Raw genomic sequence first — 62,047 nt, forward strand, 5'->3', positions numbered from 1 at the left:
CAGGTCCCGACACACCTAATTGTCCTTAAAACAGAACAGGGGGAAAAAATGCTACCGGCGCCAAACTTTTCAACGATCAAATTGATCTGCTCAGTTGGAGTATGGTCCAGAAAAACAGTGGTTATCACTGGACAATCAAACTCTTGTACTATTTAAACCAAACTATTATAATCCAGCCCGTGGTGTCGCACTAATTCGCTGACGGCCCCATGTAAAGCTGCCCTCCGCTGATCTTCAGGTGTTAGGCCACTACTTGCTATGGAACGGGGTCTGGATCGTGCCCTACTACGGGACCTACTAGCACTGGCTTAACCACTTGCCCCAAAGTCTGCAGGGGCCGTAGGCACTTTGGAGACAAAGTGATTCATTGCTAAAATCTACATCAACAACCAAAAACAAAAATTGTAAATAATAATAAAACTTATAATAATCCGCATAAAATAGAAAGAAAAAAAAAATACCCACAATTGAATCGGCAGAGTCGGCAGAGCTGCAGCTTCCTTTGTGGTTTTTTCTCTTGAGACCCATGTCTCCAATTTATATATATCATGTACAAGTAAGTCTGTAACACCCCCGATTTACTAGCTAATAATGAACAATAAATAAAGGAAAAAATAAAGAACCTTTAAATAAAATTGCGGAAGCATATTCCTAAATCGAAGGTATTACCGCCACACTCGACAACCTGTCAGGTGTTAAGGCTTACAAAATCCCAATAATTACAACCCAATAAACTAGGTGAGCTATTTATACAACTTTATAAACTTGTTATAAACAAACTAATCGATCACTTGAGCTCCTTTAGCTACGAACACTTGTTCAACCTGTTCAGAAAAACTTGACTGCTCACCATTAAGGACAAATTCCAAAATAGATCATTGCAGGGCCACCATAAGAAAAAGACATGACCGCAAACACAAGTAACAGAACAAAAACAAACACACACGTCAGCAAAAGCTGAGTAATCACCACATATCAGAATATAGTGTATAATATAATAATTAACATTAATATATCAATTAAATAATGTAGTTCGAAACTACATTACACATTGTACTGTGAAAATAACCTCTGTCAACTCAACCTCGAATAATAACACAATCTTTCACTCAATTAACTCATAACCAATTAATGTGTCATGCTCTTTGTTTTATACCTAGCCTTGGGCATGGGTAATTCGAATAAAACCAACAAGTATAAAAACTTGAATACTCCCAATAACCAGAAAACACCTTGAACCAGACCACATACGGGCCAATTCCCACTGTAGGGGACCATAAAAAAATAATTAATAAAGATTGTACCTCATTCTTAACTTATGATCATTATCTCATTACCAACATGTCAAGGACTAAGGTTTATAACGCCGAGCCTCAAACCAATAACAAAATAATTTTCAATATTTTGATCTCATACATCGATCAAGTAACCATTTACAAATTAATTAATAATATCTCAATAATGGCACAGGTTCCCAAAAAAAACATAAGAATTCGATTCAAAAACTTCTCAACTCTTAGGAAAATAATACTAGTTCCCAAATATAATCAAATCTCAACCCAAAAATAACACTCTGCATTAACAACCCTAAAACCTTGATAAAACAATACTCCCTATAACAACAACATTAAAAATCCTAGCAATAACACAATCAATCAATGCGACAATTAAATCATATAATACCACACACTAATCAAATACAAATAAATCATGATCATATATAATTCACAAATTATAAAATTTACACATAACAATACGGAGTACAATTGATACTAACAATTTATAATCAAACAAATCAAAAAATTAATTAAGGTAGTGTGATTACCTTTAAACGAATCACAATATATAAAAGGGACGAAATAGCTCGGCAACAACACTATTCAAGGCCGTCAATCACATTTAGACCAATGTGATGTTGGGGATTATAGAATAAACCAAGAAACATTATATAAAAAAAAAATCAAATTTGGGTTTACTGGTTTATGAAACTAGCGCATAAGATAAATACTCCAGGGTTAATAAAACTAGCGTTTGCCGTTTGTTTTAATAAAATAATAATGTAGGGTTAAAGGATATAAATAGTTTATCATAAAAATATTCTAACCAACATAAGATATATATTTTAGATTTCATCAAATAAGATAAGAAAATTAAATTTTAAAGTATACAATTCTAATTTTATAATTTGTAAAATCATAAAATGTACGGGTATTACAATCTACCCTCCTTAAAACAAGTTTCGTCCTCAATCTTGAAATATAAAAATTTAGGGTATTACAAAGTCTCAACCAAATGAAGTCTTTTCCAATCAATTCAGAAATCCCACAAAGAATCTACCTTTTCAGCAGAACTCCTGGGGGGAGAAAACTTGAGTTAATGCATGCAGTTGAACACCTTTTTCGATAGAGGAGGGAAAATGAGAAAGAAGAGTCAAAGAGATTGGGAAAATATGAATTAGGTCAGCTAGGTAATAATGGCACAAGGTGAATAAGAATTTTGGATTACTATGAGCCCGTACTTATTTACTGAATTGAGCTAAACTGAACTGAAGTTAATTGAACTGAACTGAACTTATTAGAGCTGAACTAAACTTATTAGAGCTGGACTAAACTTAACTGAATTGAACTGAACTTAACTTATTTTAAACTAAAAGCCTAAAAGGAATTGTTTATAAGAGAGATATTAAGAGCTGAACTGAACTTATTAGAGCTGAACTGAACTGAACTTATTGGAGCTGAACTGAACTGAAGTGAACTGAACTTATTTTAAGTTGAAAAGAACAAGCCCTATGTTTTCTTCTTATTAAAATTCTAGCTAGAAGAAGATCATAAAAAACATTGTTTTGTATGTATGTATGTATGAATGTGTGTGTGTGTGTATGTATGGATCTATATTGTATGTATGTGTGTGTGTGTATGTATTTATTTATGTATGTAGTAAGGTTGGAAGAATTTGGATTTCTTCTTTCTCATTTTTGTTATTGATGTAAGTGATGCAAATTATAGAAAAAGGAAAATAAAAAGAAAAGTATGGAGGGTTGTTCGTATTGCCAACCCAGAAGTTCTTTAATCTTCGATATAGGGATTGCTTCCAATAGTTGGTTGGTACACATGGATCAATTGTTCTTAGGGTTCTTCTGTCAGTACACTTTCTCTCTCTTCATCTAGAGCGTGAGAGATCTAATGGCAGATCTTTCAAGAATCCATTCTGGAGGGACTTTGTTGTGCTCTTTTGATCGAAAATTTATAGAACTTGTATCACTGCGGAAGACTGCAAAGAAAGAGCTAGATTTTCCGAGGATAAATTATGTGACTATAAGGTTAAGATCTATGTGAAAATGCTTATGTCCATTTCAATTGTGAATGAGTGTACATTTATGCTTATTTATATGAATCACTTAAAATTTTCCATTTTATCTCCTTCTATACTGTTCATGTATATGTGAAATGGTATGTTATGGTATTAAGGGCACGATAAACACGAATTAAATAGTAGAAATTAAGGGGATGGTAAACACGAAGTAAACTTTTAATGAGCTATAACTCATATCATGATTCATAAGGGGGATGGAAGTTGGCACGAGTGGGTGGGGTGGACCTTGGCAAAGAAGAAAAGGGAACAGTATACTCTGGTTAATTAATAGCCAGCTTATTCCAATTTAGATGTCACATTGTTGGTCTAAATTCAATAAATGTCACTACACAACTACAAAAGAGGTTGTGGTTTAAAGACAGATTACCATTGATTTAAAATCAAATGTTGCGTACAATGCCAATTATAAATCCAAGCAATCCAAATATCGATACAAAATTTAAAGTTCTAGTAATCTATAGGCACAAAGGTCATTGATGTTGATGATACTCCGTATGAAATATTTGTGGCGCATTTTGAAATCTAAACTCTAGGGTACGGCAAGTAGAAGAGTTGCAAAATATCAATCCCTACATTAGTCCACGGTTGTAGAAAATAGTAAAATTTGGTCTGAAGGTAAACACATCTTCTACAAGAGCTTGTATTATTGCATTATGAAATTTATGTACAAATAATGCTACAACATCATATATATATACATGGTGAGAATGTGAGATCTATACAACCTCTGATGCAATGATACAAAAATGGGGAAAGAAAAGGAGAAGAATAAACATATGTACACCATAAACAACATACAATCGATTGCTGCTCACCAAAATGGGCACCACCTGGAAAGATGGAATGCGTATGTTAGCCAAAGAATGAGATCAAATGAAGACAGACTTAAAATTATTATTCCATTTATTTCGAGTGAAATTTCAGTGAAGGAAAAAAGAAAAAGATAGGTGGGTAAAATGAGTCAATATTTCAAAACAGAATAAGAATTCATAAGAGTTCAAAATGAGTTACATGTGGAAAAATATTAAGCGCAAGAGATCCTATTTGATTTTAGTGGGTTCATTTCAAGTAATTATCCCTTCCTAATTGATCTCAAGGGTCTAATTGTGTAACCCACACACACTGAAGATAAAAAAGAACTGGCATCTTCAGCAGAATATAGCCAACCCCTGATGCACTCCCACATTCAACAGGAAAAGAAAATTTTCAAAGCAAGCACCTATCGAATCTTTGTGAAAAAGTGATCAAGTTCCAAAAAGATGGAAACAATCCAAAATTTAGTTCTGGCACATCCCATATTCTCATCGATTTCTCACCTGTTAGTATTTTTTTTATTTTTATTTTTTTTTTTTTTGGGGGGGGGGGGAGGGGAGCCATAAATTTACAGTAAAAAGATTAGGATTCATACCCGACGTAATTTTGGCATAAATTCTCATATGAAGTAGCCTGATCTATCAATTTTTGAACCTGTAGTTTGACAGACAAGCCATGTTCAACTTCACGGGAATCTCCTGATGCAAAGTTACTAGTCTTACTACTATCTGCTGCACCTTGGCCTGCAACTGTAGAAGCAGAGACCGTGGAAAAGTCACGCCCTGTAAGCTTGTTACTCATCCGAGCCATAACCATCACAGCACGCTCATTCAGAACCTCATTAGCATCACCAAGTTGATTAACAGCCTAAGGCAGCAAAATAGAGAAGATTAGATCAATATCAGAGGGTTACACCAATCCAAAAAAATTGTAGGATTCCCCAAACCTGTAGTAGTTCTCTCTCTCGTACTCCTCGCTGAGGATGTGAAAGGTTATTACTCGAAGAAGGTTCTTCACTGTTCACGGCAGAAGGGATATGTGCACTTGCAAGAGTAGAGATTTGTGGGACTTCATTGAAGTTGAAAAGACGCCAATTTATAAGAGGATCGTGAACAAAAGCCTAAACCCAAAAAGGTGAACAGTGGGTTACAGAAGCATCATATTTCACGCAAATGGTGAACCCAAAGGCAGCAGAGAAAATCAAAACAAGCTAACAAAGCTCCTAAACCACATGGTGCAAAAAAAAAAAAAAACAGTATTTGTAATTTGTATACTAACAGGCAGCAAATATTAACAAAAACAATACTGGTCTTTCTACCTCCATCATAGCCATGACACTGTCCTTGTTTGTTCTAAGAACTTGCATCACATTTTCACATGTTGTGCGGAAGGTACCCTCTATTCCACTGACTTCCATGGCTTTTACAAGCATTCTAGTCAAGCGAAAAGGCACCTGCACATTATACAATAGGTCAATTACATGCAATTCACAGATCAGAAACCAGAGATTTTATAGCCAGTCACCCGAAAGAAAAGAAAACACACTGCACCTTCTCAGGAAATTTTTCTCTGTTCATCGATGCTTCAAAGCAGTCCCCAAAATCAATATGCAAGATTTTCCCACTGAGAGATTGTAAAGTTAATTATTGTCATACATAATACTAGCTTTATAAGCTACATTAAATACTATACCTGTAACGATGTAGCATAAGGTTACTTGGGTGTCGATCACCCAAGCCAAGAAGGTAGCCGACCTGGTAGCCATTCAATGCAAGAACATAAGTTTTTTTTTTTTTTTAACCAAATAGATCATGGGGTCAGACAAAAATTTCATGTTGTCATTTTAAAGAAAAAGTAAATCATCAGTACTATTTAGTATGTTACTCACTTACTCAGACTGTGGTACCCATGTCTATTGTCCAACACGGGTACGTGTTCAAGTGTTTGACTTGGCTATTTGTGAAACCCCATGAGTTTGAACTAAAATGAAGTGTCGTAAGTGTCCTACCCATGTCCGAGTGTAAGGATACGACACGGGTACTTATAGTGAAATGAAGAGTGAGTAACATTAAATCAACTGTAGTGATGATAAAAAGGATTACAGGCCCAACACAGAAACCTTGGAGGTTAACACCTGATTTTATTTGCTTTGTTTTAGTATCTGATATTGGTAGTGATAATCAGACAAGGTCAGTCGTTAGGTTAACCAGGTCAAAAGCAGAACCAGAACTGGTAGTTTGTGCATACAATTATTGCATTATTAAGTATACTGAGTTTTCTGCAACAATGTAAACAAGCATGTTTGTTTCTTTCTTATCATAATTGAGCTAATTCATTTGGAATAATAAATAAGTATTTATCAGTGTGTTATTTTTTTTCACCCGGTGATACATGCCAGCTTCAATATAACATTTTCCAAGACCCGCCTTTCCCACCTCGGGTTTATCTTTACCTATTCTGTCAATAATTTTTCATGGGTCAGTCCCAAAGGAACTCCAGCTTGGGTGTAGGAAAAGGTGTTGCCAATAAGACGTCACGATAATAGCTAAGGATGGTGATAAGCAGTCTTTGATGCATTAAGAAGTCACACTTAGGACTTGGATGTAATGACTGACATAGATTGCAGAGTTGTCAATTCGGGTAAACGGGTCGAGTTTGGGTCGGGTAAGAGTGGGTCGGATCAACTCGGGTTGGGGCAATTCAGATTAAATCCATAACTTATGCGGGTTGGGTTTGGGTTGGGACATGCTTGAGTCGGGTTACGTCGAGTCTTACTTCTAATCAGATTTGGATCGAGTTTAGGTCGGGTTAATAACAGGTCGGGTTACATTCGGGTCGGATGAACAATAGGTCGGGTATAATTCGGGTTTTCACGGGTTAAAACAGGTTAGGGTAATTCTCGGGTTTGAGTCGAGTTCGGTTCAAGTCAATAATTTGCGGGTTAGAATCAGGTCGGGTCATTCTCGGGTTTGATTCAGGCTTGGTTCAAGTCAATAGTTTGCATACTATAATAAGGTTGGGTAATTTCCAAGTCGGGTTATTCTCGGAGTCAAGTCAGGTTATGTTCAAGTCAATAATTTGCATGTTACGATCAGGTCGGGTCATTTCAAAGTCAGGTCATATTCAGGTTTAACTAACTATAAATAGATAATTATCATTTTGACTATAATTTATATGTCAAAATACTAGGGAACTATAGTTCATAAATTAAGAAGATAATTATCTCCATTGACCATACAACAAATATATACTATATTTAACTCTTCAATTTGAGGATGATGCTCCTTTCTTTTGCTGGCTGGACCGACTTGGTCTCCCAAGACAAAATGCTTTGATCAACAATAATAAGGTGGTCTAAATAGCATTTAAGGTAATTTAAAATCGGGTCAGGAACAATTTGGGTTGAATTTCGAGTCGGGTTAGTAACAGATCGGTTTAAATTTTTAGGTTAGGTAAGTAATAGGTAAAGTAAAATTCGGGTCGAGTTAATAACAAGTCGGGTTAAATTTGGATCAAGTCAATAACAAGTTAGGTTAATTTCGGGTCTGGTATGTAACAAGTCGGATTAATTTCGGGTCGGGTTAGTAACAGGTCTGGTTAAATTCGGGTTTTGACAGGTTAAAACGGGTTTGGGTCAATTTCGGTTAAAGTCGGGTTCAGTGCAAGTTAATTAAATTGGCCGTTGTAAACTGGTAAATCGGTGGAAGTTGTAACCGGTAAATTAACCGTTTAAAAGCAAATTGAATGGTTCCACACACCCAATTGGACTCCAAGAAGCAATTTTTATTTCCGGGCGAAAAAAGTCAAAAAATTCCAAAATTGAAGGCAAATATCCACACGTTTTGAGAAATTTTGGGGGTTTCAGGGCCCGTTGTCGAAAAGTCTTGAAATTCTATGGGATAAATCTCGGGGTCATATAAAGTCGTTTGTAACCATATATGATCATTATTTGTTTTCATAAATGTTCGTGGTAGGATTAGATTAACTAAATTGGTCCAAGTTGTAAACCGATAAATTAATCAGTTAAAGGCAAATTGGATGGTTTTACCCACCCAATTAGACTCCCGGAGGATATTAGAGACAATGGTAAACATTTCGGCAATTTTTATATCCAGGTTAAAAAATATCAAAAAACTTCAAAATCGAAGGCTAAATCCACGCTTTTTGAGAAATTTTGGAGGTTTATGTAGAAAAGCATTAATATTTTAAGGGATACATCTCGGGGTCATATAATGCCGTTTAGGACTATATATGATCATTATATGTTGTCATAAATGTTCGTAATAGGCTTGAGTTAATGAAATCAGAGCAACTTGTAAACCAGTAATTAAGGGTTCGTTTGGCATCGCTATGGTTTTCTGTTTTTTGGTTTTTTTTTTTTAAAAGTATATTATATATGTCACATAATAAATCAAAAATTATTTTGAAAACTGACAACAAAAAAGTGGAAACACCTTTTTCTTGTTACTTGTTTTTGGTTTTTAGTTTTCAAAAAAACAGAAAACTGAAAACAAAAACTGATGCCAAATAAGCTCTAAGCAAACAGGATGGTTCCACCAACCTAATTGGACTCCCGAAGGATATTAGGGAACATGGTAAACATTTCGGAAATTTTATTTCAAGGCGAAAAAAAGTCTAAAAATTCCAAAATTGAAGAATATCAACACTTTTTTAGAAATTTTGGAGATTTCGGCCTGGTGTCGAAAAGTCTTGAAATTTTAGGGAATACATCTCGGGGTCATATATGTTCGTGGTAGGCTTGAATTAATGAAATCGGTGCAAGTTGTAAACCGGTAGATTGGTTGTTTAAAAGCAAATTGGATTGTTCCAATCACCCAATGGGGCTCCCGGACAATAATAGGGACCATGTTAAAAATTTCGGCAATAATTATTTCCGGGCGAAAAAAAAAAGTCAAAAATTTCAAAATTGAAAGCTAATATCCATGCTTTTTGAGAAATTTAGGAGGATTCGGGGCGCGGTGTAGAAAAGTCATATAATTCTAGGAGATACATCTCGGGGTCATATAATGTCGTTTGGAACCATATATGATCATTATTTGTTGTCATAAATGTTCGTGGTAGGCTTGAGTTAATGAAATCGGTGCAAGTTATAAACCAAAAAATATGTCGTTTAAAGGCAAATTAGATGGTTCCACGCACCTTATTGGACTTCCGAAGGGTATTAGGGACCATGTAAACATTTCGGCAATAATTATTTCCCGGCGAAAAAAATCTAAAAATTCAAGAATAAAGGCTAATATCTACGCTTTTTGAGAAATTTTAGAGGTTTCAGGCCCGGTATCGAAAAGCCTTGAGATTTTAGACAATATATCTCGGGGTCATGTAATGTCGTTTGGAACCATATATGATCACTATTTGTTGTCATAAATGTTCGTGGCAGGCTAGAGTTAATGAAATCGGTGCAAATTGTAAACCGGTAAACTGGCCGTATAAAGGCAAATTGGATGGTTCCACCCATCTAATTGGACTCCCGGAGGATATTAAGGAACATGGTAAACATTTTTGCAACTTTTATTTACGGGCAAAAAAAAGTCAAAAAATTCCAAAATTGAAGGCTAATATCCACGTTTTTAGAGAAATTTTAGAGGTTTTGAGGCCCATTGTCGAAAAACCTTAAGATTTTAGAAGATACATCTAGGGGTCATACAATGCCGTTTTGAACCATACATGATCATTATATGTTGTCATAAATGTTCGTGGTAGGCTTGAATTAATGAAATCGGTGCAAGTATTATATCGGTAAATTAGTCATTTAAAGGCAAATTGGATGGTTCCACCTACTAAATTAGACTCCTAAAAGGAATTAGGGACCATTCTAAAAATTTCAACAATTTTTATTTAAAGGCGAAAAAAAGTAAAAAATTTCCAAAATTTAAGGCTAATATCCACGTTTTTTGAGAAATTTTGGAGGTTTCGAGTCATCCTTCAGATTTTAGAGGATACATCTCGGTAATATAATGCCGTTTGAAACCATATATGATCATTACTTGTTTTATAAAAGTTCGTGGTAAGCATGATTTAATGAAATCGGTGCAAGTTGTAAACCGGTAAATTGGCCATTTAGAGGTAAATTGGATGAGTCCACCCAGATATTATTAGGGACCATGGTAAACATTTTGGCAATTTTTATTTTCGACCGAAAAAAAGTAAACAAATTCCAAAATTTCACACTAATATCCACGCTTTTTGAGAAATTTTGAAGGTTTCGAGATACGTTGTCGAAAAGCCTTAAGATTTTTTAGGACACATCTAGGGGTCATATAATGCATTTTTGAACCATATATGATCATTTTATGTTTTCATAAATGTTTGTGGTAGGCTTGAATTAATGAAATAGGTGTAAGTATTAAATCGGTAAATTGGTCGTTTAAAGGCAAATTGGATAGTTCCATCCGTTCAATTGGACTCCCGAAGAAGATTAGGGACCACGGTAATCATTTCGGCAATTTTTATTTACAGGCGAAAAAAAAGTCTAAAAATTCCAAAATTGATGATCATATATCCAAGTTTTTTGAGAAATTTCAGAGGTTAGGAGGCCCGTTGTCGAAAAGCCTTAAGATTTTAGAGGATACATCTAGGGGTCATATAATGCCGTTTTGAACCATATATGATCATTATATGTTATCATAAATGTTCGTGGTAGGTTTGAATTAATGAAATTGGTGCAAATATTAAATCGGTACATTGGTCGTTTAAATGAAAATAAGATGGATCCACCCATTCAATTGGACACCGAGGAGTACTAGTGACCATAGTAAACATTTCGGCAATTATTACTTCCAGGCGAAAAAATGTCTAAGAATTCCAAAATTAAAAGCTAATATCCACTTTTTTGAGAAATTTTGGAGATTTCGAGCCCCTGTATCGAAAAGCTTTGAGATCCTAAACAATACATCTCGTGGTCATATAATGCTGTTTGGGATCATATATGATCATTATATGTTGTCATAAATGTTCGTGGTAGGCTTGAGTTAATGAAATCAATGCAAGTTGTAAACCGGTAAATTGGTCGTTTAAAGGCAAATTGGATGGTTCCAGCCAACCAATTGGACTCCTAGAGGGTATTAGGGATCATGGTAAACATTTCGGCAATTTTTATTTCCGGACAAAAAAAAAAGTCAAAAAATTCCAAAATTAAAGGCTAATATCCACACTTTTTGAGAAATTTTAAACGTTTCAAGGCCTTGATTCGAAAAGTCTTAAATTCTAGAGCAAGGTCATATAATGCCGTTTGGAACCATATATGATCATTATTTTGTTATTATAATTGTTCGTGGTAGGCTTGAGTTAATGAAATCGGTACAAGTTGTAAACCGGTAAATTGGTTGTTTAAAGACAAATTGGATGAGTCCACCTAGCCAATTGGACTCCCGGAGAGTATTAGGGACCATGGTAAACATTTTGACAATTTTTATTTCCAACTGAAAAAAGTCAAAAAATTCCAAAATTTTAGGCAAATTTTGGAGGTTTCGGGGCCCGTTTGCGAAAAGCCTAAAGAATTTAGGTGATAAATCTAGGATCATATAATGCCGTTTTGAACCATATATGAAAATTATATGTTGTCATAAATGTTCGTGGTAGGCTTGAATAAATGAAATCGGTGCAAGTACTAAAACAGTAAATTGGTCGTTTAAAGGCAAATTGGATGGTTCCACCCATTCAATTGCACTTTAATTGGACTCCCGAAGGATATTAGGGACCATGGTAAACATTTCGGCAATTATTATTCCTAGGCAAAAAAAAGTAAAAATTCATAAATTAAAGGGTAATATCAACGTTTTTTAGAAATTTTGGAGGTTTCGGGGTCTAGTATCGAAAAGCCTTGAGATTCTAGACACTATATCTCGGGGTCATATAATGTCATTTAGAACCATATATGATCATTATTTGTTGTCATAAATGATCGTGGTAGGCTTGGGTTAATAAAATCGGTGCAAGTTATAAACCGGTAAATAGGCCGTTTAAAGGCAAATTGGATGGTTCCACCCACCCAATTGGACTCCCGAAGGATATATTAGGGGCCATGGTAAACATTTCGGCAACAATTATTTCCAGGCGAAAAAAAGTCTAAAACATCCAAAATTAAAGGCCAATATCCACGCTTTTTGAGAAATTTTGGAGGTTCCGGGGTCCGGTATCAAAAAGCCTTGAGATTCTAAACAATACATCACGGGGTCATATAATGTCGTTTGGAACAATATATAATCACTATATGTTTCATAAATGTTCGTGGTAGGTTTGAATTAATGGAATCGGTGCAAGTTGTAAATCGGTAAATTAGCCGTTTAATGGCAAATTAGATGGTTCAACCCAACTAATTGGACTCTTAGAGGGTATTAGGGACCATGGTAAACATTTCGGCAATTTTTATTTCTGGACAAAAAAAAGTAAAAAATTCAAAAATTAGAAAATTTAGAAGTTTCGAGCCCGATGTTGAAAAGTCTTAAAATTCTAGAGGATATATCTCAGGGTCATATAATGCCCTTTGGAACCATATATGATCATAATTTGTTGTTATAAATGTTCGTGGTAGGCTTGAGTTAATGAAATTATTGCAAGTATTATATCGGTAAATTGGTCGTATAAAGGCAAATTGGATGGTTCCACCCACCCAATTGGACTTTTGGTGGGTATTAGGGACCATGGTAAACATTTCGGCAATTTTTATTTACGGGTGAAAGAAAGTCAAAAAAATCCAAAATTGAAGACTAATATCCACGCTTTTTGAGAAATTTAGGAGGTTTCGGGCATAGCTGTCAATTCGGGTAAACGGGTCGGGTTTGGGTGAATAAGAATGGGTCAGGACGATTCGGATTAATTCCATAACCTATGCGGGTCGTTTTTTGGTTGAGTCATGCTTTTGTCGGGTCATGTCGGGTCATCCTTTTTATCGGGTTATGGTCAGGTAACATTCGGTAAAGTGAACAATATGTCGGGTTTAATTCGGGTTTTCACGGGTTAGGGTAATTCTCGGGTTCGATTCAAGTCAATAATTTGCGAGTTAGAGTTAGGTCAGGTCATTTTCGAGTTTGAGTCGAGTTCGGTTCAAGTAAATGATTGGCAGGTTATAATTGGCGCGGTTCATTTTCAAGTCGAGCCATTTTCGGGTTCAAGTCGGGTTCGGTTCAAGCCAATAATTTGCGAGTTATAATCAAGTTAGGTCATTTCCAAGTCGGGTCATTCTCGGAGTCAAGTCAGGTTATGTTTAAGTCAATAATTTGCAGGTACAATCAGGTTAGGTCATTCGGGTTCAACTAACTATAAATAGATAATTATCATTTTTCTCAAGCTAATTATTTCCCTTGACTATAATACATATGACAATATACTAGGGAACTATAGTTTATAATCTAGGAAGACAATTATCTCCTTTGACCATACAACAAATATATACTATATTTAACTCTTAAATTTGAGGATGATGCTCCTTTCGTTTGCTGCCTAGACCTACTTGGTCTAAATTGCATTTAAGGTTATTTGAAATCGGGTAAGGAGGAACAATTTGGGTTGAATGTAGGTCGGGTCAATAACAAGTCGTGTTGATTTCGAGTCAGGTTAGTAATAAATCAGGTTGAATTTTTAGGTCGGGTTAGTAATAGGTCTGGTAAAATTCGGGTCGAGTCAATCACAAGTAGGGTTGAATTCGGGTCAGGTCAATAACAAGTCGGGTTGATTTCAGGTCGGGTTTGTAACAGGTTGGGTTAAATTCGGGTCGGGTTAGGAACGGGTCGGGTTGAATTTAGGTCAGGTTAATATCAAGTCGGTTTAAATTCGGGTGTTAACGTGTTAAAACGGGTTTGAGTCAATTTCGATTCAAGTCGGGTTCGGTTCAAGTCAACAATTTACAGGTGACATTCAGGTCGGGTCATCCCGAGGTCGGTTCATGTTCGGGTCTCACATACTCGAGTCAACTCCGGTCTAGGGTTGGTTTCAAGTCGAGACAGGTCGGGTTTGGGTCACCATTTTTTCAGGTTCAGATGGGTCGGTTAATAATCGGGTTTAAGTCGGTATTTCGGATCGGGTCAACTTTTGACACATCTAGTGAATACTTGTGACAAAGTTTATCCACCTACTGTCCCAAGATTTGCATGGTAAAGTACTAGAATGGGAACAAAATCAAAATATGTAAATGGAGGCAATAATTGTTCTTGGTGAGACTAGATGCTTAATAACCTAATATTTGTAAAGAAGCGAAAAGCAAAGCATACCATGCTCATCACCGCTAAGCTTCTTGTATAATTAGTTCGCCTGTACAGCCAGACTTCTGACGTGCGACTTTTCAACCAAAGTACCTTTCACAATATATTCAAGTCATCAGGATTAAAACAAAAATGAGAGGTAAAAAAAGCAAGATGAATTATTTCAGATTACTAGACAAGTACATACCTTTGCTAAATCATTTCCTTCGGTATTTTGCAGAGCATATTCAAATACTTCTACTTTGGATATGAGTGGTAAATGGTCATAATCTGGCGCAAAACTGAGCATCAACCTGTGTTCTTGATTTAAGGTGATCTGATAACCATTAAAACGAGAACGATCAGAGAATGAGTTAATGATGCATAAGCAGTAAAAGAAAATTTCAGTCGGCTTCAATTAACCTTTCTAGCATCCCTGTACTCTCTTATGAGGTGATGTAAAGTATCACAATTAGGCACCCATCCAATTAGCCCACTATTCGGAGACAAAGGAATGACAGAATATCGTTGGATGGAAAGATCTTTTTCCGAGGTTTTACGAGCATTCTCTAGAAGAGTATTCACCAAACCAAAAAGCTGCAAAAGATTCAACCATGTAATTAATTGCCTGCAGAAGAGGCTTTATCTTAATAGTCTTCTTTATAATTATGTGGATTTACCTGCATGACACGTTCATCTTGACGTAGGTCTTCATGTCCCTTGAGCAAGAAAGCATAGTCATCTCCATCACTACCATGAATGGTCAACTTACGAGGCCGTTGTTTAGAGGTCATTACCGTAAGTTGAGGTGCAAATGACTTTATAGTCACAACTGGTGCATCTAGAATATCGAAGCCAACAAAAGTATTACATTAATAGTTGAGACACCTAAATTTAGCTATGAGTCATACAATAGCACTCACCAGCACGATAGGTTCCAGGAACAGCAAGTTCCAAATTTCGACAACTAAGCAACTCTGGCGAAACTGACTGTTCATGGAAATATGGAGATTCAAAGAACGCCATAATTAACACTTAAAATATACATTGACATTATAGCAAATTTAAATTGTTTGAACATGAACCGTGCCTGCAAGTCTAGGGTAGTAAGTGACTGAAGCTGCCTATCTATCTGTCGAAAGACATGATAATAAAGGTCCCAGGCCTGGCAAAAAGAAAATATGCATTAGATACACAAGGGTTGAACAAATTACATCACCCTCAAGCAATTAGTAAATTTTTTTTGAAATACTTGAAAACTTCCAATAAAAATTTAGGTAAGATGCAGGCGCAAGATAGCAAGTGCATGCGATCAGGCAAGATGATGCATATGCCAGCTTCAATTCCCAAATGGTTCTATTGTAGTACAACAAATGATTCCTGGCAACACATCTTAAAATTTGAAGTGAAGTATGAACAAATGATTTATTAGAGAAAATTAAATCATGGATGCCAGCTAACAATTTCAAACGCAATCAGCAGGGAGGGAGTATGATTGTTTCAACCTAACACCATATGCAGCTACGGAGCGGAGCCATGGATGAGGCAATGAGAATTATAAATCATCTATCATACACAACAAGAGTATAGGTGGTCCTCCTCTCATTCCAGGGGGATTGGATGAGGGAAAAGTGGGCATGACCCAAGTAATTTATTAGTCATCTGGGTCTCATTTGTCAATAAAAGTGTACTATCGTTAACTGCCTGCAATTGGCATTGGATATTAATTGTGTTAAGACACAGGTAGTCTGTGGAAACTTATGTCACCTGCTCTGACAAAAATATAATTAAATCACGAGAGCCCTAAAGCTTTTTTTCATACTCAGATAAGGAAAAGCACCAACAAAATAGTTTTCTAAGTGAAACAAACTAAGAACACATAAACCAAGCTGAGCCTTACCAGCTCAAGGCCTGGCTCAGCTACGTTAGATCTGCTAAAGCGAAATAATGCTCGACACAAGCCTCGATCGAGCAGAGCTCACCAATGGGAATGATATCATTTTAGAATTGTGAATTGTGATAATAAATTTGCTAAACGGAAAAATAGATTTTTATTCATATGCTACCTTTGTTTCATATTTTTTGCAACTTTGTGGTATCATTTGTGAGATATAAAATATTCAAAAGTTGCAAAAAATATGAACGGAAGTAGTAAAAACTATTTATAAGGAAATTAACTATCAAGATTGCCGAATACTCTCATTATCCTGATTTGGTTTGGTGGTGATTCAAAATTCCAATTGAAATAATTCAGATACCCCAACCAATTAGCAAAATCTCGGACACCTAACACAAACTTTAGAGCACTTGAAGCAGGGAAGTACCTCTTCCTGAGTCAAAAGAACATGCTCTAATAGTAGGCGCTAAAGAAATAGACTTTAGCAAGTTCTAGGACAATCCTAGTCATGCAGATTTCTTTGGTTGGCAGTTAAAATGTCTGACATCTTGAATGAAAAAGCAAGGCTTGTTCTCTATAGTATACCAAAGTAAGTTCTGCATCTTTCCCAGTTCTCTTGTATCTCATGCAGCATTCATAAGCTTGAAGCAAGTCCTGGCGATATGTCTGGAGTGCAAAAAATTGAATTATCTTGCTTGTATACAAGGATGTTTGTCATGTACATGGTGCAAAACAGTAGGTTTTTTTTTTTTTATTATTTTAGGAATTTCTCACTTTGCAATCTCAAAGTCAAGTGAAATTATAATAAAGAAGACAAACTGACAATTTGCTTGAACTAAAAAGATTGTATTGATGCAATTTATGAAGAAAAGGCCACCTGAATGAAGGTCATCTCGTTAATGGTAGTGATATCCCTCATGGCACCTTCCTCCAACATCTCATGCAATGGTTCAAGGACCTTTAACATTCCCTCTATATTGTGTTCACCAAAATAGAGACGACTAGCTTCTTCCAATCCTTCATGCCACATTTCATGCCATAATATTGCCACCCTAATTAGCTCCTTTGATACTAGTTGAGCCTGTACACATAGAATCAAATTATATATAGGTAAATTACGAAATACCAACTGAAAATTAAACATAATACCATTTCCATATTTACCTCATCAACAAGTGCACTGCTATGTTGACGTACTTTGTCAACTACTTTTTGAGCAGCAGCTCTACGTAGGTCACTTATTGATTTGCATGCCACAAGAAGAGGATACATAAGAGCCTGTGCAAAAATTATAGAAATGAGCAATGGCGCACACACATAAGAAATTAACAAGCACAAGAAGAGAAATGGGACCATAATTAGAAGATTAATTTAAGAATTCACCAGCATAGCCGTACACCAAGAAAACTACTTTCTCAAACGAAACCTGAGCCAAGACTGGATAGTCTATGAAATCTTGTAGAGCAATTCTATGAGCTACTTTTCTTAGTTGCAGCACTTACTTTAACCTTGCTAACAAACAACTTTAGCTATCAACAACTATCACTATCTATTAGAATAATCCATAGTTTACATTATAAATAAACATATTATGGTCAAAGTTAATACATGGATAGCGTAAAAGTGAATGATGCAGCTAATAAACAGAAGTAGTAAATTTAGAGATAAGATAAAGTAATTTAAGGTAAACCCAAATCACTTGTAAATAAGTTCAGAGCACTATATCACAAGGTATATAAATCTCTAGCAAACAAAGAAAAAGTAAAAACTTAAATCATTCACACACCGACACCAAGAACCCTAAAAAAATGCTTAGCTACTTCTTATAATCAATTATATGCATTTCTCTCTTTAAAATGTTTAGCTAGTCCTCAATAAAAAATAAGCCTTTTTTTTTAGTCGTTATCAGGACAGTAAATGTACTTAACAGCTCCAGTAATACATATCTTTCAACAATTTTGTTATAATCATAGCACTGGCAGTTATTATTATGAATTATAATAAAGGTGAACCTGAGGATGGTTTTGTCCAATCCGCACTAAAAGAGATTGTATGAGTTCTCTAACAGCATGATTGTTAGAATGAATCCGAGCAATAATTTGAGGTAAAACAACAAGCCAAGTGTCTATGCTGACAAGTTGAAATCCCCTTTGAAGAGCCATTTGAACCTCAGCAGTTGACCCATGATTGAACCACAGAGTAAGAAGACGGAGTATGTCCTACACAGGAAAGGAAGTTTGGTCATGTGTCTCATAGAGTCAATTCATACAAAGAAAACTCTGGATACGGAAGGACAAACAAATACTTAGACTGCAGAATGAGAAATGCCACATCATAACATTCACAAAGGTCATTAAGTCATAATGAAAGGAGAGTTAAGGAAGAAAAGGTTCATTCACCCAAAGCAGGACCATGTAGCTTATAAGTAACCAAATTTGAATAACACAAGAGACAATAGATACTTTAGAAAACACGATAAGCAGAAATGAAAAATCTACACTTGCTAAGAATACACACTAAAGTGAAGATTTTCACAGAAAATTTTTTCCTCCATAATATTGCCATTTTTTTTTATTATTATACTACCTCTGTTCTTTTTTGTTAGAACTACTATTCTTGCTAAAAACCTTTGACCATCTATTGCTACTTATAATTGTTTGAACATGTGATATCCAAATATAAATTTTTCATAATATATGCGCAATTCAAGATATGATTTGGTCAAACATGTGCATTGGAGACTGCACAAAATGCAAGTGATTTGAACAAATGGAAGGAGTATTTACCAAAAAGCATTTATGACAACACTATCTCCTATGAAATAATAAAAAAAAAAATTAAAAGTTAAAATATTTTTTCCTCCACTACCACATCTCATTAATTAAATGCACCAACTTGTATTTATTATAACCGTATTGCTCCTTATTGAATTTTTAATTTCCTAAGCTGGTTGTCTAAGCAGGATTAAAAAAATAGCAAGGGTTGACCAACATAAATTGAGTAAATTTCAATTCATTTCTGAGCATTAGGGGATTAAATAGTATAACAAAAAACCAAAATGTGTAATTCACCAAACGTTGACGTGTTAAGGCACTGAACCTCGAAATCTCAACTTCTTTAAGGGCATTATAGACAGATACAAGGCTCAAGCAGTACTTTGGCATTAGAATCTACCTGCAAACTGTCATCAACATCTTTAGAATTTGCGGCACATGCTATAGAGTGGAAGTATCCAGTGACAGCGGCAACAACAAACTGCCCTACTGTACTTGCAAAACCTCCAAGTGTATAATGTGACATAACGGCTGTATTAAATAAAGCCCAAGAGTGCCAAGCTTTCCCCCAATTAGGTGCACACTGCGTAGCTTTTCCTAATGAACCAATTATGTCTGCAAACGATAGTAGATTAAATCATCACAAAAAAAGTTCAACAAATTTATCATCTATCCACAAAATATCCATAAAAAATGGCTACCTTGAATGGATTCGTCATCAAGTATTGGAGTGAGTTCGCGTTGCCAAGTGCCAAGTTTGAGATATACACGGGCAACAAGAGGAGTGGCTGGTGTAGAAGCATTTATCAATGATGTTTGAGAGGTGGGCAGAATACTTGACACACTAGAAAGTTCGTTGGCCAAACCCTGCATACATTTAAAGGTGTGGGTTAATTTAAGACCACAGCTTGTTTTCTAGTCAGCCTGGACTATAATGAGATCTCATGGTACCTGCAACCTTGCAAATGCATCCCGTCGCTTGTGATCCTCCCCAAGTGACCATAAATATTTCAAGTACGCAAGCATCACTTGAGGAGGTCCACGGTAATGTACATTTCTCGGAGATGTTTCAAGATCATACTAGACAAAAGTGAGACAGCAAAAACCATCAATAATAACGGAAGTTGAAAATGACAAATTTTGATTGTATAAGTTACTGCAGATTTATAAATGAGCTGTATGCACATCATTTTTAAATGTTGTACAAATATAATTATACTTGTCATTGATATAACCGAGAATTTTCAAATATTGTAATGGATATTAAATGAATGCACCGCTACCTGAAGAAGTTTAATTAATGTGGATTTGGCTTGATTGATCCGTCCACTTTTTCGGCACAGAGAAGAAAATTTCAACCATGTTTCGGTGTCTTCGGCTGGAGGTAGGACAAGTGCTCTTACTACCAATAGATGTTGCCAAACCTACAGATCCAAGTGTACAGAAGTTAAAAACATACCTTCAAATTCCAAACACAATAATAAATCTTAAATATAGGCAATAGGTACTTTCTCAGTCCGCTAGAACAGAACTATAACAACAATAATCGACGCAACCAAAACTAAAATGGAAGAACAGGAAAGGCAATGTAACTAACACAGTGAGTAACATGTATTTTTGGAAAAATGCTGGCAGATTTTTGATGCTTCAATATTGGTACTATAAAATAAGATCATTGTATAGCTTAAATTGAGCTTATTGGACTCAGCAAGCTCTATAACAAACCCAACAGTTTTTTAGGTAGGTGGAACAGACTGCTATACTTGCGGCAAAAGAGACTGAAAAACAACAGATCAACCTCAATATTACGCTTCACTCCGTGTATGCGTTGAGTCCACATATTCCGTATAAGTGTACGGCGCCCCTCTGCGACTGGATTACCAACAGGTAGAGTACAATAATCAATCACCTGGCCAATAGGAATTTGATAACAGTGATTAGAAAAGGATAAAATACACCTCTAAATTTTTAATAGGATTGCTCAATTACCTCCTCTAGTTCTGACAATTGTTGAACACGGACCATATTGCTGTATGCGCGCTCATAACTCTCAAGAACCTATAAATAAGAGTTTTGGTTATATTAGGAACATACTTAACAAGTAGGAGGTTCATGCTTTCCATAAAGTCACCAGTAAATAGAAGCTATGTGACTCAGACTCTTCATTTTACCTCTCAAGTACCTGTGTCGGACCCTCGACACTCATGGATATGACACTTTATTTTAGTTACAAATGCATAATTAAAGATATTAACAGTTCAAGTTATGCTAGGCAACACAAAAAACAGAGGAAGTAGTATCCTAAACATTGGTAGCCAACGCAGACCTCCTCTTTTCACTTATTGCATGCCAAGCAACCAAGCCTGGGCAGTGAGCAGATTATAATTCAACATCCACAAGGAATGTAAACTAATGCATCCACCCCACAATAGAAATCTTGTACCCAAAGGGACCTATTCATCCAAATACCAGAAAGTCACCCCAAATCACATTAAATGAAAGCTGGCTTTCATGTGATTTGGCTCACATTTATGCAGATGGGAGTAGCTTATATTGGATGTGGACAACTAATTTCTTTCGCATAAAAACTACAAGTTTTCTGCAAATCAGAAATCAACCTTTACTTTAGATTCAGAATCTAGGCTTCGTGGTTCAAATTGACCTTTTCTGGTATCTATTAATTTCCAATAATTATCTTCCCTGTATTTTTTCACTCCATTAGTCACTCCTAGCAATTTCCAGAACTTCAGCCTTTTTTAAGAGCTTGTATATCTTATATCTACATATTGCCTGGTAGTTAACCATTGCAAGAACAAGTAGCATTGATAGACATTCAGCGCAAGATGGACCCTAATTTTTCTAGCATCAAAACAAGATATGGGTAGCTTTGTGAATTTATTTTGCTTGGTAAGGCATTCTTATACGGAAAGCAATTCCTGAATTAGACATTACCAGAGCTGCCAGCTCTGTGGCCAAGCACTTTCTTGCCCTCTCAACATATTCTCGAGCTTCATCATACTGAAAAGGAAGGAAATAGATCGTGTCAAGAAAAAAAAAAAAAAGCAAATATTAAATAAATTCATTTGATACAACAAGATAAAAAAAGATTTAAAACCCACCTTTCCACGCCGAACAAATAGAACAGCCCGAAAGAATGTACCGTTACTGCTTCCATCACCAGTAGCAGATGTATTTACCAAAACACGAAATTTTGTTTCATCACCATCGTCAAGGCTTTTAACATATTCTTCCATTTGATTCCACTCACCCATGTTCCAAGCAGCACTGGCAGCCTGGAAAAGTAACCTCGGTTAAAATAAAAAGGAAATATAGTGCACCAAAGCAGCATTAAAAATTCCTTTCTCTAATATGAGCTCAAAAATAAATTCCAAAAAAAATCTGTAGGAAAATAAGGCAAGACATTGATCCAACGAATTCAACGAACTGAAGAAACTAACCATTGGTGCCATTTCCAATCTAGCTGCTTGCTCAGCTGGAGTCCAATAATCCTTACACAGTGTGTGAAGCTCTTCCCAGCGGGCAAGTGCTGCAAGGCACCTCATTCTCCCTGCAAAAACCAAAAGAATTAGAGATTTAACTTTCTAATCAATGCATTAATAATGCAGGAGGGCTCTGAGTGAAAGTTGGACAAGTGACAGATAGGTATATTATTGAATTACATCACAAGTCTGAGACTCTTAACATGGTACAAATACTAATAGCAAAACAAAAAGTACCATCGTACCAAATTCACATGAATCATATTGACATACATTAATGTTCAGGCCTCTTTGGTTTGCGGGAAGTGGAGGGCAAAAAATACTAGAGATACTAATATCAAAGAGATTGGCTGATGCCTTACTGTCAGAAAATGACGAGAATGCATGGAATGTTACGTATATTATTTTCAGATTATGAAGAGAATCCCTAACATGAAAGTTGTGCCCCCGCACCACATATACTTTTAAAATAACAAGGATAATAGATGTTAGCTGCATACAAGCAGAACTAGAAATTAGTCTGTTAAAGCGTAAGAGACACACAAGCAGAGCAAGAGGTAGTCATTAATAAACCTAGCTGGCTCTCATACATATGTTCAAAAATGTGGGGAGATGCTGAAATAAGAGAAAGCAGTAAACCAATTTGATACAACAAATCAAAAATAAGATGTTGAATAACCTAATTCATCCCCCACCAGCAAAAGAAACAAAGATAATTCTGGAAAGTGGAAACCAACTGAAAAACCTAAACCAAAGACTAACTGCTGATACTGATAGGGATCAATAAGATCTTATACCTAATGTAGCTTCCTGTAAAGCATGAGGATTTGTTGCTTGAGCTGCTTTTGCTGTATAAGCCTTCAAAGCATCATCCCAGCGTTGTAACTTCTCATACCTAAATTAGAAAACAAGAAAAATTGAATCATGCAAAGACAAAGCAACTAGCAAAAAGGATTTTAAAGATCAGTTAATCCTTACCATGACTCCTTCAATTGAACATCTAAATGCTGTTGTGCATAGGTCAAAATTCCTACAGCAGCCTACACATGAGACAACAATTAACAAACAGTAAAACAAACCATACAGTGTGGATTTAATTGAAAAACAAAAAAATATCAGAGAATCTTCACAACCTCATGCTGATGCAACTGATTATTAATATGGATAAGTGCTTCAACGACAGCAACCGGATTGGCGTCCATGTTTCTAGAACGAGGACCTTCAAACTCCATTTCCTTGTAGTGTAATGCCTTGGCGAATGCTCTACACTGATAGTTTATTGAAAGAAGTAACCAAGTTATTTGAATATCCATCTACAATCATCTTCAGTCACAGGCTGCTGAAGAAATGAACAAACAGGACAATATTGAAACAACGATAAAACCGTACCTTCTCAGCAAGAGCTCCAAGGAGACGTATATCAATAGGTAGAGGTTTCTCGTCATGTTCCATGAACTCTGCCTAAAAAGACCAGATGACAAAAATATCGAAGACATTATAATTGGATTTCATCAAAACATACAATTAAGATGAAATTTTTTCCATGAAGGCGGATGCACAATGCTCCGTGCATCCGCTTTCTTTTTAAAAAGGCGGAATGAACATTTAATTGTTCAGTAAAGAACATACTGTTATTTTATAAAGAACATCTAGCTATTTTATACAGAACATCACATATTATTGTATTGTAATGAACATATAGTTGTTTTGTAAAGAACCTATAGCTATTTTGTAAAAAAAAACATCAAACTTTATGTTCTTTATATATATCTAAAGAACATTTGTAATATTAATAAAGAACATGATAATTAGAGGTGGTCAACTTCAGCCCGGCCCGATCCGACCCAAAAATAAGGTGGGTTTGAGCAAGCCTAAAAATGCATTATTAGTTAAAAATCCAAACCCGACCCGAAGAAAGCCCAAAAAGACCGCTATATTTTCCGGGGTTGGGCACGAGATATCATGTTAAGGCCCGGCCCGACCCGAATTTTTGATCACCTATAATGATAGTTTAATGTAATGAACATTATTTTTATTCAACCACCATAATCTAAAGACAAAATTCAAAAAACATTTCAAAATAAACAATTAACACTATGTCACAAATAAAAGTACATTATACTAACAATCTAAGAAAATGAAGATAAAAAACATCATTTAACATTCTATAACATGTTCTTTTCATTTTATAGAAATGTTCTTTACATTTCTATACAATGTTCTTTACAATTCTATAACATGTTCTTTTAACTTTAACTAAATGTTCTTTACATTTCTAAACAATGTTCTTTCAGTTTCTTTTTTTTTTGGGAAGGGTTGCACCATGCAGATCGTGCATCCGCCTGCGGGAACCACGCATTGGTCAATGGAAGAGATAAAAAAAATGGTGACATGCTTGAATTAATTATGATAACAATAAAAGAAAGAAATATCTGTATACAAAATAGAAAGAAAATTATAAACCGGAACATAAGTTTTGTGTCCTCTAGTTTATCTATACTAAAAAGTATATATAAACATCTAACAATTGGGGTGCATCAATTCCTAAGGATGAGGTCTTATTCCACTACTAAGGAAGTTATTGTGTTTATTTCCTCAACTCAAACCACTTTAAAACAATTATACGTACAAAATAAGTAAAAGATAGTCAGGAGCTCAGGATGGTTAAATTTGAATGGTGTAGTGCATGGAAAGATAATTAACAATTTTTTATTTTATTTTTTTGATAAAACAAGTATTTTAAATTAGTTACAAGTAATAAATAGGTGAAAGATATACAAGGAAGATGGAACAGTAAGCCCAGGCACAACTTATTAAAGTGAAATTTCTTTTAAAAGTACTCCCACTATACTCCCCCATCCAGACCCAAGCTTCTAATCTGGAAAATTTCAGTAAGTGCAACAGCTTTGGAATAGGCTCTAACTTACCCCTTTGCATTTCATAGGCGAATGGAAAGGAATATGAGAAAGTCTGAAAAGCGGGGTAAGCGGAAAGGGAGAATAATGAACACAGACGGTGACAATGAATGCAAAAATACCAACATGCATGATGCATTACAAGAAGTCAAAATGACAAATTGAAATGCAAAGTATTGCCATTACAAAACCCCACGATTGAATTAAAAACACACAATAGAACATGATTGAATACCAGATTAAGAAGAGTTGCCAGAATCTCAGGGGGTATATTTGGTGAAGAAAATGCTGTCTCCAATTGTCGAACCAACTGCTTTTGACTTGTCTCATTAAGTTGAGCCCAACAACTGACAAAACCAGCAGCAAATAGTTCTCTCCCAACAAAAGGCTGGAGATCCCTGGGATTAAAAAAGAAAATCATAATAGAAGTGTTGAAGTGAGGCAGCTTTATATGTGAACGTACCTGTAACTGTGCAAGCCTAGCACAAGTTCTTAAAGCTGGAGAAGGAGATTCTCTAAGTAGTTCAATACTAAAATGCCTCATCCATTCAGCCCAATCTTCTTTAGTACTACGCTGAGAAGCCTCCCCAGCAGTACGTAAACGTCCATCATTGACCTGATTAAGTTGATATGTACACAAGACACCGTTAGCTAGAGGGTGTTGGTCTCTTTATTGTGTGTGCATTTCGGTGTAGTGTGCTACTTTTTTAATAAAAATATAAATAAATTTGTGGAGTGCCCCTCTTCCTGAAAAGCAGTATCCAGCTATTGGCAATTTGGCCTGTCTTTTGAGTCAGGACTAGGTGTTGTTTACAAGAGACTAAAACAGCATCTGACATAGTAGTCTCAAAATGATAATATTCTTCAAGTATATATATAGCAAATTGTTTAGTGGACAAGAAACAAGGAATCATTGTTAGCAAATAGGTGACTAAGTTTCAAAAGCTAAAGAAGAAAGCACCTGATGGCTTTTGACATCTCGGAGCATGTCACATCCATCACTATAAGGATCATATTCTGCATCATTCAGAGGATCACTTATAACTTCTACAGGAAGGCGTCGGCTTAATCTTTGAGCAGCCGTACTTCCAGAAATTAGAGGTTCTCGTCGCCGAAAGCGCCCTTCTATCTCTTCAAATTCCTTGTGCTGGAAAAGTCAAATATCATAGACCAGATATGAGAAGAAAAGAAAAGGCTATCATATATCAATCACAAACAAAGAAAGAAAGAACTTTAAACCAGGACAAAGATGAAGTACCCGCAACCTATGCTTCAGCAAAAGCTTGTGAATGGATGGGATGAAAATAGCAAAGTCCTCACCAAGGGCATGCGCAAGACAACAAAGTGCATCAACAGCATCCTTCCGGAGCTCATCATTTTTCCTGAAAGTGTGAAGCGTAACTGGGCAAGGCTTAAAAATTGTAAAATTTCATGAGCTGCATAAATCACTTTAAATTTTAGACCTCCCAATTTAAACATGACAGATGTTATACTACCTCCGTTACATGTTTTGTGCAACATTTTCCAAAAACAGATGCTACACTTTATGTGCAACAAAAATTTCTTTCCTTTTTAGGCAAGTTTTTTAAAATGAAATTACCACAATACCCCCAATTTAAAATTAATAACAATACTTAATTTACTAACCCAAATTCAATTAATCAAATAATCACCCCCTTCTCTCTCCTACCCCCTTTCTTCTCTTATACCTGAAAACAGAACCACCATCATCATCAACGACCACCGCAAACACCACCAACCCAAGATCATCAATTCTACCATCAACACCACCGAAACCATACCACCAACACCACCCGTTCACCACCAACACCAAGACCACCACAAACAATCGACTACGACCACCAAAGGCCGCCGTTTCGACCTCTAACCCCTCCCGTTAGAGTCGCTGCCCCTCCTCGTGAGAGTCCCCGCCCCCCTTGTCGAAATTGAAATTAAAACCCTAGAAATTGAAAACCCAAAAGGGGATCGGAATGAAATATTAAGTTTGAAAACTCAAATCTAAAGCAAAATTGGCAAATATGGGAGGTGAATTTGGGGGAATTATGACCGGTTTTATTAGTGGGTTTGAGGTGGCTTCGGGATGGGTGGTGGTTTTGGTGGTTATGGCGGGGTTTTCAGTAGTTCTAAGGTGGGTTTTAGGATCTTGGAGGTAGTGTGGTGGGTTGGTATGGTACTTTTGGTGGTTCGTACGGGGGTTGGTGGTGTGTCTGTTGATAGTGGCGAAAATGGGTGGTGTTGGTGATGCAGTGGGTGATAATGATGGTTGGGTTGAGATTTTAATTTACTAATCCTGTCATAATCACATGCCTACATTTTTGCTAATCAACTTTTTCATTTTTTTTCTTGGGAAGTGTGCAAGCCTCTTTGTTGCACTTAACATGCAACGGAGGTAGTATTAAGAGATAGCATACCACCCATGTAGTTTAATCAAACCACCAAATAATATCCTTTAGGTTCAACTTTGATTTACAAAGCAAAACCTGCAAGCTAAAGACTGCTTCCCCTTCCTAAGCTTGAGGCGATTAAAGGGATACAAAGTTATTATTGTTTTGTCATCCATGCCAAAACACCACTATATGAACCTTAACTCCTTAATATAAGCAAGCATGGTGAACTGAACTTTAGAAGGGTATTCTATCAAAATTTCACAACAGTGACTCAAGATGCTCTACAACTGTTAAAATAAGATATCACACCCCTAAACAGGAATATTTCTGGAAGCAAATCCAACCTCTCCAACCCAACCTTGCCTTAGTCTTCATGACAACTCCAATCGAGTTACAGACGGACAGGAAAGTTTATTCTATTTACAAATTAATGCTAGCACACAGTATGTGCACTATGTGCGAGTGCGTGTATGTGTATGGGTGTGTGTAAAGAGAGTGAGAGAGAGAGTCCATTTTGGCAGTTTATAAACATGGCATTCTGGGAATTACTATGATAATACATGCTGACAGGCTGACATAGTTTAGTATTTTCTATGCATTCTCCCATTCCATCTGTTTCCTCAAGTTTAGGACAAAGTATCGTCACAAAACTGATAAGAAATCCAGATGAGAAACTAACCCATCCAAAACGAGCTTCAAGTGATGAACAAGAGACGATATATGGCCAGCAACCTAAAGAAAGGGAATATAAATCAAAGCAAAGGTGTTAAATAGGACCAAAAGCAGAAGAATTAATACATGATAGAATTATAATCAGAGATAACAACCTGCACTCTAGGAATTAATCTAGTAAGAGTTTTAATTGATGCACGTCTTATCTCCACTGAAGCATCCACTTTGAAAAGACGGATGAGTGCCGGAAGAAGCAGATGCATATGTTCATCTAATGTTCCTGTATCAAAAAATAAAAAATCATAGCATCAGCACAAATAACAAAGTTTCTGAAGAATGTCTTACACATCCATACTGCCACAAAGCATGAACTCTAATAAATATTTATCACACCTCCAAAAACTTCAAGAGTGTGGAGAATATCTGGAACATAAGTATAATCATTGCACTTTTCTGCATCACTGAGAACTTGTATGCAGCGTGGAAGAATAACAGGAAGATATGTCCTAAATTCATCGTTTAGTGCCACACAGAGTTGTTCTACCAAATGCAAAACCTGGGAATGGTAAGGGTGCATAATGTTACAAGTGAAAAAGTTGTTACACAATTAGGAAAAGAAAAAGAATGCAAAGCTTACAGGCAAACCACGCACAGAACGGTTGACTGCTGGCAAAGAAAAGGAAGACCATAGCTCAGCAATTAGAGCAAGCAGGTCTACAAGATATTTACGGATATGCTGCATAGGAGAACTTATTTTGTTATAGCATGCACTCCAACAGATCATGTGAGTACAAGCTCAAAAATTGCACGTCATGAGCTAAGAAAGAAAAGCCTCATTACCTGACGCACAATAGATACCAATGTTCCAAATTTCCACGTAATAAAGTCCTTCAAGTTATCATCACAAGCTCGAACGATTTGGAAAAGATCCGGCAAAACCTACATTGCAATACAGGTCAAATTACAGATGAATTGGGAAAAGAACCAGACTTACATAATCCTTAACTGTAGCACAGCTAAACACCATTGACAATTGGACTATGCGTAAATAGATAGAGTTAAATAAAGCATAGATGAATCAGAAATTCTAAAGATAAAAAGCCACAGTGAATTAATGTTTTTATGTTTCCCTGTAATTTAATCTTGTTGTTCAGGAGTGTAGCATAAACCAGATATGTATCCCATATTTAGCAAGCTAATAAAGCATATATCCTAAAAATTTTGAAACAATTGGAGTGACATTTGAATCTAAAAGGTTTCCAGAAACCAGGAACTTTGTCTGCACCAACATAAATCAGTTCGATAACTGTTGTAAATAAAAATTACGTTCACTGTTTTAGAATTTTAGAGACAAGTTGAAGCAAGGTTCATATAATGTCCACGAAACACAAAAGGAAGGGGCGTGCAAATCGATTCGGTTAACCATATTTGAAAGCGAAGGCTTGTTTGGAATTGTTTGTTGTTTGTTGTTTTTTGCTTTCCGTTTCCTTTTTTTTAAAAAGAAAAAACCAAAAACAAGAAAAAGGTGTTTCCACTATTGTGTTGTAGTATTCAAAATAAACAAGTTTTTACTAAGTTTGACTAATTTTTTTGATTCATTATATAACATATGCATATATCATATAATTGTAAAAACAAAAAACAGAAAACCACAACAAAACCAATCTAACTAATCAAACGGATGTCAGTTAAACACTAAACAAACAATCTTAAAATGAATAATTTCAAATTTATTCATTAATATGGTTGATTCAGGTAAACGGAATTCAAAAAATATAAACCACCCAGATTTATTATTATTTTTATAAACCAAAATATTTGGTTCAGTTAGACATCATACTAGTTTTGATTTGACAGTTTTCAGTTTTGATATAGGTTTTCCTTTATTTTTCACAGCCCTATTAAACTATAGGATACACATTGGTAGGCACCGTTACTCATATTTTATATAGTATCTGTATTTAAAAGTTGTTCTGCATTGTAAAGGTTTTTCTCACACAAACTTTTATTTTATTTTTTTATTATTATTTATCAAAGGTATGATTGGAGACACATAAACCAACCGAAACATTGTAATATTAATTTGACCATCCATGCAACCACATGTTCTAAGTACTCGCTATTAATTATATCCACCTTCAATAAACCTTTTTTTTTCTTAAGCCATTTCTTACAATCTAATGTATTCCCTTGCCATTGAGCCTACTAATATCTATGGTCGTGTTTGGGAAAAGCTAAAAGCTGAAGCTGATTGTGTCAACTGATTTTAGCTGATTTTAATTGACTGATTAATGTTAACTGATTTGACTAACTTATTTTGTTAGCTGATTGTATACTAGTGTTTGGTAAATAGCAAATTGCTTAAAGCTGATTGATTATGTGAAATGACTAATAAGCTAATTGAGTGGTAGGTAGTTCATATAGGATTTTAAATTAAATGGGGTTTAAGTGTCATTTCACTATAAGAATTGAACAAGCTAATTGAAAAAATAGCTTATTAAGTGGAATAAGCTCTTTAACTGAGCTTCTCACCAAACACCTTGAATTAGCTTATTTAATAATCAATAAGTTAATGTAGACAAATAAGCTAATTTTGCTCAAATAAGCTAGTTACCAAACACAACCTATATTTTTTGAGAATATGAGGTATATTAAGATGACTGGAACTTTCTCCTCTAAATTAAGGGGAAAAAAGGTTGATATAAGCACATTAACTCTGCCAAAAGGAAACAATAAATTTGAGTACTGGATGAGAAAAACAAACTGACCTTTTGCAAGTATGGCACACAGCCCAGTCCCATAGACTGACCTCATCAAACAAGAAACTTCAATTAGGGATTTAATATAATTCAAAATCATCCGTATATACAACACACAAAAAAAAATATCAAACTAAAATAACATATTACCTTAAATATGAACATGAGGGATCCAACCACTTTTTGGTGATAGCTAGAAAGTGAAGGATCCCTAAGAACACGCATGAGGGAATTTATCGCAACCTGCAATCATAGTTACAGCCAAAAATTGTGTTACTTATAGACCAAGAATAGGAAAAAATTATATATATTTTCCTTCTCGTGAAACAGAAAATAAATGACGGTTCAATATGCTTTATGATTCTATGAAGGCTGGTCATGATGAAACTAGTACCGTTGAGTAATAGTCCTCAGAAGATGTTGTAAAAGATGGCCAAAGGTCCATAGGGAGATCATCCATGGATCGAATGTGCTGACCAGTTTCTGTGGTTGTGTTGGTAACTTCTGTTTGGGCCCCAGGCAAGTTCGGTTGGTTCCTTTTATGAACATAGGGATCCAATGCACCCATGATACCAAGAACCTGAAACGGAGGTCAGTAAGTTGGCGGCAATCAATACCAGAGGCCTAGCAGTCTATAAACAATAAACATACCTTCAACACTTCTCGTCTTGTTGACCACGCCAAATCACCATTGAGCAACTTCAGGAGTAATCCAAGCAGCTGAGGGTAATCATTGTAAGGAGCTATGACATACCTGCCAAGAGTACTTGTAAGATCCAAAGCATGTAGTACACCATTCACTAATCTATATTGGGATTATAAGTTTTAACTGCTAAATTTCAAAGTACTAGGATACATCAATTTTTACATTAGCTATATAGATCACAGAGAATAATACAAGATAGCCTCAGCACATAATAAAGATCATAGCCCAACTTATCTAAATGGATGATGTATTTAGTGATGTCTAGTTTGGCAAAATGTTAGAACCATTCTACACATACATCAAGCAGCAATACTGCTATATAATTAATAAATTGATTTTACACGATAGCCTGAGTGCATAAAGGTCATTCAATCTTAATCCAAGCTGCATTCTCACTATAAAGGCAACAAGTGCATTGACTTTCAAATCTCAGCCACTTTAAACACAATAAGATTGAGTCTTCAAAGATATATATATATATATACACACACACACTCATATATTGAGAAAATCAATAATCTTTTGTACAGAAAAGTTAGTAGGAGACGCAAAATGTTCACATCTTCCATATCTTTAAATAAGAACCCATAAGCCTTATTTGCACCTTTCAAATGAGATGATATAGCAGAAAATCCAATAGCGATTTCCTGTATCATTTTTTCAGAAGAGGTCAGACATTTATATATCCTCCTCTCAACTAGGGTGAGAGTGTGAACCCTAATGGCCTAAAACAATGCTATGTTCAACTAAAATATTCCACTGCTCTAGCAAGTCTAACAGAAAATCATAATACATGATAAGACATTGATTAGAAAGTAAATTAGATACTAACCCGGTGCTCTGTACTACTTGTCCAAGGGTCGCAACTGCAACTTCTCGTTTTGTGACAGCTGCCCCATCCACTAAAGCTTCTACTATTAGTGGCATTAGTTCAGAAATATATTGTCTCATGGCAAAGCCGCCCTACAGCCGAAAAATCATTCAACAAAATAAGTAAATAACTATACAGCATTGCTGTCACAACACTAATGCCTGCAAAGCTTTTCTAATAGACCATTGAGACAAAGGTTTGATTTATCATGCTAAGAATAAGAAATGAATTGGAAGCAAATATATACATCTATTGAAATATAGTCCACTGAATTCAGGTTTTCCCTCCCAAACCCACCTTATTTACAGCCAAAACTAATACAATTTATTCCCCATTTAAATCATCTAAACCTTATCTTTGAACATATAAGTTTATAATTAATGCTTCTCGGGTGAGTTAAACCGCCAACATAATAGAAATTAGAAATTGACACTTACAAGTTACAACATAACCAGAGGAAACACTAGGGAAGGTTCTACACAAACGCCTCAAAAAAGGGAAATTAAAAGGAAAAAATGACAAAAAGAAACCAAGAGGCAAAACAAACAGCTCTGCCCTCAATAACTTACTTCTTCACTTAAATTACACTTCCAATTACTGTAAGCTACTTATCCGCAAACATCTATTGATAAACTTGCACTTACGTACCTTAAAAAACCTTATTGAATTTATGAATTATAACGTACTAAAATAAAAACAGCTCACCACTCTAGCCAAATCTCCAACAGTTACCAAAACTCCAGTGATAATGCCACTATTAGCAGTCAATGCCGATCCCTCACGGAGTTTTGCCACTAAAGCCTGAAATTCAACACAAAACAAACTTCAATAACTCGACTTTTACAAACCATACATACCATGAAAGAAACTTCTATGCCACCTTATGTATCGGAGCAATATATGGGAGTATTAAACGTTCACAACTGCGAATTAAGCACCCCAATGATTTAGCACTTTCTTCTCTGCATTTGCTGTCCACACTGCAAAAAAATGTAACATCAGTTGGTTATGCTCAAAAAGGCTTCATTCTTCCAACCAAAAACACATGCAAATTTTAGCATTGATGTATAAGCTGTGTCTGTTAGCTATGGCCTTTATCATTACCTTTGCTCTAGATATGTTAGCAGCTGTATGAGATAACGACGTAAAGCTGGGAGAACATATGCAGGATTCTTTTCAGACAATCGGCCAGCAACTGAGATTGCATATTCACGAACTTGAAAATCCTGCAAGCAAACAATAAGCACTTGAAAACAATAATGAAGTATACCATATGAAAAGTAGAAAAACATCAGAAGCAAACAGGGATAATAAAATGAATATCCAGATAACTAGAAGCCAGACCAGTATTACTTAATTCGCTAACATCCCCCCCCCCTCTGTAAACCATGGCTCGCAACGTGTGAACTGGTACATGGTACGGTGGTAAACCTTTAAAATAGTTTAACAAAACTAGGTAGCAAATTATGCTCCTGTACATGTTCTGCATATGAAAGTGGAAAACTGTACCACAAGTCAGATTAGGTAATTTTACAAAAGACAATTAATTATGGTATAAGATCCCATGGTAGCTAAGCAAAGAGGAGAAAAGACTGAAAGATGAAGTGTACCTTCACAGCTTCACCCAAGTTTCAATAACAGATACTTCTGGGGGGAATTTAAAAAGGGGTGTAAATGCACACAGGAGATTGGTTGGTAAGCGAAATAAAGCTATTCCAGGAGTTCAGCACATAAAGTACAAAAGAGCATACAGACCATTCTCCGGAAATTATTTAATACAGGTTATTTAAGTGACCCGGCCACTTTTACTAAGTAGAAGAGGCAGGATATAAAAGCGAACAACCTTACCCATCAGCTCAATACATAGTCAGGAACTTGTAGAAAGACTCATATAAATGAGAGGCCTTGAAAAACTAATTAAGTAAACAGAACTGTATAAGGGAGCACTGAGAAACATCTACAAGGAAGCAAATTAATCCTATAGGTCCTACACCCACCCCATTCCCAAAACAATATTTCCCAAGAATTACCAAAAAGAGCAGATAGCTATAGAGCACTACAAGAATTTAAATATATACCCAACGAAAAAAATTTAAAAAATTATCAGATGTGATGTATGACACCAAATGATTACAATTGAAAAACTAACACAGAATAGCTGGCAGCCTGACTATGCAGAATCATAACAAACTCCAAATATCTCATAAGTCATAACAGTTCAAATGTTACCTCATCATTTAGAGCAGCAAAGATAGCACTTAAACAATCAGCTTGAGCCAGATATTCATCAAAACCTCCATCTTCATGCAAGGATTGGAAAATTGAAAGCCTAACACTAACATCAGCATCAGCAACAGCAGCTATTAGCAGCTTTTCCACAATCTGCAGGACAAAAAACACATGTTTACCAATCAGTTAGTATATTTTACTGTTTCTCCCATTCATAAATAAACTTTAACATATCTATAATGGATGTCCCCAAGAATGAGAATACACAAACAAAATTATGTGGTCCTCAAAAGAGAAAAACTTTGAGAAATTATCACGCAAGCCCTACAAATAACCCTTTTATTAGTCCAAGAACCAAATCTCTGAAATTAAGCTAGACAGCAGACAGCTTTAGCTAGCCTCTACATGCTATTTGATACCCTAAATAAGCTAAGAAAAGAGAACAAACACTGAACACTCAGCTAATTGCTGTCTTTGTGTTTCTCAACCTCATATTTTCTGTCATATGCAGTTAACTATAATTTGACAGTAAATACCTCCTCAATGAGACGTCTTCTTTTTCCTCCAGTTCGGCTAGATCTAGCAGGAGTGTATTGAGTAGATGCTACAGAAATAGAATTCACTACTAATCTGCAACAGCATAATGCAGCATCTTTCCTAGTGACTGCATCCTCATCTTCCAAGTAAGAGGTAACAGATTCCCTTGCAAACTCTAGAAGATCATGGCCCTGGTATATAAACAAGAAATTAAACATTAGCATATGACCAAAGAAAACTAGTCCATGCTTAATTAGGAGATGACAGGGTACAAACCTTGAAGTTAAAATGTGCAAGAGTCTGCAAAGCAAGTTGCACGAGAACAGGGCCAGAGACATCTGAAATCAGCAAAGGCGTATTTACCACATTTCCTCGGCCTATCGTCACAGCTGGCTTCACCTGAGCATGATGAGACCTCGAAAGAGCAATGGAAATGCATTCCAGCAATCGGCTTTGAATTGTTGTAAGCAATGAAGGAATACTGAGGCAATACAAAAACAGATAACTTATAACCAAGACACAAATTTGACAGGCATGCAAGGCAATCAAGTAATTCATTGATTATAGGTGGCTACAGGCTGGGCCAGGCTGCGCTCGCTTGATGGACCAGCTCATAGCTCGATTAATCTGTGCCATAGGCCAGTTTTAGCCCCAGCTGAACTAAAACCAAATCAGATTCAGGGCAGGCCAGTAAAGTTAGCCAGTTTTATTTAATTAAACAAATGAGAGCCAGTCACATCAATCAGGCAGGGCCTGACCAATCCAGTCAGGTAAAATTAACACTCTTCTTCCCATTACCCAACCGCTTTCACAGTAATTTTGGATCAGATAGAGTTCAGGGCCAAACCCAAATGGAAGCAGGTTAGCTGGGCCTCTTCCAGACTGTTAGTCACCTCTACCTTAAGCAATGAAAATCTTAAAACAAACCTAATGGCGATTTGCTCAAGTGCTTCTACAAGCTGGCATGAAAGACCAGCAGAGAACATTGCATCTAAGAGGCCACGAATGTGAGGCTCCATATCTGGCCCCATTGCTTTTGCGATGCAGCCAACACAAGCCAAAGCCTCCAAAGAAGGTCTACCCCTACGAGGAGCAATCTAGGAGAAGAAAACCAATTAGAACTTAGTGGCAATGTCATGATGTAACAACAAATAAAAGTTGGAAAATAGATTTTGGAACACACAGCATCACGCAAATGAGACATTATTGTCGGCAAATAGTGAACAAGTTCCCCATCCAAGGCACCAGCCATCTCCCCAAGAGCAATGAAACCACTGGCCCGCTCAGCAGGTATCTTCAGAACAGCAAGAATATGATCCATGCATATCTGTCCGAGAAGAATGATTAATAATGATCAGGGAAGCTGCTACAAACAAGTACACAAATCTAAATATTACTAACTCAGTTTTTTTTAGTTGACATGTTTTGACTTTGACCGTTTTCTAGTTATTTATATGTAATGATATATATTTTCAAAATATCAACTTTTTTTAATTTCTGCTTATCGGTAATTAAAAATATAATATGGTTGAATTTGTTTATTGACAAATATGACTTAAAAAATGTGTCAACTAAAAAGAAACGGAGGAAGTATAACAATTCGAGTCACTTACCGTCAAATAATTAGTCACAAAACGATCACGTAGGAAATGAGCAATGCGAGGAAGCAATGAAGTTATGCTAAGACGAACAAGCCGATCACGATGCTCAAGATATCTTAGTACAATATCTGCAACTTCTCTATACCTAGACATCATAAATTCACCTGTATTCCTGTACAAAAGAAAACCAGAAAATCATGACCTGCAAGCTGCAATCACGAAGAAGAAAACTTACCAAGCTCATTAATAAGTGTCAAGCATGTCATAATGACATGTACTTAAATATTTTACGAGCAAAATAGGACAGACTTTATGCGCAAATTTTTTCAAGTAAAGTCAGATAAGTATTGCAAAATTATATTTATTAAAAGAAGAGAAGCAAAGACACAAATTATCAAGCCCACGGGCTATGAAGTTGTTTATTGCCAACAAAAAAAAAAAAAAAAATAAAAAAAATAAAAAAAAAATAGGTGCAGCCATAAAAAAGGCACTTGGCGTATGGCTCCAAGAACTATACAACATCCTCGAAAAATAGAGCTTGGATTCCTGAATCAAAGAAGCTGTCAAATACAGTTAGCAATGTTTGCTTTGGCCATCTAACCAACCTCAATAGCTCCCCAACAGCAAGTAAGGAACCATGAATGCTATGAACTGGAGCGTTTTTTCCTAGACCCTCTTGAGTAGCCTCAAACATACGGTAGTACCTACAATATGGCACAAATTATGTCAGACTCAAATAATAAACTCAAGGTGAAAAAATGATATAAAAAGACAGAATACATATATAATTATTATTGTGACATGTTTTACTATTAATTTTTTATATAGAGAAAGCCACAAGAGAAAATGATGTAGATGTGATTTGATATACAATTACCCTCCAAAGAAATTAAATAACTAGGCTAGTTGGCATCCATCTTAATATAAATTGAACATGACAATTATTTAACTTTCAAACTTAATAACTACATTGCCCGACACCATCCAAATAAGTGTTTTAAACTTAAAGAGGCTATTGAGCATGAGCAATGCCCTAATTGTAATTTTTTATTTTTTTTTATTTTTTTTTAATGTATAGAAAGCCACAAAGAAAAAGTTATGCAAATGAGATTTGATCCAATGTCACCTATTAAGAGTTTACTGAACTAGGCTATGAAAAGCTTAACCAACTAGACTATTGAAGACTTGTCAAAAAAAAAAAAAAAAAAAAAACTAGACTATGAAGTTGTTTATCCAAAACCACCCCTTAAGAATTGGCACCCACCTTAATATTGGATATGACGGATTTTGATAACAGATAGTCAAACATTTTACACATTCAAACTCCATAATTACAGTACCCAAAACAATCCAAATTAGTGTTTTACACCTAAAAAAGGTTACTGAGAGAAAGAGCAATGCCCAGTAGAGTGTACTTTAAAAAAAATATATATATATCAAAGCAATTATGTTGAACTCCTTCAAATACTGCATATTGTTTAGCAATGTAGCTCATTCATAAGTTTAAAAATCACAAAAACTCATGTTGCACACATTCAACAGCTAGAGTTGTGAAAAACCCCCCAACAGTCTAATATTAAAAAAAAAAAAAAAAAAAAAAAAAAAACACCCTAATAATAATAATAATAATAATAATATATATATATATATAAGCACATCATCTATACTCTATATTAATATGAGTATTCTGGTATTATTAAAAATTCAAATATACTCTAAATTTGGGCCAGTATAAAGGATTTATACTGAAAATCTGGGAGGGCTGTAGCAAAATCCACCACGCCTTCATACTCGTGTTATATACTTTTCTCGGTCCACATATCTTCCTTTTCAGGATGTCCAAAAATAATCTTCATGTCATTTAAATAGAAATTTTCATACTCGAACCATGTGAAGTGAACCACTCCACTAATACTCTTTCTCTCACACTCTCAACCCTCCACCCCACCCTACTAATTCCTTTACACACGCACCAAAGCCTAACATGTATGATTCAATCCACTAAACTTGTGCACAATTAACATGTTTTCAATTCTTTATAGTAATTCTAAGGCCACCCCTCTTTTTCTTCCATATTCTTGTTTCTTCCACCCTCATTTACTAGAAAGCAAAGGAGTGTGAAGGGCAACACATCACACATAGCTAGGTCTATGCCTGATCAACTTTAGTTGACACCACACTCTTGTAACAAAGAAGCTCATCACTTCTTAAATAACGAATAATAAAACTAAAATCACTTTGCATTTGTCTGAGTCATTAGCATAAAACACAAGAATTGATGTAATCAATAAGTATCATGCATTTCCATTGATATTCAAAAGTGTCGGCAAACAAACACCCTAAAGATGACAAAGCATCATATTCTCTTTGTTTATAAATAGTTGCATCATTTAGACTTATTCACTGTTCACACACTCCACTATAAAACAAAACTTAATCATGTGATATCTTGTTAGATATTCTGAAGACTCTCAACATATACTTTCAAAGTATCAACTTTATATAATTTTTACTTATTAATAATTAAGAATAAAAAAGTTGAACTTCTGCATTGGCTAGCGTACAGATAGAATGTTGCAATTGTTTCTAAATGGAGGAGGTAGTAATTATGACGTTATGTGATTTAAGAATATTAAAAATGAGATCAACAGTCCACCTAATATTTTTTTATCATACAGCGGCTCTACAACAAGAATAGCTGCAACTTCCAGTATGTATTGCAGTTCCTGAACCATATGTAAACTAACCATTGAACACGCCAACGTGTCTCACGTTTCTCAATGACACGAAGACAAGCACGTAATGCTTCCACAGCACGTTCTCGTACATCTAATGAAGGGTCTCTTAAGGCAACCCAAATGGCATCCACAAATTCTGGAACGTGGACATTGAACACAGTTGAAGCGTTTTCAGCCATTTCCTGGACAAATGGAACAAAAGTTGATAATGTAAATTTTAGAAAAGCACATTGAAAAACAAAAAAAATCAGCTTCCTTAGGTTCATCAACAATATAAAACAACCACACTAAGGTCCCTAAAGAATCATGCAACTTCAGACATGATTCAAATTCGGCCATCAATGTAGATAAATGCTAATCAAACATACAAAAGTGTCATTATCTACAATATCAGGGATATTACAAACCAAGCTAAGACTACTTTTTCCTGCAGTTGATCATTGAAACTAAATATGTATCTCTCAATGACTAGAGGGCTAATCAAGGGTAAATTATGGGGAGATAAATTTACAATGGTTTAGAATAAGCTAACTTTTACATAGGTTAATGTTTTCTTGCATTTGGAGGAGAAAGATTTTTGTAGATGATTACACAGAAAGACAGAATAATCAAATTTGGTTTACGCAGCCTACCCCACTTATGGGATTAAGGCTTTGATTGATTGATTGAATGTTTTCTTGCAATTGGTATGAAGGTGTTGAATGTAGCGCTCAAAGAAATGTTTGATTCAAACAACAGGGAATCTTTCCCAATTCTCTCTCCTTGTTTTGTAAGAAAACTAAGGAGCTAACTTGTATATATTAAATGCATTGATAATATAATATGATAAAATGGTGGTTGGTCATCAAATGTTAGTTCAATAAAAAAAAAAAAATAAGATGTGTTGGGAAATAGTAGATTAGGGTTAAGGACTGAAATATACAACAACAACAAAAACGGAGCATTGTAAATTGTAGAAATTGGCAAACTAATAATTAGTTCACATATATAACAAAACAATAAGAGTGTTAATATACAAGCAAAAATCTACTAAACAAACAAATAGACAAACAGAAACTCTGAGAGGAGCATCTATAGGCAAAACAATATAAACAAAATGACGGCATTATAGATTTTAGAGACATTTCCTACCATGCTACAAACTTTCAAACTAATTAGAGACAAAACATAAGTAAGAAACAGACAGTAGTAAGAAATAAATCAGCAAATTGTCTCACCAAAAATGCAAAAATCAAGAAGAATAAACTTACTTTCAAGATTAAAACTGCAGCAAGAAGACGGTACTCAACTCGCTCTCCACGTAGCCAATCCAACGCGTTTCTTATCTATAAAACAGCACCTATAAGCTCCTGGATTTCCAAGGCATCAAACAAACAATAAAGAATGGTCCATACCTGGTGTTCCACTTCATCAGCAGTCATGGCCCCACCAGCCCGAGCTAGGTGTCCAAGCACTCTACTAGCAAGGACTAATATTTCACGTTCACGCTTCAACTCAAAAACAGTTCGAATATAATTAGAGAATTTCGAAACCCTGGAAGCACTCTCTCCCAGCGGCAAATCTATTAGCTCATTAATAGCTCTTAAAGCTCCCAAATTTTCAGCAACATCACCACTTTCTAGTAAACTAGATATTCGATCATAGAGCTGATCCATGAAGCGCGAAAATGCTTCTCCATTGAGATCATGTGCTGCTTCTTCAATGTGTCTCCTCAAAGCAGACGACGCACCCTCCTACATAAAGCCATGATTTCCACGTTTCAAAATTCGATTACATTCCGGTTTTGTTTCCAAAGACATCCCTAAGAAAGCTAATTATGCTAAATTTACTCGAATTATAGCATTGTCACGCCAAAAACAATCCAGAATCAACAATTTACACGTAAATAATCCACTGCCAATCATTTCATTGAGCTCCTACTCCCAAATTTAACCTTAATCCACGAAATTTACAATTCAAGCAAACAACAAAAACCTACTTACAATCACCTAATTTCTCTCAACAACAAACTCACTTACAATCACTAATTTAATCTAAAAAATCGAGAAAAAAGAAAGGAAGCTGAAATTGAAGGCAAACCTTATGAATTCCTTTGATGCAAAGATCAGAGAGAACGCGATTGACTGCGTCGAGGTTGCCATAACCACCAGCAGCAGGGTTGAAGCGCAAGGACGAAGGATTCGCCGCCATTGAAGGAGGATTTCCAAAGCCCTAGCTCAATTCATCGCCATTAAATTAATCCTCAAATATAATAATGATGATTAAAAAGGGGGTTTTAGGTTGAAGATGGTAGATAAAAAAAAGAGTGATGATATTGTGAAATTGATTTCGGTGACTCACTCTTCTCTTTCTCTCTCTTTCCAAAATGTTAGACCACTCTCAATGGTGAGCAAAAAAAATGTTCACCCACTCTCTCTCTACCCACTTTCTCTCTCAACAAATCAATTTTGCTCATGGGCAAATTTTTTTCATATTTCCTCTCCCAATGGTGAGCAAAAAAAATGCTCACCCACCACTATCTCTCTCTTACTTTTTCAATACCCCACCGTAACTTTCTCTCTCCTACACAACACTTCTTTATTTATTTATTTCATTTATATTTTAACATTACTCCAAATAAATAAAAACTAGTTTAATTATGTGTAACTTATTTTTTTTATTTTTTTCTTTTTTATCGTTAAAATTTATCGTAAAATTATTTATGTTATTATAAATAATTGTAAAAAAAAGCTCATAATTTTTTATTTATTTTAAAAGCGGTACAATATTAGAGAACAATTAATTTGCAACGTCATGCGCAATTAAACTTAGGAAATAAAAAAAACACAACAACTACATCGTCTAATTTCTCCCTAATTACGGGGCCCGTATCGTTGCCAAATATGTTCGACTAAATCACGTTTCAGAGATAGATGAATTTCTCTGTCACGGAGGGAAGCTTTTCGCTGTAGAAATGCGTTGAAGTCAAAGTTGGTAGGTCGGCCTACGTTGAATTCAAACGGTGGCGTTGTAGATGTTGATGCTGGTGTTGATTCTTGTTGATCTTCTTCGTAGAAGGCTCTTAGAACTTCGGCTCGAGTGTAGTTGTGGCGCTCATCTTCAACAATCATGTTGTGCATAATGATACATGCTTTCATTATGTCTCGCAGTATGTCCTCATCGTACGCCAGTGACGGTTTTCGTATTATTGCAAATCGAGCTTGCAAAACACCGAATGCTCTTTCAACGTCTTTTCGAGCAGCAGCCTGGTGGTCAGCGAACAATTTATCTTTTTGAAGTTGAGGGGTTGTGATACCCTGAACAAAAGTTGCCCACTTCGGATAAATACCGTCGGCTAAGTAATATGCCATGTTGTATTCATGGCCGTTAACGGTAAAATTTACCGGAGGAGCTCGACCATGCAGAACCTCATCGAACACTGGGGAACGGTATAAGACATTTAGGTCATTACAAGATCCAGGAATCCCAAAGAAGGAATCCATATCCATAAATCCTGATCTGCAACGGCTTCCAGTATTAGCGTTGCTTTCTTGTTCCTACCGGCGTACTGCGCTTTCCATGCCGTTGGACAGTTCTTCCATTCCCAATGCATGCAATCAATGCTGCCTATCATGCCTGGAAATCCACGCAGTTCATTTTGATGCATAATTCTGGCCAATTCAGCAGTTGTAGGGTTTCGCATGTACTCGGTTCCGAACTGATTAATGACCCCGGTACAAAAACGTTGAAGAGCAACTCGAGCAGTTGACTCACTGATCCGAACGTATTCATCCACGGCGTCCGCAGCCATGCCGTAGCCTAACATTCTTATCGCTGCTGTACATTTTTGCAGAGGTGATAAACCTAACCTTCCAGCTGCATCCCTACGCTGCTGGAAGTACACATCACCTTCAACGACCTTGTTCATTATACGTACAAACAAAGGTCGTTGCATACGAAATCTTCTTCTAAATTGGGTGGTGTTGTACACGGGATTATCGGAAAAGTAATCATTAAACAACCTGGCATGTCCAATTTCCCTATCTCTTCTATTCGTACCCCCTCTAGGTTTTTTTGAAGAGTGTTGGGATTGTGTTTGGGGCATGAGGACAGATGGGGGTTGGTATGTGAAGAGTTCATCAACAAGTTGGTCATATTCTTCAGTATTTGAAGAAGATGAGCTTGAACTTGAGCTTGATGATGGTCTAGAATACATCTCGTATTACTATTGTTATTTGATGAAGGGGTGTGGTTGTGGATATGTGCCATGTCTACTATATATAGCAAAAATATCAAATGAATATGTGGTTACAAATCTGATTGACCACACCAAGTACAGGAATTAAATTTTCAACCACGGAATAGGTATACTATGCTAGTTGACAGTGACAAGTCTTGAGTGCAATAATGTCGGTATCAATGACACAAAGGTAAAGCATTCTGATAAAGTGAAATCAGAAAAATGTGACTACACAATGACAAAGATTTATTGTAATTATGTCGGTATCAATGACACAAAGGTAAAGCATTCTGATAAAGTGAAATCAGAAAAATGTGACTACACAATGACGAAGATTTATTGTAATTATGTCGGTATGGAAACTTAAATCAACTTGTTAAACAACTTGTCATTCAATATTGGAAAATCAGAATACAAGTGTACATCTTATATTGAGATTAACCACACAACTAATACAACTTAAAAATAAAAGACTAAATTGCGCTTAATAAATAAAAGACTAAAACCAAACATGCTTAAAGGCCTTGTAATTTACCCAGTAAAAAATTCTTGTACGACTCTTCTTCGGGAGTGAGTGGCGTAGGCGAATTCTTCAGAGCTTGCACCATATCAAACCAGGTTTTCATCTTATGAATAACAAGTTCCTCCCTTTTCCTCTGTTCCTTGTCTTTTTCAATTTTGATCCTCTCTTCCTTCAGAATGGCCTCCCTCTCGCGAATTGTAGCGAATTCCTTCATTCGTTCGCTAAGCTCAGACGAACTACTTTCTGTTGCTACTGCTTTCCCCTTACGCTTCGCCTTTGCCTTCTTGACACCCTCAGGTCGTTGTAAACCGCCAGATGAAAAACCATCCGTAGGGGTTTCATCATCTACATCATCTCTGGACCTCTTCCCACTTCCAGCACTACCTTCTTCCTCGGCATCACAAGCGGCTTTTCTTTCCTTCAAGGACATTGACCATCTCACCTTCGGTCTCCACTTTGGATCCTTGTTAAGCATTTCAATTGCGTGAGGAAAAGTGAAATTGCGACCTTGGGCGACATGAAAAAGCTTCGCCGCACTTTTCATACGATCAGCTTCATTGTAACCACTCCCTCCCTCCGGAAGTCTACCTGCCTCATCATAGCAAGATATCCATTGCAGTGTGTCCGCTGCCAACCTTCTCCAGTGCGACGTGAGACTCTTAATAGGCCTTGGCGGAATTATATGCGGCTTCTGCGTATGCAAAGTTTGGTATGCTGCGTGTACATTGCGCCATAGGGTAGTTGCTTTTTGGCTTGTACTTTTAATAGCATCCTCACTAATCTGCAAGTACAACCCAATCAGAGCTTCATCTTCCGCCACAGACCAAATACGGGTAGCTCGTGCAGGAACCTGGTTGGGTTCCAACAAGCGCACTGGTGGAGGAGGATACTGCGGCGTCTCTGGTACGCTTTCCTCTTCGCTCTCATCGAATAGTGTGTTACTACCAAGATCAGTTTCAGGTGTACGATCTTCATTAGCAGGGTTTTGTTGGGGAACCTCAGTGGGTGTCTGATGCAGTGGAGGTGGTTGCGTCGACATATTGCCCATTCTTTGCAAGAACAACTGAAACTCGGGATTAGTTAGGAAATCATCACTAAAACCCGAAAGTTGTTGACGGAAATTTGGGTTGTTTGGATCCATTAAAATATTCTGCACCAAAAAACAAAAGATCAATATCGTTACAAACATTTACTCAAAAAACAAATTAAAATGATAACAAATCCAAAAAAATATCAACAACTTTCTTCAATTGCATAATGCAATAACATTACATGCCATACAAAATAACATATATACTAATTTTAACACATAACTACAGGTACATGTTAAAGAAAATAATTAACCAATACTTGCAACACTTTAAGAACATGTACATAATGCAATATAATTTCGTGGCCTATAATTTTTTTTTTCAATAAAATCACATATATACTAATTTTATTAAGTTAATACATTTATATATAGCAACAAAAATTTACCATTAATTAATTGCAACAACAAATTCAGAAATTTATGGACAAAATATAAACAACTTTCTTAATAATTACATATTGCAAATATAATTACATGGCCTAAAATATTTTATTTTTTTTAAAAAAAATCACATATAATATACTACTTATATTTAACTGATTTTAAAAATTAAATAATTTTTTTTTTACCTCAATATGGATGAATTGCAATAGCAATATTCTTCTACAAAATTAAAATACTTTTAAGAAAATTAAAATTTGGAGGATTTTAAGGTGTTTTTGAAATTGTATCAAAATATATCAAAATGCATGTCTATTTATAGAGAATTTAATTTTATGACCGTTGGTAATTTTTTTTTTTTTTTACAAAATATATTTTTCTGAAAATGGGAAATACATAAATAACCGTTGTAAAACAGCTAGTATTTTCTGATTGGTTGTCTTGCTGCCAGCTGCCACGTGTCGCGTCCTCATTCGCCAGCGAACTGCACGCGTCAGCTTCCCTTTTTTTTTTTTTCTGATACTCAAAACGACGCGTTTTGAGGCGCGCCTTTGAGGCAGCTTCATCAAAACGCGTCGTTTTGATGTTAGAGTCAGTTTTTTTTTTTATTTTTCTGACGCGTGTGGGGCCCACTTGCAACACTGTTCATGGCAAAAAATGCTCAACTTTTGAGCTTTTTAATAAATGCTCATGAGCATTTTTACCTATTTTTCATTTTACTCACCATTGTGAGTTGTGAGCATTTTTTTTCCTCACAAAAAATGTTCATGAGCTAAAAAAACTCTCACCATTGAGAGTGCTCTTAGAGCTGGGCAAGTGTGTGAAGCGTCGAATCGACGACGATAAAGATGGGCTAGAACTGGGACGTTTTTCCAAAGTGAGTCAATTTTGGCAAATATTAACCAAAATGGTTGCGTGGCAAAAGTATTTACCAAACTAAGCTTCCAGGCTAAAACGCTGTCTCGGTCAGCGTTTTATGCCTGGGTTTTTTTTTTTAAAAAAAATCAACCTAAAAACGCTGTCTGGGACAGCGTCTTTGTTGTTGACCTTTTTTAAAAAAAATTTTGTAATTGCCTTTTATTTATAAAAATGTTTTTAAAAAACAAAAACAGTTATACCAAAGACGTTGTCCCAGACAGCGTTTAACTCTGGAACTATAAACGCTGTCTCAGACAGCGTTTAAGGTTATTAATGAAACGCTGTCTGAGACAGCGTTTCTATCGTTTTTTTTTTTCCTGCAACAGCGTATTTCATCCTTTCATTTCCTCCTCCTTCATTCTCAAACCCCTTCTTTCCCAAACTCTAACTTAATCCCCCTCTCTCTCATACTTGTGCTCCTCCGTATAGACCGCCGCCGGCGCCGCCACCTCCACCGTTGCCCGCCGTCACCTCCACCGTCGCCCTCCGTGTAGCCCACTATACACTCCCCTCACCCTGAAATAGGTATTCATTCAACTTTCTTTGTGTTTTAAATTCTAGGGTTTATGTTGGTGATTTCTAATTTTTTTGGAATTGGGTTAAAATGTTGATGAAGTTGAGTTGTTAGTGTTAAAAATGTTGAATTGTTAGTGTTGGTATTGTTGAATTATTAGTGTTGGTAATTGTTGAATTGTTAGTGTTGATAATGGTAGTGTTGATATTGTTAGTGTTGATAATAGTTTGGATAATGTTGAATTGTTGTTGTTGGTTTTGTTGAAAATTGTTGACAATGGTTGATAATTATTAGGTTTTGAACAATTGTAATTACCTACATTGTTGTGTAATAATGGTGATTTAGGGGTTCTTAGTAGTTAATTTGTATAGTATGTAAAAAAATTTTGTTTGATTGTGGTGATTTAGGGATGATTTAACGGCTTTACGTAAAATGTGTTTTGGTTGTTATGTAGAATATGGCTGGACAAAATGTAGCGTTGTTATGTCGATGGGGAGGTGAAATTTTGTGTAATGGATCAAATGTGGAGTATAGTGGAGGAAATATGGACCTTATAACACTTGAACTGAACATGACTGTGACTGATCTGATGAATGAGGTTCACAGTTGTATTGGTTCAAACCCTATGACAGTTGAACTGAACCTTAAAATGAGGTGTGATACTGGTCATGGGGTGCAAGTGTTACCTGTCTCTACGAACAAACATTTGAAAGGTTTGAGGAGCATGGTAGGAATGAAGGGTTTTCCCAATGAGATATATGTAGAAACAGTGCCTATATGTACCCAACAAAGTACTCGGGCAGAACAACAAGCTACATATGTCTCTGATTACAACACCGCGTCCTTCCAAGAGCCCGCAAACCACATTCCATCGAATGCATATGGGATGGGTTCTTTCACTCGAATGATGCAGGACGACCAATTTCACTTGCCTTTTAGTTCTCATATAGCTTCACCAGTACATGCGGGGGGACGCGTGACAGTGTTCGGCCAGCCTGCTCCGTCGTCATCGAACACCGTGGCATCTTCGCCGATGCAATTGCATAGCTACTCTCCTATGCAAGGTGATGATGGTTCACCGTTTCGAGAAGAGCCAAATCATTTTGATGATGTTGTGAATAATGAATTGTCGGTGTATGATGTGTATGCGGAAATGGATGATGAGGACGAGAACGGAGAGGGGGATGATGAACCTACACAGGTGGAAGATGGTCAGCCGTTGGTTAGAGCTCCCATACCTTGGTTCAGTGAGGTACCCGAGAACTATGAAGTTGATCAGTATTGGGCCGAATCGGGTAGCCACACCTCTTTTGTTCCCGGGGGAGAATTTGAGAAGGGAATGTATTTTGAGAGCAAGAAACTGCTTCAAGAAATGGTGAAGATGTATTCTATTCAGAGGAATCAATTCTACACCACAGTGACCTCGAATGATGGTGTCCTACATCTGCGATGCAAGAAGAAATGTGGTTGGATGCTACGGGGTACCAAATCGAGTGAGCACTCACGTGGTTTTACCATAGTCACGTACAAAGGCCCGCATCGGAAGACATGTGTCAGTGAAGTACTATCTAATGATCACCCACACTTGGATTCGTCCGTAATAGCCGAGTATGTGAAGTCCTTTGTGCGGAAAGATCCTTCGTTGAAAGTGGAATTCATACAGGAACTGATCTCGAAGCAATTTCATTTCGATGTCCCGTATCGACGAGCGTGGTATGCCAAGGAGAAAGCTATAGCTGAGATATTTGGGGATTGGGAGAGTTCATATGGCAGACTTCCCCACTTCATGCAAGCACTCCTACGGTCGAACCCGGGAACATGTGTCGTATGGAAACACAAAGCTTTAGTGGATGGTGTATACTACAGCAACATGGAAGTGTTTGAACGAGTGTTTTAGGCCTTCGGTCCTTGTGTCGATGGCTTTAAACATTGTATGCCTGTTATCTGTACCGATGGGACGCACTTGTACGGGAAGTATAAAGGAACTTTGTTGGTTGCTACGAGTGTTGATGCAAGCTTCCAAGTATTTCCTATTGCATTTGCGGTGGTTGAAGGGGAAAACACTTCCAGCTGGTCTTGGTTCCTAGGTTGTATTCGAGATCGTGTCACGCAATGGGATGGCCTTTGTGTTATTTCTGATCGGCATCCTGGGATCATTGCAGCAATGAATGATCCCAATGTTGGATTCACCCAGCCCCGAGCGTATCACAGGTTTTGTGTCCGCCACATAGCCTCTAACTTGAAGACTCACGTGCGAAGTAACGACATGAGAGACATGTTCAAGGCCGCTGCGTACCAAAGGCAAGAAAGAAAACTTCAAGCTGATCTGTGTTTCATTGGTGAGGCCTGTCCCAAGGCCATTGAGTACATTGCTCAAGTCTCGTTCCTTATGTTGTCTCTGTTTCACGACAGTGGTCGCAGGTATGGTATATGTACTACTAACTTCTTGGAGACATTCAACAATGTGCTGAAAAGAGCTCGGTTTCTACCGATTATGTCCCTTGTCGAGTTAACCTTCCACAGAGTTAACAAGTATTTCACTTTGAGAAGGGAGTCTTCTGAGGCTAGGTCTGATCAGGGACTTCCATACCCCCCAAAGGTCACTGCCATCCTCGAGAAGAACAGCGCTAAAGCCAGATATCATAGAGTGGATGCCTATAACCGGCGATTGCATATTTACCAAGTGACAACAGAGAGGGGAGAGAGAGTTGGTAATAAAGGAGGCCACAAGCATACGGTGAACTGGCAGTTGAGAACGTGTACGTGCAACAAACCGAAGATATTCCACCTCCCATGTTCTCATGTGCTAGCAGTCTGTGCTACATACTCACTATCAGAACGACCTTGGGTGGACCCTCTGTTGCAGTCGGCCGCCTACATGAACACCTATGCACCACAGTTCTGGCCGATCCCCTGCGAGACAACCTGGGCACAGTGGGCACGGTACGTATGCCCTAAACTCATTCCGGACGACACAATGATACGTGGAAAAGGTCGTCCAAAGTCGAAGCGCATACGCAATGAGATGGATGACAACAACCGGGCCCCAACCAAATGCAGCCGTTGTCACCAGCAAGGTCACAACCGCACTACTTGTCCATCTAGACCAACATAGGACCTAAGTGTATATGTGTTATTTGATATAGTAGTATGTAGTGGTGTTATTTTGATGAAATAGTTATAATTTTCTACATTATGTGTTATTGTGTTCAATTCGATGAATTTTATTTTGTACGTTGGATGTTCGAGATTTCCTGTTTATGCCTTTCAATCGAAATTAGTATTCAATATATTGTGTTAGTGTTTGGTGTGTAACGTTTTCAATGAACAGATATCATGGACGTACAGGATAGGACACCCGGACCTGACACTACAGGACACCCATCGGAGCGTCGACGTATGGAACCTGACGGTAATGATTCATCTTTAACGTTTTTGGATTCTTTGATGTACTATCTTTTGTTACTTATAAATGCTCCTGTGTTTTCAGGATGACGTAGCAAAGCCACTACAGTGCATGCACTACAGGACCCCTGGGTTGTCCATGATCGCTGCCTCGAGTATGTGACGTACGCTGGCTTTGGCGGTGTACATCGCTTGGGATTTAGGGAGATCGACCGACACCTTGTCACGGCGTTAGTGGAGAGATGGAGGCAGGAGACACACTCCTTCCACCTACCATTTGGGGAGGCGACTGTGCCATTGCGGGACGTGGCAATACTTACGCGCCTTCCAGTACAGGGGACTGCGGTGACGGGATCATTTCTAGTCGATCCCGTTGGATTGGTTGTGCGGGTTCTCGGGGTGCAGTCGGGTCCCAACGATGTTAGGGGCTCCGCCTTGAGGACGGTCTGGTTACGAGATACTTTCCAGGGCTTGCCTGCGGAGGCCTATGACGCCACAGTACAGAGATACGCTCGAGCGTACTTGTTCTTCCTCATATCCGGCGTGTTGTTCGGCAACAAGAGCGGGAGCCACTTGCAGCTTATTTACCTACAGCTGTTAGACCACGACTGGGAGCATATCCGTGGATACAGCTGGGGTAGTGCCTCTTTGGCGGTGTTGTATCGCCAACTTTGCAGAGCCTCACGGAGTGGTGCGCTCGAGATTGGAGGACCTCTGTTTGTGCTTCAGGTATACTACGTATATTATCACAAGCGAATTATGCAATGAGTAATGTCATATTTAACATAGTTTTGTGTTTTGCTATTGAAGCTATGGGCTTGGGAGCACATCCACGTAGGAAGACCAGGTAGGCCTGCTGTACATCGTCCGGGGCAGCAAGACCAGGATGACTAGTATGAGCCGTACATCGCTCCGCCTCGCCCTGCAGCTGATGAGGCTTACGGTTGCAGGTTTGTAACAATTGTCATTTTTTTTTCCCATATACGATTTCATTTTGTAAACATACTTACCAAATTTTTTGCCCCAGGTGGATGGTCCCCAGACTCACACAGGCACATGCGGCGACAGGTCTCCCATACTACCGAGACGCCCTTGATCGACTCACTGAGGATCAGGTACAAACTCTGAAGACATTTGTAATCATTTAGGTACTGTGTATACTGATTGTGGACTAACTTATTTAGGATGTGTTATTGCAGATCACATGGGATTCGTATGTACCGGAGTTGGTAGATGTCATGTCTGCACATCTACTGGAGCATCAGGGAGAGTGGCGTGCCCGGGTCCCCCTGATCTGTTTCGAGGTTGTGGAGAGTCACCTACCTGATCGCGTCATGCGACAGTTCGGACTGCAGCAGCTTATTCCCCAGAACTGTGACACTGTCGTGCGCCTTCACGACATTGACCGTCGGGGAAAGACGGAGACAAACTGGGCACTGTAGCATTGGCAGTATCTTCAGCTATGGGAGCAGCGGTTGGGTCATGTCGTTCAGGGTTATCCCATGCAGGGCGTTATGGATCATGACGATCCGTACATGGTGTGGTACAGGCTTATCACACGCCGTTTCATCAACCCCAGCTACACACCACCGTACACCCATTACCACCCGGCACATGACGTCATTAGCGGATATGTGAGTTTCTTTTACTATACTTATCATCCTCATTTTTTAACTTTTTTAAATATCATGTACTTGACTGATCGATGATTACTACAGGCGGCGGATATGGTGGCGATGTATGATGCACTGTCCCTCGCCCTTACAGACGGACCCACCAGAGCCCAGGTCCAGCGGATGCGAGATATGTCCGCGACTTCCTTACGCAGACATGGTCACGGTCATCTCATCCAACAGCGGGACGGTGATGATGGTCACTCCATCCATTCGCGGTTCGACCCCGGCCAGAGTAGCAGTGGAGATGATCCTACGTCGCAAAAAGAGGCAGAGGAGTACATCTTCCACAGTTCTGCACCCTTCAGAACCCAGGAGGACGCATCGTCCAGCCAGCTCACTCCCCCCCCCGCGCCGGAACCCATTCACCACCATTCACCATTACACTCGGCGTCGTCCAAGACGAAGGGACGACAGTGAGGCTAGGGAAGGGTTACACCAAATTGATGAGTAGTGAACGTATTGTATCATTGTTTTGTCCTTTTTCCTGGAATGTTGTATATAACGATTGCATTATCAATATAAGACATGCTGGTTGAATGAATCTGTTTGTGTTTTGAAGTTTTGTTTGCTTATTTATCCAAATCGGATTTATGTCAGTCAAAATAGATCCTTCAGGGCAATGTACATTAAACAACAGACATTTGGAATCCATAGTCGAAAATGGGGAAGAAAGGATGGCCCGTGGTGGTTAATGTGGTTGTTCATGGTGGTTTTAGTGTTGTTGGTTGTGGTGGGTGGTTATCGACAGTTGTTGAATGGTTGGGGTTGGTGGTGGAGCTGGTTGAAGTGTTGTTGGAGGTCAAAAGTGGTGGCAGATGCTGGTCGATGGTGGGGGTTGTTGGTGGATTGTGGTGGCAAGGGGTGGTGGGTGGGGGCAGAAGAAAGTGGCAGATCAGTGGCAAAAGGCTGATTCTGCTGCTGTTTTGCACACCAGCAGAGAAACGTTGTCCCAGACAGCGTTTTAGGTTGAAAATAAGACGCTGTCTGAGACAGCGTTTTAGGTACAAGGAAGTTTGTACATAAAGCGTTGTCTGGGACAACGTCTTTGGTATAAATGTTTTTGTTTTTTAAAAACATTTTTATAAATAAAAGGCAATTACAAAATTTTTTTAAAAAAAGGTCAACAACAAAGACGCTGTCCCAGACAGCGTTTTTAGGTTGATTTTTTTTTTAAAAAAACCCAGGCATAAAACGCTGACCGAGACAGCGTTTTAGCCTGGAAGCTTAGTTTGGTAAATACTTTTGCCACGCAACCATTTTGGTTAATATTTGCCAAAATTGGCTCACTTTGGAAAAACGTCCCTGGAACTGGAAGGATGTTGGTAGATTGGTAGCAGACCAGCACGTAATTTGGTATTCAACGTCTTGAACTCTTCTTGGGTATTTGTTGGCCCACCCGAAGAGATAGAAATGGGTCGGGCTGGCACGACAGTACGACATGAAAATGATCTGACCCGATATGGCACGAGAGAAATTCTAGTAGGCCTTGGGCCGTGCGTGGGCTTATTTTTAAAATTTGGCATGAATCTGATGTGAGTACGCTGTGTCAACCTACTATTTTTTAACAACCTAACAACACACATATAAAAAGTATTACGAGCTACTAACACGACACGCAAGCTGGGTTATGCATGAGCTTTATTTGGGAAAGATCGGCATAAGCCTGACACAACATATGTTTATTTCATGCCTTGTTTTCTAGGCACGACACGACTATTTCATGTCATGTTCTAGGTAAGGCTCACTAGAACACGAGGCATGGTATTTATACGTTTGAATTTCATCTCGTAAAAATTGGAAAATTGGATGACCTAAATTAGATGAATACTCAATTGCCTCAACTGTGGCAATCTATCTTTACAACTCCAACTGTTATAATCTATAAACCTCGTAAAATTGAGTCAACCTAAATTATTTAATTACATCATGCTTTGTATATATTGAGAATTGGATGATTTAATTTAGATTGGAATTGAGCTATCTCCACCTTCCCAAAACAGTGACTGAGGCCAAATTTGATTTTAACTTGATCGGGGATACAAACTAGTACAAATTAACTTCAACTTATCATTATTTATCCATATAGAAACTAAATTAGATATCAAAGTCGGTATCTTCATAACAATCCTAGATTTGCTAACTAATCATAATCATATCATTGCATTTACAACCACATTGTATGGTGAACAAACCTCTACTAGAACATTATAACTATCGACAACACCCTTAAAACATTCTTTTTGTATCTATGTATGTCTAATTAATTCTGAATATTACCCAAAAAATAATAATGGGATATGGTTGGGAATGGATGAGGAAATACAAGACGATCAGACTGATCGACTTGTTTTGCACATCAGGTGGCAATTTATGTAAATACTACACATGGGTAGGGGGATATGTGTAAATCTACGTGGATGGTTAACCAAACAAGCAGTTTATTATGCCCCTGTTTCATTTGCTCAAATGAAGCATACAATCAGAAATTCAGAATTAACAAATTAATTGATGCTTTACGGACTATCTAAACCAAACATGCCATATTTTATTGATTACTGAAATGCAAATTGAAGGGTGGTAGTTTAAATGTTCAAATAACATTCATACAATTTCGCATTAATCAAATCAGGTCAACAAGATATCAACAAAATGATCTCATTTACATTTAATTTCACATTTAAACTTAATTCAATTGAAAAAATCGAATTGAAATACCTGGTATGACTTGATCAAGTAATCGAATTGAAAAAATCGAATTGAACCTCAGATCTGAATAACGTTTGAAGTGAGATGATCCCTTATTTCATCTTCCAAACTAACTTCAATATCGACTGACGAAATAAGCTCTGAGATGTGAATGTAAGATCTGATCGGCTTAGATCTTAATAACATTTGAAGTGAAATCCTCTTACAAAGGGGATGACAATGGAGGAAATAGCTAAATAAAAGAAACACGTATTTGGGATTAAAAGATAAAATTTGTCGTTTGTTTTGGTTCTAACGCCGTTTCTTGAGACTTTTATGGGCCCACAATAACGGCATTAATCCGTCAGTTAGCAAGAGAATTACAATTGAATATAAAAGCAACATCTGGTACAGCGTGGGCCCACAAGGACGACTGATTGACAAAATTTTGCCAATCAGCCTGATTGACTGGGTTTGGCTCGGAATGGATTTGGGAGAGGGATATAGTAAAAGTTAAAATCAAACCAATCTAGAGAAATAGAAGGCACGAGCAAAAATGTACTTGTACTTTTTTAGGGGCAAAATAGTCCAAGCATTGTCGACTTTTAAAGGTTAGATATATTCGGTTTTAGAAACACCAAACATGACCTTTAACTCATTAATCTTTGACTCTAAATATAACCCTAAAGGACTCAACATCACCTGACTTTCAATTTTTGTCCTTGTTGTAGTAGTATCAAATATCAATCACATCAATCTTTAGCTCATTGCTAACACAATTACAAAAATGCTACTACTAGTATTATCCTTTTGGTCAACATGTAAAGATTCTAAAACGGCTAACAAAACCCTACAATATCGTCACAAAATCAATTACTATTATACTCCATATTTTTCTACTTTCTATTTTCATATGTAACACCATCCAACGGCTCCAACCTTTTAAACCCAAAATCACATTCGAAATCTTTTCTTAACTTCAACGGTCGAAAAAAACTCACCCACTTAAATTCCAAGACCACCTTCCTAAACTAGCCGTTACACTTTACTACTCAATCAACGGATTCAACACTCTTCAGTTCTTCTTCTCCCAATTTCTCCTCTGTAAACTGCAAAAAGCTCAAAATTCTCTTCCAAAAAAGATCCAAACTTTGCCAAAAACAAAATTAATAATCGAAAATCTGAATAATAATCAAATCGAATTCAATATCAATGGTGACTAGTTCCTCAAATAGATCTCCATCCCCAATTTCAATGCGATCAAACCCTAACCCTAACCCTAATCCCAATTCAAGAAATGATCAAGAACAACGAGAAGGGGTTGGTGTTAGGAAGAGTTTTAGTGGATACCCATTTGCTAAATCTTCCATTGCTACTCAACCCAGAAGTTTTACCCCCAATACCCCTGTTAATAGTCCTGCTGGTAACCCCTCTATCTCTCTCTCTGCTTTTAATTTATTAAAATTTGTTTTAGAATGAATAATGATTCCTCAATTAACTAATTTACTGTGTTATTTATATTTTAAAGCGTTTTTGTGATTGTAATTTTTTTTTTTTCTTGGGATGTCAATTTATTTGTGTGTTCATCTAATTTGATGGAGCTTCTAAATGTGATGTTTTTGTGGTTAATTATTGAAATTGAGGTGAAGTATATAATTGCTGAAATACTTTATCTTAATTCTTTTATTATGCAATTATAGTTCTTTCTCATTTTACACCCTTTGTTTAACATGATTTATTGCTCTATAATTTCGTCTTTTTTAATTACATTGCTGCATGAAGATGTTGTAAATGTCGTTTTGATTAGTTTCGTATATTGTAGTTGTTGCTGTTATTGTCAATTATCATGATTATTTAGTATCCCCAATTGAATATTAATTTCTTTATCTATATACTTCGTTTTCTTTGTCATTTATCGTTTGATTTGCTGAGTGATGTTTTGAGTTCGTTTCCGACTTATACATAGTTCATGACATCATGTGGTAGAAAATGTGGGATTGTATTTAATGATCATATTTTCAGTTTTGGTATTTTATAATAGTCTGTGTTTATAGTTTTACTACAATTTTGTCGTTGATTTGGTGAATGATGTTGAGTACTTGTCCAAATTATAGAGTATGCTAGAAGAAGTTCATTTGGTAGAGAATGTGGGGCTGGCATTGGAGATCATGAGCAAAAAGAGAATGAAAGAGATCCCAATTTGAAGCCAATTGCACGAGTTCGATCCCCTTCTGTTTTAAAGGGGACCAAAAACTTCATGTCACCAACAATCTCTGCAGCCTCGAAGATCAATCCATCGCCAAGGAAGAAAGTCTTAGGAGAGCGAAATGAAGCCAGTCGCACTTCTGCTTCTCTGTCTGATGGGAAATTTCATTTCTTTTCGACGAATTCATTGGATTTTACTGGTGAAAATGAGTCAAAAACAGACATGGGCACTCCTCCTTTCTCAATGATTTCAGATTTTAACAAAGTGGGCAATGAGGTCTCCAACACAGAACTTGAGAACAAAGTTGCTTATTTAAGTCCTGGAGTAGGAAAGATTGAATCAGAATCTGATCTAGTGGTACTTAGCCCTGAAATACCCTTGAAGTCCACTACAAAATCTCCTGAGATTTTACCTCAAAGTGAAATGCCAAAAGTTGTTGCTAATAGTAATGTGGGTTTGGATATCAAAAACAATATTTCTTCTTCACCATCTGTGATTGCTCCTCTTGATGCTGACCCATTTCATTCACCATATGATCCCAAAACCAATTTTCTTTCCCCTAGGCCTCAATTCCTTCACTACAAACCCAATCAAGGTGTAAGGTTGGAAGATGACTTTGGTTCGGATTCAGTTTCTGAGGCTGAGAATTGTGATGAAGTCCAGTCAGAAACTTCACAGGAAGTACAAGAAGAAACTTCTTCTTCAGCTGAGCCTTTATCTTCAGAATCAAGCTCCCCAAAAAGTGAGGAGCTTGTTGAGGAGCTTGATGAAATTGTTGAGTCCAAAATTGAGCCGAGGACTCGGTTTAGTGGGAAGTGGAAAACTGTCACTTTCCTATTTTTTATCCTGCTTGGCTCCATATCCTTTTCCATGTATTATCCAGGAGATGGAAATGCTATAAACCAGGGACAGATTATTTCTCAGATTTATAGCAGTTCTCGGGTAGCTGCTGATCTTGCCAAAGATAATTTCAATGTGCTGTTCCTAAATGCCAAGGTGTTGTCTGCTCAATCAGTGGGTTACTTGTCCCAAATGATTTCTAAGGAAAGAGAAATTAAGTTTAGTCCATTGCCATTTAATAACTTAACTGGTTGGCAAGAAGAGGAGGTTGAGAATGATTATTTGGTTAAAGGGTTTGAGTTTAGGCCTTGGTTGGGAAAGGAAGTTGGAGTATCAGCAATGAAAAAAGCGGCTGAAACTGTCATTTTTGAGGATGAAACAGAATTGATAAAGCTAGATAATTGCGAGGCGGATGTACTCGAACAAAGTTCTGGCCTTCCAATCATCGACCAAGTGATAATAGAGGAGTATGAGCCCGAAAACACAGAAGAAAGTTCTGTGCTGGAGGAACCTGTATTTGAGGATGATGCTATCGTCGAAATGTCTGAAGAAGCATCACTGTCTGACGATCCAGAAAAACTAGAAAAAACATCTGTGCTTGAGCACAAGGATTCTGCTGTCGAGATGACTGAAGGATTATCAGTGCTTGATGATCCTGAAAATCAGGAAGCAGAACATGATCTTGTAACTTCTGCTGTTCAAGATGAGTCCCAAAGTGATTTGAAGGTTGAGTATCAACCATCTTCATCCTCACCTGGTCCTGAAGTTCACTCTCAAGTTCCTACAGCAAATGTTCCATTCAGTGATGTTGAGTTATTGTCTGATGAAAGTGAGGAGGTTAAGGTTCAATCAGCTTCAAGAAGTTTGGTTGTTGAAGGTGCAGATTTAATTTCTCAGATTCTTGAGGCAAGTGAAAGAAGTTTGGCTCCAATTACAGCAGCAGTCAGCTTGGTTGTTTTGTCTCTATTGGCTGCCACAGCCTTTAAGCTTGTGAAGAAGTCAAAGAAAGAGACTCCAGCAGTTTCAACACCTTTAGCTGATGCTCATGTCGTTCAGAAGGAAAATTCATCTTTTGTTCCCAAAGCAAGGAAAATCGATCCTAAGGTCCGTGAGAACCCATCTTCCTGCAGCGGTCCAGTTGAGGTAGATATGATTGGTGAGTCCTGCCCCTCAGAGTTGAGCAGCTTTCAAAAGACCTCATCTTATTACAAGAAGACGGACCCAAGGGGCAGCGATGAAGCTCAAAGTGTGGAAAAGAGCTCTAGGAGGAATCACAAGAGAGAGTCTCTTGCTTCTTCTTCATCTGAATACACAATGGATTCATCTTATGGTAGTTTCACCACTTATGGCATAGTACATTCCAAACAAGTAAGTTCTTAGTTAAACTGATAAGCATAATATGGCTTTGATTTTGGTATATACAATTACTAACTAATGCCTCATTTTACTGAACTTTACAGCTAGATGATGAAGTGGTGACTCCAATCAGGCGCTCAAGCAGAATCAGAAGCAAGGTCACTTCTCCGTGACAAGTTGGGAGTTTGTTTGTTACTCTGAAGTGTTGCTTCTTATCTAGAATTTAGTTTCTGACTAGTTTTATAGCTCATTGTTTTTTCTGATTCTTAGAAGGTGCCACTATCTAGTTTCTGACTTGGATTGTAACTACTAGTTATTTAGCTGATGACAGTGGCATAGTGTAGGATAACTTGCCCGTTTCTATATTTGTCATGGCAAACCTGGTTTGCTGTAGCCCTCAAGCTGAGTTGAAGCTATATGATTGTATTTTTTTTTTATCAAGCTTGTCTCTATATTATTTCATTTTTAAAAGTAATGCCTTCTCCTTTTAATGCTCATTCTCATAAACTAACTTAGCATCGATTAACTGTGCAAACAACATTGCTAATTCAAACAACATATAAATTCCATGGCGCAAGAAGCCTGGTTCCAAGCAAAATATCTGAAAACCCTTGGGCTAAACTCAATAAAAGTGTGTCCTATGAAACATCCTGAGATGTTTGATTCAAAAGGGTTGAAGAAACGTATTCAAGGGATATAATAAATAAAATATCATTCTTATACCAAACATATCATACCAAATAAGGGGTAAAAATATGTAAACATCCTCTTTTCTTTTTTAACGGACATGTAAACTGAACAAGAAGATCATTTATGTATCAATGTATGATAAGAAGCACTGGCAAGATCAGAACAAAACCAATAAAACTGGTGCAGCCTACAAAGAGGAAAAATTAAAGGCAGGTAGCACAATGATACATAAATCATTTAAAACATGGCAGTTTGTTGCCCTTGTTCAACCTCTGTGTGTCTCCTTGCTTAGCCCTATGCTCTCTGAACTTACCTTTAAACTTCAATAGACATAACATTAACCTCATTAAGGGTTTAGAAAGTGACAACACATTATTGTTGACTGCCAATTTTAAATCTATAAAATATACCATACAAAAATTAACCTAATATCTATGCATTACTTCGTTGTAGAATAAAAAATTGTAATACTCGTCTCTTTAAACGATATTCCTACTTTAATTGTTTTTATCTCACAAACGTCAAAGTGGAACAACATTTAGAAACGGATGGAGTATTTAAGAGAAAAGCAACATGTAATAGTATATTGGAGGGGGAATTATACCTTTTTTTTCTTAAACTAATGCATTATTTTATTCATTACTCGAGTTTCCTCTCAGGTAGCACATGCTTGAGTTAATCATAGGGTCTTTAAACATGATATTGGATTGGTAGAATTTTGAAAATTGGATTTTTAAATTATAACTCGATCATTATATACTACTCCGTAATTGTAAGAATTACTTTTAAAAATAAAAATAAAAAAAGGTCCCTCCATACCACAACCTAGTTAAAGTCTCAACTCTCAAGTATGTACTTTAACAACAAATCTACAATCTTGTACAAACTGTATATGACAAGATAGTAGTCTCCAAGTACATTCCTATAATCTCAATCAAGTAAATCAACTTTTAAGTTTGAGTATTTGTATGTTCTTTATGATTGGAGTTTTTGACATATGTATATATGTATGAGAGTTACGTATTGTTTATTTTAGTCTATTACAATGCAATGTAAACAATTAACTTTGACATAAGATATAAGTATATAACATGATGATATTTTAAATTTGTAGGTACACTAACTCATCATAAATCATGTTTATCTCGGACATTCAAGAAATGATAGTAATGCCCTACACTACGAAATAAAAATGTAAAATTCAATCAAATTACTACAACAATGATCAAAGCCTCGCAAAATTCATCCACTCAAAATGAGCCTGGAGGACATTATCTATTACAAATAGGGGAGGGAAAATTCGAACCCATAACGCAACTTATTGATACACTTAAATGGAATGTGGTTGTACATTGGAGAACTACAAATTCACATTCCAACACAAAAGCATAGCAAGAGTGAAAAAAGAGGCAAGAGTAAAGACTTTCTCTTGGGCATGCCAAGAGAAGAGAAGACTCAAAGTAAGTGAGAGTTGTCAGGCAATTAAGTCAAGGTCAATGTGTAACAGCTTTGTGGTGCAATAACTAAATGTAGGTACAACATCATATACA

General features: G+C 36.8%; 5 protein-coding genes across 9 annotated transcripts; 1 reads left to right on the plus strand and 4 right to left on the minus strand.

Annotated features, from left to right (window-relative positions):
- Nucleotides 1–3,982: 3,982 nt before the first annotated feature.
- Nucleotides 3,983–42,320, minus strand: LOC110685010 (serine/threonine-protein kinase TOR-like). Of its 5 annotated transcripts, XM_021861466.1 has the most exons (57): nucleotides 42,071–42,312; nucleotides 41,386–41,724; nucleotides 41,242–41,316; nucleotides 40,001–40,173; nucleotides 37,859–37,957; nucleotides 37,266–37,425; nucleotides 36,836–36,979; nucleotides 36,580–36,749; nucleotides 35,929–36,133; nucleotides 35,652–35,843; nucleotides 35,116–35,268; nucleotides 33,991–34,112; nucleotides 33,767–33,866; nucleotides 33,592–33,687; nucleotides 32,848–32,978; nucleotides 31,961–32,063; nucleotides 31,704–31,889; nucleotides 31,460–31,552; nucleotides 31,319–31,354; nucleotides 29,391–29,489; nucleotides 29,188–29,286; nucleotides 28,944–29,106; nucleotides 28,706–28,830; nucleotides 28,558–28,610; nucleotides 26,729–26,852; nucleotides 26,432–26,617; nucleotides 25,934–26,086; nucleotides 25,706–25,858; nucleotides 23,945–24,016; nucleotides 23,689–23,823; nucleotides 23,534–23,595; nucleotides 23,353–23,450; nucleotides 22,514–22,623; nucleotides 22,175–22,348; nucleotides 22,008–22,073; nucleotides 21,045–21,113; nucleotides 20,854–20,964; nucleotides 20,339–20,479; nucleotides 20,007–20,135; nucleotides 19,757–19,922; nucleotides 19,456–19,670; nucleotides 18,294–18,500; nucleotides 17,446–17,559; nucleotides 17,159–17,362; nucleotides 16,867–16,947; nucleotides 15,475–15,549; nucleotides 15,308–15,374; nucleotides 15,065–15,225; nucleotides 14,808–14,981; nucleotides 14,593–14,721; nucleotides 14,415–14,498; nucleotides 5,878–5,939; nucleotides 5,736–5,808; nucleotides 5,504–5,638; nucleotides 5,132–5,305; nucleotides 4,781–5,052; nucleotides 3,983–4,202 (listed from the first exon to the last, which is right to left on the minus strand). In XM_021861466.1, the coding sequence occupies exons 1-57, from the start codon at nucleotides 42,179–42,181 to the stop codon at nucleotides 4,184–4,186; spliced, it is 7,422 nt and encodes a 2,473-aa protein (XP_021717158.1). In that variant the 5' UTR covers nucleotides 42,182–42,312; the 3' UTR covers nucleotides 3,983–4,183. The 5 variants fall into 5 exon arrangements, 4 of the variants coding, with proteins under 4 accessions (XP_021717158.1, XP_021717157.1, XP_021717159.1 ...); XM_021861465.1 differs by having other exon boundaries at nucleotides 25,706–26,086; nucleotides 42,071–42,313; XM_021861467.1 differs by lacking the exon at nucleotides 16,867–16,947 and having other exon boundaries at nucleotides 25,706–26,086; nucleotides 42,071–42,313.
- A 353-nt stretch (nucleotides 42,321–42,673) lies between these two features.
- Nucleotides 42,674–43,473, minus strand: LOC110685013. Its single transcript, XM_021861471.1, has one exon. The coding sequence runs from the start codon at nucleotides 43,471–43,473 to the stop codon at nucleotides 42,844–42,846; it is 630 nt and encodes a 209-aa protein (XP_021717163.1). The 3' UTR covers nucleotides 42,674–42,843.
- A 2-nt stretch (nucleotides 43,474–43,475) lies between these two features.
- On the minus strand, nucleotides 43,476–44,499 carry LOC110685012 (the record flags this gene model as incomplete). The annotated part of the gene is made up of 1 exon (XM_021861470.1): nucleotides 43,476–44,499. A coding segment is annotated over exon 1 (711 nt), but the record flags the coding sequence as incomplete, so codon positions are not given.
- Nucleotides 44,500–44,725: 226 nt separating this feature from the next.
- On the minus strand, nucleotides 44,726–45,874 carry LOC110685094 (glutathione S-transferase T3-like). Its single transcript, XM_021861559.1, has one exon. It carries the CDS (start codon nucleotides 45,872–45,874, stop codon nucleotides 44,726–44,728), a length of 1,149 nt encoding a protein of 382 aa, XP_021717251.1.
- Nucleotides 45,875–56,119: 10,245 nt separating this feature from the next.
- LOC110685014 lies at nucleotides 56,120–60,290 on the plus strand. Its single transcript, XM_021861472.1, has 3 exons — nucleotides 56,120–56,828; nucleotides 57,520–59,819; nucleotides 59,912–60,290. Exons 1-3 carry the CDS (start codon nucleotides 56,618–56,620, stop codon nucleotides 59,978–59,980), a joined length of 2,580 nt encoding a protein of 859 aa, XP_021717164.1. The 5' UTR covers nucleotides 56,120–56,617; the 3' UTR covers nucleotides 59,981–60,290.
- Nucleotides 60,291–62,047: the final 1,757 nt, after the last annotated feature.

Source organism: Chenopodium quinoa, unplaced genomic scaffold (genome assembly GCF_001683475.1).
Source record: "Chenopodium quinoa cultivar QQ74 unplaced genomic scaffold, ASM168347v1, whole genome shotgun sequence".
In the NCBI taxonomy this organism is placed as follows: Eukaryota; Viridiplantae; Streptophyta; class Magnoliopsida; order Caryophyllales; family Amaranthaceae; genus Chenopodium; species Chenopodium quinoa.

What these genes read in the sequence shown, in the direction of transcription:
- LOC110685013 (XM_021861471.1), bottom strand. Translation starts at nt 43,473, where the DNA reads ATGGATTCCTTCTTTGGGATTCCTGGATCTTGTAATGACCTAAATGTC.
- LOC110685094 (XM_021861559.1), bottom strand. Translation starts at nt 45,874, where the DNA reads ATGGATCCAAACAACCCAAATTTCCGTCAACAACTTTCGGGTTTTAGT.
- LOC110685010 (XM_021861465.1), bottom strand. Translation starts at nt 42,181, where the DNA reads ATGGCGGCGAATCCTTCGTCCTTGCGCTTCAACCCTGCTGCTGGTGGT. An exon ending in CACTCTTGAAGTTTTTGGAG is followed by an intron (nt 28,831 to 28,943) that starts GTGTGATAAATA and finishes TTTTTGATACAG; the next exon opens with GAACATTAGATGAACATATG. An exon ending in GAGTGAAGCGTAATATTGAG is followed by an intron (nt 20,480 to 20,853) that starts GTTGATCTGTTG and finishes TTGGATCTGTAG; the next exon opens with GTTTGGCAACATCTATTGGT.
- LOC110685014 (XM_021861472.1), top strand. Translation starts at nt 56,618, where the DNA reads ATGGTGACTAGTTCCTCAAATAGATCTCCATCCCCAATTTCAATGCGA. An exon ending in CCCTGTTAATAGTCCTGCTG is followed by an intron (nt 56,829 to 57,519) that starts GTAACCCCTCTA and finishes TCCAAATTATAG; the next exon opens with AGTATGCTAGAAGAAGTTCA. An exon ending in GCATAGTACATTCCAAACAA is followed by an intron (nt 59,820 to 59,911) that starts GTAAGTTCTTAG and finishes TGAACTTTACAG; the next exon opens with CTAGATGATGAAGTGGTGAC.